The sequence below is a fragment of the Lissotriton vulgaris genome, unplaced genomic scaffold, assembly GCF_964263255.1.
Source record: "Lissotriton vulgaris unplaced genomic scaffold, aLisVul1.2 SCAFFOLD_2118, whole genome shotgun sequence".
NCBI lineage: Eukaryota > Metazoa > Chordata > Amphibia > Caudata > Salamandridae > Lissotriton > Lissotriton vulgaris.
The window spans coordinates 205,819-277,907 of record NW_028250716.1 but is presented as its reverse complement, the minus strand read 5'-3'; the positions used below and the strand labels follow the sequence as shown (position 1 = coordinate 277,907).

The following is a 72,089-nucleotide window of genomic DNA, read 5'->3' as shown; positions in this document are numbered from 1 at the left end:
GAGACAGAGAGGGGGGAGGCAGAGAGGGAGGGAGACAGAGAGAGGGAGGGAGACAGAGAGTAAGGGAGGGAGGGAGACAGAGAGGGAGGGAGACAGACAGAGAGAGGGAGGGAGACAGAGAGAGGGAGACAGAGAGAGGGAGACAGAGAGTGGGGGGAGACAGAGAGAGAGGGAGACAGAGAGTGGGGGAGACAGAGAGAGGGAGGGAGACAGAGAGAGGGAGGGAGACAGACAGAGGGAGGGAGACAGGGAGGGAGGAAGACAGAGAGAGGGAGGGAGACAGAGGGAGGGAGACAGAGAGAGGGAGAGAGGGGGAGGGAGGGAAAGATAGGGAGGGAGGGAGAGGAAGAGAGAGGAAGAGAGAGAGAGAGAGAGGGAGAGAGGGAGAGGGAGAGAGAGATATGTGTGTATGCTGGATCTGGTGGGTCAGTGGACAAAGACGTCCGCTGCAGGGGCCTTTGTTCAACCTCATGGTAACAGGTTTTTTTTGGGCTCTAGCCCTGCCCCCTCTCTCACTGACCCCGCCCCCACCGGTGCAGCCCTCGGCCACAAACCACACTGCGAATTAGGCCCCTGAGAGAAAGTTTGTGAGTACCCATGCACTAGGTGATGGCATTTCCAAACAACATTGTTTGTGCACTGCCTAGCTCTATTTGTAAAATGTCTGTGAAAATGTAATGGACATTTCAATAGAAATTTTGTTGTCTGTAATGGCAGGGCGCTACCATACCATGCAGTCTCCATTCTGTTCTTTACCACTCCATGTCAATGCACTTTACTGTGCACCACTCCACTTTACACAACTCCATGCCTCTGCACTCTGTGCCACTGCACTCTACTCCACTTTGCACCCCTTCACTTTATGCCACTGCACTCAATGCCACTTCACTCTACGCCTCTCTACACTATTATGCACAACTGTTCTCTATACAGATGCACTCAACGCCACTCTGCTCAACACCACTGCAGTCTTCACCACTGCCCTCTACACCACTCCAGTCTAGCTCACTCCAATCTACTCTTCACAGCTCCACTCTATGCCACTCCACTCTACACCACTCTGCTATAATGCACTGTGCCACTGCACATAATGCTAATATAATTCATGCCAATGCACTTTACTCTGTAACACTCAACTCAATGCTCTATGCACTCTACACCAGTCCACTACACTTTACGCTGCTGCACTTTACCCTGCACCACTTCACTCTACGCAACTTTACTCTGAAATAATCTATTCTATGCCACTGCACTCTAGTACTCTACTCCAGGCCACTACACTATGCCACTCTACTCAAAGCCATTGCACTCTACACCACTGCACTCTTTGCCAATGTACTCCATGCTGCACCACTGTACTCTATGCCAATGCACTGTACGCCACTCTACACCACTGCACTCTATGACACTACTCTGCACTACGGCACTCTATGCCAATGAACTCTATGACACTTTACTTTGCATGTCAGGAATTTATGCCACTGCACTCTACGCCACTGCACTTTGCACCACTCTATGCAACTGCACTCTCTGCCACTCTACTCTACTCTTCACCACTACATTACACTCTGCTCTGCACCACTGCACTCTACTATGCACCACTCTAATGTACGCTACTGCATTGTATGATGTTGCATTGCACTCCAGTAAATTCTATGCTGCTGCACTCTATGCCACTGCACCGTACCCTACACAACTCCACTCTATATATCTTCAATCTGCTCTACCCCGCTGCCCGATATGCCACTGCACTATACGCCACTCAACTTCACTCTGTGACTCTACACTCTATGGCACTTCACTTTACTCTGAAACAATCTAGTCGACATCACTTTACTCTATGCCACTGCACTTTACATCACCCTACTCCACTCTTTCCCACTGCACTCTATGCCAATGCACTCTATGTCACTGCAGTCTAAACCACTGCACTATATTCTACCCCATTGTACTCTATGCCACTCTACTCTATGCCACTGCACTATATGCCACTCTACACCACTGCACTCTACGACTTTCTACCCTGCACCACTCCACTCAATGTCACTTCACTCTATTCTGAAACAATCTACTCTATGCCACTGCAATCTATGCCACTTAACTCCACTCTGCACCACTATACTCTATGCCACTTCACTTTACTAAATAAATCTACTCTATGCCACTGAACTCTATACCACTGCAATCTATGCCTCTTTACTCCACTCAGTGCCACTCTGCCACTGCACCACTTCACTCAATGTCACTTCACTCTATTCTGAAACAAACTACTCTACGCCACTGGACTATATGCCACTGCAATCTATGCCACTTTACTCCACTCTGCACCACTATACTCTATGCCACTTCACTTTACTCAAAAAAACTACTCTATGCCACTGAACTCTATACCACTGCAAGCTATGCCACTTTACTCCACTCATTGCCACTCTGCCACTGCACATTATGCCATTCTACTCTAAACCATTGAACTCTATGCTACTATATTCTATGCCAATGAACTCTACATCACTGTAGACTAAACCACTGCACTCTACTCTGCCCCACTGTACTCTATGCCACTCTACTCTATGTCACTGTACTCTATGCAAATGCACTCTGAGACACTCTACACCATTGCACTCTACGGCAGTCTACTCTGCAACACTGCACTCTCTGCCACTAAACTCAACTACAATCTACTCTGCACTACTGCACAACTGCCAATGCACTCTACATTTCTCTTCTCTGCATCCCTGAATTCTGCACCACTGAACTCTGCATCACTACACTGCACAGCACTTTCTGCCACTCTAATCTATGTCACTCTAATCTACACCACTGCACTCTATGCCATTGCACTCCATGCCACATTGGTCCACTCCTCCATGCACCAATAGATGCTTCTATGCATCAGTCTAATCTATGCCACTGCATTGCATGACACTGCATTGTATGCCACTAAATTATAAACTGGTGAAGTCTACACCACTGCACTATATGTCACTGCATTCGAGGCCCCTCCACACTCCTCTGCATCACTCGGCTATGCGCCACTGTGCTCAATGCCACTGCACTATTCACCACTCTACTCAACATTCTTTGCCACTGCATTCTCCACCATTCTACACCACCGCACTCTACTCCACTGAACTCTATGCCTCTATTCTACACTACTGCATTTTAGGCCAATGCACTATACACCACTCAATTCTAACATAACGTAATGTATATTTGTAAAGCGCACATTCACCCAGAAGGGCCTCTTGGTGCTGAATAACAGATGTTTATTGTTACCCAACTCAATGGTACTCATTTTATCGACCTAAGGATGAAAGTCTGAATAGACCTGCAAGGATTTGAACCTGTGACCATGTGGTCAAACACAAGCCCCTACAGTAGACGCATCAGTCAGACACGGTCACTCCATTTTACTCCACTCTATGCCACTGCACTCTGCAACACTCGACTCTACACCCTGCACCACTCCACCATGCACCACTGCATTCTACTGTTCAACACTCTACTGAAAACCATGCCTCTGCACTCTATGCCACTATACCCTGCAACATTCTATACCTATGCATTCCAGACCACCTCACTCTACGCTACGCCTCTAGTGTACACCACTCTGTGACTCCACTCTGCTGCTCCAATTCATGACACTATGCCACAACCCTCTACTCCACTGTTAACCATTCCACTCTACGACCCTTCAGTCCACTCTTTCTATATCACTAACTTTTAGCCATGATAAACAGCAGCCACGCTGTGTACAACATGGTTAAAATACATAGGCAAATCCAATCACTCTTGCATAGGTAAGACCTATTGGCTTTGCTAATGCTTGGTTTGTGCTGTCTTACTTTTCCCACATATGTCTTTCCATGTCAACCTTCCCTTATCTCCTTCTCGGGACTCCTCATGTTTTTTCCAGGGTTTGAATGCAACTAATCAGAAAAAAGTTCTGTTGCTTTTTTTAAATTTGTAGTTGCATATAGCGCAAACTCTACCCAAAAGCATTTAAATGCTTTGTTTGAGCACCAATTCTATTACACAAAGTCACGTTCGCACAGGGAGGTTCGGTTATTTGCCCAGAATCATAAGAAGCTGAGCCGATACCAAGAGACCTCTAACATGGTTTCCCAGCTCCAAAGTCAGTAGATTTGCTAATAATAACACCTCCGCCAATCTCCTTATACTTTCCTCTCCCCTTATCATGTTGCCACATAATTATTTTGCATTTGCTGAAGCTCGGACATATAATTCCAGAAATAGTGTTAAGGTGTTTAAAGAATGATTTTATGTGATAGGGACTTGGAGAGTAGAACAGTCAGGAAGGGAGATAAAGAGACTGCGCAAAATATTGTTGTCTTGTGCTGAATGCACGAATAGAACCCATGTTTTCAGGAGCAAAAGTGTTAGCAATCTAAACTTTCCTGTCACAATTTATTAGGGTCCCCAATTATTTTTCAATTTTAAATTAGCTAGTGTAAAATAAAAATGATGCTAGCAGCATTTTACAAGAAGCCAAAAAGGTCCTAACCTGAGAAAGATATTTCTTGTCATGAGACAGTCTTGCCATAGTCTTATAAAAAGATGCACTTGATATCCTTGTGTTGATCTCCGAAGTATACTTTCACATAATGCAAAATTGGGAAGTTAAAGTGATGCGTTTCAAATGTTCGTTTTTCAGCGTCAGCTTTTATGTTTTGCCCATTGAATCCACTCCTCCAGACTACAGTCTGGGATGCAGGGTTGCCCCGGGATGTCTTGCTGCTGCTGTGCACGCCCTGGCTCAGGGTGCGAACTGGCCAGGTCGGAATGCAGCTGAGAGCCTCCAGCTCTCAGCCCTTTGTTATGCTGAACCTGGGAGCGCGCCCATTCACACCTGATCCACGGCCGTAGTCAGGACAAAGGCAGAGGAAGAGGAGGCTCTGGCCTCTATATCAACCTGCCTGTGGGGGAGGGCTACCACGAAGGATGGGGCCCTTCAGAAGAAGGACGCGCCTCTCGTCCTCAGTCATGAATGATTCACACATTCTCTGCATGTTCTCTAGTTGGCAGAAATTACAGGGACAGAGGCACAGGAACTTTCATTTCCCGGTTCTTGAAAGCGTGCATTTGAGCCTTGATATTTTTACTTTGGAATCTATTGTGAAAATCCATTTGTTAATCTAAGGTACATTTAAGAATAAAATTAAAAATCAAATCGCAAAATTATATTCACATTCCTAGTAAATGCAATAAGTGTAATTTCGAATCGCATTTAGAATAATATTTTGTCTATCCGTATTAGTGAGAAAGAATTTTTGAAACTTGAACTAGTCTGTATATGTGTGGGCTTTTACCCCCATTTAAAATTTTATAGCTAGAAGTTTGTGAATATTTTTTATGTGGTGCTGGCATCATTTTCAACCAATTTTTCTTGTTAATAAATGCTGATTGATGTCGATCTACATGGAGTACCAGGGTGTTTATGATTTGGTTACATACGTATGTGCATTCATTCGTCCATGGATGTCTGCATAGTTTTGTAGTGAAGTCTTCAAGAAGGGTCTTAATGTGGTAAACTGAGGGCTTAGGTTTTAATGGCCCAAGAGATATGTTCAAACTGTAGCTTGACAAGAGGCCGCATTACCCTGCAGGTGCTTGGTGCTGTTCAGGTAGAAGAACAGGATTTGGACCTAGGGCCTACCATGATCCCCGGTAGAGAACAAACCAGGGAGCGCTTTAAAGCAATGCCTTGCTCTGTCCAATTTACTGGAACCAGGTCAAAAGATGCTGTTTGCTAGGAATGTGGCTCTAAGCCTAATGGAGAGCTATGGCTTTGTTAGCAGACTTTTGCAGAGTCTGATTGGTGGGAAACAATTTAAATAATGCAGGGTTTGTAGACTTTGTGGTCTTGAGCCAGGGTTGGACCGGAACGAAAAATTGGTCTGGGTACAAAAATACAAGTGTCCCCTATCAGTGAACCAGATAACCCCCACACTTGCAAATCAGGCCAGTCTGAACTTGCAAAGACATGCTGTTTGGGTATTTGGCGAAATATGGGAGACTGCATGCATTTGTGTTTGCTGCAGCCAATGCTTGCTGTGATATCAGGGAAATCAACAGTAAAAACGAGCCCAGCTTGCCATAAAACAGGCTCATATACCAAATTGTCAGGCAAGTCCATAGGGCGGCATTGCCTGATTGCCATCCATAATTGAGAAGGCTATTCCACAGGAGGGGCATTACAACTGAGAAGCAACTGTCTCCTGTAAACTGCAATTGGATTTGGGAGTATGGAGGAGGTTGAAGTTGATGAAATGCAAGGGCCTGGCTGGGGCATACTTTTGCATTATGAGCTGCTGATGAAAGGCAGCCAAACCATTTTTACATTTGAAGGTAAGGACACTTCCTTAAACATTTTAACGACATCTCTCAGGGACAGGTCGATGCATTTTAGATTTGCCCAAATAAAATTCATGTTTGGTTTTGAAGCTGGTTATATAAGTGGTTCTGGCATGTTTGAGGGAAGTGCAGGAAAACAGACGGATTCCCGTTAATGGATTTTCTTTTTTAGCAGTTCCAGCACTTTTGAGTACTACATATTGTGTATATTACTTTTAGATTCCTTTAGGCGGCGGAACATGAATCAGCAGTAAGGGAAATTGTGGAGTCTATGGGGTTCTTGATGAATTGAAGGGAATTAGTGGCGATGACTGGCGAGAAACTTTTCTCCAGAATGTATTTGAATCAATCTGACTTGATTTCTTTCTTGGAGCAGAAATAGGAGGTGGGTTGTTTATTAGTGATTGTGCTGGTACATGGAGGACTATATTGAAGAAAATAGTTGTCAAAGATAGTGCGATGGTCATACCAAATGGCAGGGGTGATATTATGTACATGGTGAACTATGATGTCAAACAATGGCCTTTGGTTTAAAGCAATGCAGTGATTGCTATTTCTAGGCTATTGAGATGGCATTTGCCAAATAACTCTTTGAAGGATGGGATCATTTGGTCTGTGGCCTGAAGTTGAATCCTCTATGTATAGCAGGTGACTGGAAGTGAGGAATAAGTTGATTAAGAGAGAAGTCTTCAAATAAGTATTGTGCAGGACTAGGTGGGTAAGAGCAAGTTCGTATTTTGATGGAAAGGTTGGGAAGGTCTTTCCAAGGGTTCAAAAGAGTTTGTCACAGATAGTAAGCTTGAGAATTTGAATATTACTCTTATGGATAGCGAGTGAGACATGCACTCTACCTTTAGTTCTGTTGGTGAGTTTGAGGGAGTAATTCTGTGGGCTAATGTGGTAAAATGTTGGAAGGGAGAAGGTAGTGACTCAGGTTTGAGTGGCAATGGGATAGTCTAAAGCCAGGCTGATAATCAAGTTGAGTTGGTGAAGTTCTAGGAATGTCTGGTGATATTTCTAGCATTAATAGGGCAATACTGTACATTCTATAAGTTTCGCGCACATTTAGTAGAGAAATGGTGAGAGTTAGGAATCCCTTGATTTTTTTTTAGGGAGATTATAATGATTTCAGGGCTGGTGAAGCTGTAATAATAAAATGGTGCAGCTGTTCTGGCGAGTATTTCATAATCAAAGATATAGTATTCAGATATGGTAGTTGTACATATAGGTGATCAATGGACTCTATATGTCTATGGCACTGGAGAAGGGTGCTGGTTGCAGACCTTTCTAGGCCAAAACATTTAGTGGCAGGAGAAGGTAGTCATGTGACCAGCTAGGATTTGCTCTTTCCATCAGTCTGCTTAGAGACTGCTGATCCCAGCCCTTGCAGTTAATTGGCAGCCTTGGTATGTATTTTTAATGGGCCAATTAGACCCAACTTGCTTTTCCTTCATACTTTGCTTTCTAGGGCTGAAGGCTGCTCAAGCTATGCCTTCCAAAAGCACTGCCTCTTCTGCTTCTTTTCAATGGCCCAAGGCTCTCCAGGATACCTACATGGCTGTTCAGGCACTGTTGGACTGCAGGTTTCACAACCAACAAATGATTTGCCAACCCCAACTGACAACTGCAGCAAGTCTCCATACCTTTCGCAATTCAAACAAGTTTCATCCACAGAAATCTAAGACTTCATTCTCACCATCAAATCAGGTTCCCCTACAGATCCTTGCCCAGCCTCGGTATCAAAACTTTTTTCCCAACTAACTATCCCCTAAACTCACAGACATCTGTAATGCCATGTTCAACACTGGTATCTACCCAGCTACCTGGAAAAAGGCAACCATCAAACCTCTGCTGAAGAAACAGCATCTCGACCCACCAGACACAAAAAATTACAGACCCATCACAAGCCTCCCCTTTCAAGCAAAAACTTTTGAAAAAATAATAAACAATCTCCTGGATGAAACACAGTTTGGCTTCAGGAAAGGCCACGGCACAGAAACCGCCCTTATCAAAGCTGCAGACGAGATTAGAGCCACCCGAGACCAAGGTTCTGAAATTGCTGAATTTGTCAGCAGCTCTCGACACGGTTGATCACGTCACCCTGAATGACTGTGTCTCAAATATGGGCATTAAACTCAAAGCCAAAGATTTACTGGAGTCGTTCTTGGCCAACCGCACTCAGCTAGTGAGTCTCGGCGAATATAACTTTCCATCTTTTACGCTCCCATGTGGTGTGCCACAAGGTTCATCCTTGAGTTCGCCACTGTTTAATATCTATGTGTCGGACCTGGCCAAGGTCTTCAAATCCCATGGGATGGGGTTGCCATCTTACACTGATGACAAACAGCTGGTGCTCGGAATTAACGATGGAGGAGCAATGGCGGCCAGTTTTCAATTTGGTATCCTCGTCATCAGTTCCTGGATGGCCAAAAACTGCCTAAAGGTAAACTCAGAAAAAACGTAGATTATGATCTTTGGCAATCTACAGCCAACATGGTCCCCCACTTGGTGGCCTTCTGCCCTGGGCCCTCCACCCCCCCCCCCTCTCCTGTACCGAAAGTAAGAAACTTGGGCGTCATGTTTGATGATAAACTAACTTTCTCAGCTCATGCCAATGCAATTGTCTCGTCCTCCTTCTACACTCTTAGAATGATCGAGAAACTGCTACCCTTCCTTCCACCAAGCTCAGGAAAAACCCTGATTAGCACCCTTGTTATGTCCAAAATTGATTATTGCAATGGCCTGCTCCTGAATGTCCAGAAAAAGATCACTAACTAACTAACTACAGATGGTACAGAATGCCGCTGCGAGGTTAATTACAGGTGCCCCAAGTACAAATCCATCTCCTTGGTGGTGCAAAACTTGCACTGGCTTCCAATCACAAGTCGCATAAAATTCAAGGCCCTATGCATGGTCTTCAAGGCCATTCTTAACACAGGTCCGGACTTTCTAAAGAAAGCCTGTGGAAAATGAGCCCATAATCCTATCGATGCCCAGGCCGCTGGCGCAAACCGCCTCTTAGTTCCCATGTTGAATAATTACCAAATAAAGAGACGGGCGCTGGAAGCAGGAATCAAGAACAGAGTTTAATTCTCATGAGGAGAGCCAGTCATTTCGGACACGAAACACAGTGTCTTTCGGGAGGTGCTCTAACAAGTGAGCTGAGACTCTTGCTTTTATACCTTACAAAACACTTGACGGTACAATCAGGACAGTATGACGCAAAAGGAAAACATCCCTATAATCCTCGTGTCAATCCTACCCCACATATGTTCACAATGGGGACCCTTGACCTGCTGATAAGAGGGGAGGGCAATCACGCAGCTGAGTGTTCCGTCAACTGTTTAGGATGTGTGCGCCTGATCACAGCCCAGGGGGTGGGGTGGCTTAGGATCAATAGTGGGGCTCTTGAGGAGGAGTGACTTCATACAATAAGGGCAGTAAATGGTATCTCCTGGCTCAGGCGATGGCCTCGGACATGGGTGGTCAGCCGGACTCGGGGGAAGGGGTCATCAAAGGAGTGGTATTCATGCCGCGTGGACAATCGAGCGCGGAGGGAAGGCTTGTCAACAGAGGGGCATTCATGGAAGGGAAGGAGGTGTTGGTCAGGCGCGGCCGTGACTCTCAAGGACAGGGCCTTGCAGAAGAAGAGGGTTTATGACTTGCCCACGTGAGGAGAAGGGAGGGGTAGCCAGGGTGGACACAGGGACAGAGTCACACAGAGAGAGAGAGAGAGAGATCTGATGACCCGTACACGAGAGAGCGGGGGCAGTCAGGTGCAGCTGGGGAGGGCTATGTCAGCTAAGACGAAGGATGCTTCATCAAGAGGGAATGGGGGGGTTTTGTGCGGGTCAAGCAGGAGAGTTGCCTTTCACAGCAGGGTCGCGCAGAGGGAGAGGGTTTCATGGTCTATGCATGAGAGAGGGGGTTCAGGATATGCGCAGGAGGGAAGCCGGGGATTCCAATGGGTAAAAGGCCATGGTGCCTAGAATGGCTGTACATATGCATAGGGGTATGGGCTCTTACTGGCAGAGTGATACGGTCAATAATTTACGGTATTCATGGCGCTCACAGGGAGAGGAGTGGGGGAAGAAGGGGAATGAATGCTGTCTATGTACATCAATTTCTTCAACTTTCACAGTCGCCCCTTTTTACATAACAGCAGTCATTTTTGCAATTGATGGGTTTACAGGTAGACAGGCATCGTTGATGAATTAGCATTTTGTCGATACTAACATTTGGCGTACAGTCATAGACAGTTGAGGTGATGGGCAGAATGCAGTACATAGAAAATTGCTTTTCGTTGAGTTCCTAACAATTAAACGCACTACATAGCATAAATCTTTCTAACTTAAAAAATGTGACCAATGAACAGTTTCGACCAGGTAGTTGGGAGCAGAATTCAGTTCAATACACAGGATCTCTTCGTCACAGTGTCTTTTTTATCAGTGAGCCATCACTGGTAGGCTCTAGTCCGTGTACTTTCGTTGGCGCTGTTGAGCACCGGCGGTGGAGCTATAGGTCCAGCTCGGTTCTATCCTTACGCGTTGCAGGGTGCGGTCAGTCCTCTGCTGTTAGACCACAGTCCTGTTCCCTAAACAATCCGGTTGGTGGCGCCTTATGCTCGGCACCCATAGTTCTATGGCAGCACCCTATTTCCAGTGGAATGCGGTTCTTTCCCTTGGCAAAAAGTCACGTGGAAAAGAGGGTGAGTGTGGTTCAAATAGTCGATAGGTGAGAGGGCGGAGTTGGGTCAGAGTTCCTGAGACACGCAAAAGGGACCAAGGGAGCAAAGGATAACAAGCAGGCAGGCCCATCCATCGGGCCCAAAGAAGGGGGACGGAGACTCCAGGCACACGTGGGTTAGCAGGCGGAGGGCTTCGAGGCGGCCCATCGTTTTTCACTTTCCACGTTGAAATTGCGGTCTCGTCCCGTATCCTGTTGCTCTGCGGCTCCACCTTTGGTCGAGGTCACACGAGTCCCAAGATCCGCAGTCAGGCTGTACGTCACATCTGACCCATCTCCTTCGGTGATCGTGAATCTTTGAATAGGTACAAGACAAGGTTTTAGAGAAATGGCAGAAGAAGATATCTACGCATGTGAATTCCTCCCTCAATTCTACGCATTTGGGAGATACGTTCATTGGTCACAGTCAGAGGTCCCATTACCAAGCAGTGCATGTGTCAGCATTCCTACTGAGTTTATGGCAGGTTTATTCATTGTCCTGTTTATAACTCAAGTGGGGATAAATGAGATTCCCATCAACTGTGCGTTACATCATATTCAACATTACGGAGCATTTCCCTTCAGGACTGGCTAACATTTTCAGACAGGGCGGGGGTGCCATCATCGACAGTCAGGTAAAACAAGATTTTCTCGAGGGTCAACAGCTACTCATGGTCATCATGTTTATATCCGGGACAGCAACTGGGTTCTATCAAAATGGGGCGGGGATGCTTCGGGCGCTTACGCTTCGGTGCAAAAGGGGGGTGGGGCAATCTGGGCATTGGGGGTCAATCTAGACGTTGGCGTTCGTCTCTGAAGAACAGACATAAGGTGCCATTGACATACAGTTCCCCTATAAATGGCCAGATTTGGGGGACTTTAGTCGTCTTACCTGTCCTTTCCTTCTCAGCCAATTCAAGTTCATTCATTTTGCAGAAAGGAGAGGCAGTAATATGGCGAGATACAGTCATTTTAGTTTTCGGTCAATTTCGCTGAACACCTTCGCGTTCAATATGTATCAAATCAGACTGGTACCGGTGGGGTACAGTTTTACCAAAAAGAGGGAGAGAAAATAAGGAGACTCTCATAGGGAGTGAGAGTCGTCCGCAATCTAAACGAGCCATTCGGTACACGTATGACATGTAGAGAGAGAGAGAGAGAGAGAGAGAGAGAGAGAGAGAGAGAGAGGAGAGAGAGAGAGAGAGAGAGAGAGAGAGAGGGAGAGAGGGAGAGACGTGTACGAAAATAGGTCATTTAGTGCGCTCACAACACAGAACAGCAAAGGTTAGGTAACACGCAGATACAGACAGAGGGAAGACATAAATCCGTACATTACACATACACAAACTCAGACAGGGAAGACGGCACATGTATTACACATATATAAGACATTCACGACAAGACAGGAAACGACAGGTGGCCAACAAAATTCATATTATATCCTACGTATCTTTACTATCCTATTTATCTACGTGCTTAGCTCTTTCTACCCTTCCCTCCTTTTCCTTCTCGTTTGTCATGTCTGCGAGCGTTCTCAATTGCCAATACTTACACTTCGGTTGGTCGGTCAGAAATTAACCTGGTCGTGCTATTTACCCATGGTTGGATCTTAAACCATTTTTCAGTTCCCTCCTTTGGTGGGAAGTTCTCCAGGCTGAGGCAACGGCAAGTATTGATCGGGAGAACAGTCGGACAGCGTGGCTATATCTATAAGAGTATGAAAAAAGGGGGCAGTGCATTTTGAACATCAGCAACATTTCTAACTTCCCAGACGGGTGGTACCGTGGTAACCCTTACCCGTATATTTTTCTTTGTCCTTTCCCTACCTAGTCAAACGTCCAGTTACATTATTTAACGCGTCATTTCTAGTCAATTTTTCGTCATTCAGTACCTGTCCAGTTTCTATGTCAGTCCATCCTCCCAGTCGCTATGTTCTAAGGAGGGACAGTCATGTTTAAGTCTACGTCTTTTAAAAACTTATCGTTATGAGGACTACACACTTATTCCCTCCTTCTCTTTTCGTCGGTGGTTCGACCATCGCTCTCCCATATTTCAGCCGACGTTCTGACGTGACCTGCAGAAGGGAGGAAAAAGAAGGGGTGGGGGGGGGCAGCATTCAAAGTACATCAGCATGCAGTAGTCCGAAAATGTTTTTACCTACCACATACTCGACCTATCTCCACGCACTGCATTTCTTTACCATCTCGGCGTTTAAGCCCAGAGGGACCAGTAATGTCAGATAGATAATCATTGACGATCTGCGTATCTACATGAGTTACTTGGTCGTAACCCTCTTTATCGGGTGCAAGGGTGACGGTCAGGTGGCTTTTCTGTGGTGTCGTTTTAAGGGTGTCTAAAAACACTTTTCCGGCTGTCTGTGACACATAATGTAGCTGCTAGACATCTGATCCCTTTTGATCTACATCCTTCATCATACTTATTCTTCGCTCACAGTAGTAAGGCATCCAAAACTCATTAATGCAACTGCTACAACCATGCTTTCTTTTTCAAAATACTTTTAATAAACGAGATTGGTGGCAGTTCATTGCATAAAGTGCAGCAGTGCAATAAAATCGTATTAAAATTTTCTTACAGAGCAAGCATGATGCATGTCAAGAATTCAGTTTTAATTATTTCATAAATTCATTATCCAATACTCATTCTTTATCTAAATTACACCAATTCATTTTTCCAAATCATAATCAGTACCCACCCTAAGTCAGTTCATTGTCCAAACACATACTCAACATCCTTCATATCTACTTTCATTATCCAAAAACTGCATATATATCTCGGGACAAAAAGCTGCGCAATCAGGGTGCAACAAAGTTTATTCAAAACGTCTCATTTTGTGTCGGCGCCATTTTGGGAGGGGTCAGGCGAGTTCCAGCATAGTCAGAGTGTCTCTAGTCTCGCTTGGTTGGCCCAGAACCTTCCGTTGGCAGTTCAAAAAGTTTTGTGCTATGTGGTTAACAGTCTAACAATATGGACCATGAGTCAAAGAGTGGGAAGGGCGGTAACAATTTTCCTACCGGGTCATCCTGGTGTTCCTCCGGAACTGAACAAGTCTGTGCCGTGGCTGCATCTTAGCCATTTCCAATCCGAGGCTGGTGCCGGCAGGAGTTGCACCGATGTCGTGGTTCCCAGTGAGGGGGCGGGGGCGCCCATGAGGAGGGATCGGGGTGCCCCCCCCGGCTCTCATAGAATCTTCAAGGTCGAGGAGAGAAGGCATGGAGCGTGTGCCCGTCCTGGGCAGAAGACCGCTTTTTGATGTTGACCCTCTTTAAGTAAGAGCATTGGGGTGTCGCTGGAAGCCTCCACCTGGAGGGAGGTGGGGGAGGCTCGTTCGCGTCACCTCCCCCTTCCAGCGACCCCGCGCCGTTCCTCAGCTCCGTCGCTTCGATATTGGCCGTGCTGGCTATTGAAGATGGGGGGGGTGGTCGGCGGCTGAGGCAAGACAGCCCCCCCTTTTCTCTTGACATGTGGCGGGACTACCTGGAACTGTCCAGGCGTCGACATGTGGCGGCACTACCTGTAACTATCCAGGAATTTGACATGTGGCGGGACTACTTGCAAGCGCCGCCATTCTCGCTTTTGGCTTCGGCCTTCTTCGTGGGTCGGACCAGGCGAGAGACAGAAGGGGGGGGGGGTGGTCGGTGGCTGAGGCAAGACAGCCCCCCCCCGTGGCCTGCAGGGCAGCAGAAGAGGAGAGAAGGAGAGGTCTCTGTCATTCTTTGGACCGCCTGCCCAACATCATCTCCTCCTGACCGTCGCCAGGCGAGCCCCTCGTGCCTCGAGGCCTCGCCTTCCGGATGGGCATAACCGCGAGCCTGTTGCACTTCGGGAGCTTCCGGAATGGGGGTAGGTACCTATTGGATTGTTTCTATTTCATGTGACCGTTATTTGGGCGTGGCGGGCAATGAGGCAGGCATGTTGGGAGCAGGAACAGGCAGTGAAGCCTAGCTACCTCGTGGCTATTTTTGCTGCCAAACTTTTCGCCATTTTATATTTCTTATTATGAACTATTTATAATGTTTCTTATTTTTAGTGAAGTCAAAAGCTCATCAGGGGGTTACTGACTTAGCCTGATTTCTTTTATTTTTCTTTCTCTTCCTTAGCGTGTTTCGAGCTAAAGCTTTCTGTTAGTAGGGAACGGTGATCACTTCATATTTTTATGTGTCCTTTTCACTAGGGGGTACCGCTGGACGGACCAGACGAGTTCCCTCCAATAAATGGTCCGGGGTGGAACGAGATTATCGATCAAAAGGGGAACATATATTCCTTCATTAGGGTATCATCCTGGACAGACCGAGCGATGTACTTCCATTTACTAGGGTAGCCTCCTGGACGGACCAGATGGTCTACTTCCACTAAATGGCCCATGAGCGGGGAGCATATGTCCTCCATAAGGGTAGTCTCCTGGGCGGACCATGCGAGCTACCCCCCAAATAACCAAACAGTGGGGAGTGGGTAGGACTGACGAATTCACAAAGGGGCATAACCTACCCTTTACTACTTGCAAAGACTAGGTAGAATATTTCTATTCCACGTTGTTTGCAGGCAGAAAATACCTCAAACGAAACAATTCCTGGAACAACAGTGTCCAGGCAACCAACCAATCAGTGGGGAGAAAAACAGGCATGACGGATTACAACGGGGACAAATGTCTGCATTACCTGCCCTTCGCTATCCAAAAAGGAAGACAGAATATTTCTACTCGTCTCAGTTTGTAGACAGGGAAGATCTCAAAGAACAACAATCGATTATTAATCGACTTCAAACAATCCAGTGGGGAGAAAAGTAGGCATGACGAATTACAACGGGGACAAAAAGTCTGCCTTACCTACCCTTCTCTATCTGCAAAGAGGGACGACGTTCCTATTCGCCGCTGTTTGCAAACAGAGAATGTCTCGTTCTCAGAAGAGAACCAATATGTCAAGTAGCCTTCAAAGCTAAATGAACCAATACCAACAATATCAGTATACAAATACCGATTCCAATACAAACAATCAATCAATCAGGTGGATAGAGCCACCCTACCAATCAGGCGTAAAAACACCCTACTTAATCTTACCCGGACCGGACCATACGGATAGTTCTTCGACTCCCTCCTCCAGCGCCCGATCGTTCTCTTACTCCATGTAGCATTCCTATGGGATTCCAGTCAGGACAATAGGTCACTCAAGAGAGGTCAGTTCAGAATTGGTGAAGTTCTTTCGATCGGCAGCCGGGCGAGGGCCCTCTCAAGGCAGGCATACCCCGATCATTTAGATGTTCACTTCTTCGTCTGGATCTCTCTTATCGGACCCTATGTCACTGATGGACCCCGCGTTGGGACGCCAATTGTGGAAAATGAGCCCATAATCCTATCGATGCCCAGGCCGCTGGCTCAAACCGCCTCTTAGTTCCCATGTTGAATAATTACCAAATAAAGAGACGGGCGCTGGAAGCAGGAATCAAGAACAGAGTTTAATTCTCATGAGGAGAGCCAGTCATTTCGGACACGAAACACAGTGTCTTTCGGGAGGTGCTCTAACAAGTGAGCTGAGACTCTTGCTTTTATACCTTACAAAACACTTGACGGTACAATCAGGACAGTATGACGCAAAAGGAAAACATCCCTATAATCCTCGTGTCAATCCTACCCCACATATGTTCACAATGGGGACCCTTGACCTGCTGATAAGAGGGGAGGGCAATCACGCAGCTGAGTGTTCCGTCAACTGTTTAGGATGTGTGCGCCTGATCACAGCCCAGGGGGTGGGGTGGCTTAGGATCAATAGTGGGGCTCTTGAGGAGGAGTGACTTCATACAATAAGGGCAGTAAATGGTATCTCCTGGCTCAGGCGATGGCCTTGGACATGGGTGGTCAGCCGGACTCGGGGGAAGGGGTCATCAAAGGAGTGGTATTCATGCCGCGTGGACAATCGAGCGCGGAGGGAAGGCTTGTCAACAGAGGGGCATTCATGGAAGGGAAGGAGGTGTTGGTCAGGCGCGGCCGTGACTCTCAAGGACAGGGCCTTGCAGAAGAAGAGGGTTTATGACTTGCCCACGTGAGGAGAAGGGAGGGGTAGCCAGGGTGGACACAGGGACAGAGTCACACAGAGAGAGAGAGAGAGAGATCTGATGACCCGTACACGAGAGAGCGGGGGCAGTCAGGTGCAGCTGGGGAGGGCTATGTCAGCTAAGACGAAGGATGCTTCATCAAGAGGGAATGGGGGGGTTTTGTGCGGGTCAAGCAGGAGAGTTGCCTTTCACAGCAGGGTCGCGCAGAGGGAGAGGGTTTCATGGTCTATGCATGAGAGAGGGGGTTCAGGATATGCGCAGGAGGGAAGCCGGGGATTCCAATGGGTAAAAGGCCATGGTGTCTAGAATGGCTGTACATATGCATAGGGGTATGGGCTCTTACTGGCAGAGTGATACGGTCAATAATTTACGGTATTCATGGCGCTCACAGGGAGAGGAGTGGGGGAAGAAGGGGAATGAATGCTGTCTATGTACATCAATTTCTTCAACTTTCACAAGCCTTTTGCGCTCACTTACCTAGCAGAAACCTACCATCCTCAACCGCCATCTCATCATGATCCCACGCACAAACAAGGTCTCCTGGGGAGACAAAACGATTGACTGTTGCCACGGCCAGACTGTGGAACACCCTCCCTCAGCAAATTAAATCCTGTCCATCGCTGCCAGCTTTCAGGAAGCTAATAAATAGCAATGAGCAGCACACCACTTCACTACTGCCTCTCCCGTCTACAGCGCCAAGACACCCACGGGTATTTGCGCGCTCTACACATTGCTTAAATAAATAAATATACAACTTTATAAATAAATGGTGAAGCAACAGATGCCACTTCTCACATACTTCTGCTAATGCCTCATTCCCACTAGTGCTGTGCTTGTGTCACTCCACTTTGAAGCACTTTACATGAGCACCAGTTAAGTCATGTACTATTTCTTTAGGCACAGGGAAATTAAGTGATTTGACTAGAATCACAGGATGTCAAGCTAACGTCAAGAAATGAGTTTGAAGTTTGCAGCTCTAGCATAACGCCACATCCTCTCCACCCTTCCGACTTGAAGACCTTCTCACTCATAAGGCAGGTGGTTGAGCACAGCCTATGCTACAGCAGTATGTTGTAGTTAAACTAGTATCATCTTGGAAGGTAAACTATATTTAAATGCACAGGAAGAGCAAATTGAAGTGGACATCAACATGAGGGTGCCCATTTTACAGCAGAACTTTGCACCTTAGCTGAAGCACTATGTCCAACAGTAATACGTGTGGGTGCCAATGCAGTAGAAAGGGCACAGTGAGCCCAAACGCAAGCTAGGGATTTGGTCTCCTATACACCTCCCCTTTTTTGGCTTTTAAAACATACCCACTAATTAGGGTGAACTAGGACTCTGTGCCTCTGCACCTACTTCACTACGGTTAATATATATATCAGAGTCTGCATTTTATAATTGAATAAGGCCAAGGAGGCTCTGAAAACTTCTTTATATACTGTGGTCACTAGTGGCAGCGTATATGATTTTTCTTCCCCCCCCCTCCGTTGATAGTGTTGACCCCTCACACGCCCCCACCCTACTGCCAGCAATAAAAATAAATGTCATTATGTGGTCTGTTTTGGTTGCATCACATTGCTTTAAAAAATGTTTTTATTTACATTTCATCCATGAGGCAGAGCAGGCATGCTGCTGTACAGCAGGGCAAAAAAACCCTGTCAAAGCCAGTAGCTGTCTCGTAGGTGATACCTGTTGGCTTTGCCAATGCTTGTTATATGACTGTTCTTCACCCCTCTATGGGAATGAAGCTGATTTAATTTGTAAAGCAATAGGAACAGTTTGAATATTAAGCAATTCAATTAAATGTAATTTCAACTTATGGCAATATTTGAATATATTTTTTAGGAATGTCACTAATGTTCTAAGAACATGCTTTTTCGGTTAAAATTCAACTTCCCATTGCTGTGGGCATGACATTACTGCAGTTCGGCATCTGAGAGAGCATAGCTGTTAGCACAATGCAACTCTAGGCACTCACTCATCTAGCCATCATCTTAAGAACGTATTCCAAAGTGCATATTAATATGTAATCAAATTTGTAATAAACGATCAGATCAGTTTATATTGTATCATGTTTTAATGTACCATCATTCTTTAATTGCAGCTGAGGATCATACCACAATAGTGATGTAATCTGGGATTCAAATCGTATCCAAATTGCTTGTAACAATATTTTTAAACTCAAATAGTCTGAATGCAAAACTTTCATGTAAATAAAGTTTTACTTTATTAAATGGGGAAAATGTTACTTTGCATGAAAAAAATGTTTTAACCCCAGGTTTTGCAGCTTTTCCTTTGAAATATCTGTGCTTTCTGCTGCTAACTTGTGTTCCTGGTGAACAAAGTGTGTTTAAATGCAAAGTGTGTTTAAGACTGCAGTACCGCCTCCTGTCTATGGGGGCAGAGGGAGCAAAAATATAAACACACTTTCTGAAACACAGGTCCCCACAAGACAATTTTTTTAAAAGTTGTAAAAATTGACACAGATGTTCCTGAAGCCATTTTTTATCATTTAAAGGACATTACCTTGTGGGGACCTGGGTTCAGGTCCCCACAGTGCAATCAAGTCCCCACAGCGTGAGTGTGTTATCACACCCAAGTCCCCACAAGGATAGTAACACAAACCCACACACACACACACACACACACACACACACACACACGGGGTGAGATGACAGAGGGAAGGAGAGAGAGACAGAGGGAGAGGGAGGGAGACAGAGGGTGAGCGAGAGAGGGCTACAGAGAGAGTCAATCAGGGGGAGACCGAGGGAGGGAGACAGAGGGAGAGAAAGGAAGGGAAACAGAGACAGATCGGGAGGGAGACAGAAAGAGTGGGAGACAGAGAGAGTGGGAGACAGAGGGAGACAGAGGGAAACAGAGGGAGGGAGACAGGGAGAGAGATGTGTGTATGCCGGGTCTGGTGGCTCAGTGGACGAAGGCGCCTGCTGCAGGGATCTGCGATCAACCTCAGGTCACAATTATTTTGCTTTAGCCCCGCCCCTCCAGCTCTCACCCCGCCCCCACCGGTGCGGCCCTCAGCCACAAACCACACTGTAAATTTGACCCAGAGAGAAATTTTGTGACTACCCATGATGTAGGGCATCCGAGGCTGTTTTTATTACTGCCATCTCGCCATGCTCCATGAGATGGGCTGTTCAATTTTATCACACTAACCCAGTGCTTAATTTGTAAAATAATAAGTGCTGGGGCTCATAGGTTTTCTCAAAAGCGTACAGGCAGGCTGTGGAGTATTTAGTTGTGGTGCACGTGCAATAAAGATAACCACATCACAATGCCCTTCCCGTGCAGAGTAAAGAGTTGTAGGGAGCCTTTTCAAGCAGATCAAAGCACCCGTGCGTTTTATTTGCACAGAATACACATATGAACCTTGGTTTGCCGTTCAGACTTCTTGAGGTGTGCTTTGCCAAGCAAAATATCTGGCTCTCACATGCTTTGGTGTAGTGATTAGCTGGAGAATACTGAAAGAATTCTCCTTACCTTTCATTCTACAGGTCTCAGCACACCGTACTCCTGTAATCGTGCATATTCACAAGCCACGTGTTTACTGACTAATCTACCTGGGATCGCCAGGCTAATATCGGGCCTTTCGTTTTTCATAATGATAGCGTTTTAAATCTTTCCTGCACTTTGTCTTCTGCACGGCCCAAAGCACTTAACCCCAGCTGCCCCACCTTGGTGACAATCGTCAAGTAATATAAATGTATTTCCTACAGTAGCTTCAAACAAACGTACCTTTAGATGCATGCATTGTTTCAATGCCTACTCGCTCCAAATCCTGTTCCCATTTAAAACTGGCAACTTCAGGGGGAAGTAGATGTGAAGCACGTGTATTTGTATAATTTTCCTCCGTCTGCATCAGATGACGTACAAATCGAGCAAACACAAACACCACCCTGTCAGCCCCTTAGACCTTCAGAAACCAATAGGGAGCTACTGAAGGCCCACATGACAGGTAACAGACACGAAGATTCCATCGTACTTCCGATCTTTACTCCCTGAAGAGGATCTCTAACTTTCTTGGAAGGAGAAGGGTTTTAACCGCGGAAATATAGATGGCTCATGGAGAGACAGTTTGCTTTTTTTACTTTTAAAAAAGCTTGAAAATGAAATCCAGTCAGCGGTGTGCCAGCCTGCATTGACGAATGTGTGAGAGTGAGAGCAGCACAGACGATGTAGGAAGAGCGTTGTGCATATATTTTTTAAAACATTACATTCACCACCACTGCCGCGTAAAAGAAATGTATAGTCCCGGTCCTGTAAAAAAAGTGACAGTGCTAAGCACAGGAAAGCACCGGCAGAACTCACAAATATTCAGAAGAGAGACGGCCTTTTTGTAATTCTGTAAATGGCAGATCTTGAGAGAAACAATTGTCAAAATGCAGTGATGCAATAAGTAACAAGCATCACTCAGGAAGGGTGACTGGAGGGAATTACTCATTTTAATTTAATTTCCAGGAACAGATCTGTCCCTTTGTTTCAGATTTCTTTGTCCCAGATATCTTTCCTCATTGTGTGCCTCAGATCCAGAAGTGGCCTAGCAAATGAAGGACTCCAACGAAGGGAGTCACTTCATCAGTGCATTAACTGATTTTCAGATCCAATTAAAGGTTTCATGTTAATCTAATAATGTCTCAAAAATTGATTCATGTTAACAAAAATATATGTAGCACCTTGAAGCGAAAAGCTCAGTTTCAAGCATTCATAAGGTACAGAGATGCATTATGTTATATATTTGACTTCGCTTGACTACAGAATGTGGTGGTTAAACAGCAGTTTAGAAATAATAGTAATTTCATAATTATCTGTAGCTCGTGGCCCCAGTGTTTCTGCCATACTGTAAACTGTATGTTACGAGTAATATATTGTTTCATGGTTTTATTTTGACCTTTCATAACCACATATAACTGTTTATGCCTCTACTTTGATCAGTATGATGTTTCTGTAGTACCTGGTATTTTTTACTTTATGTTACATTCTGCCCAATTGTCTAATTTCTATCTGCTTGATCTGTTGTTAAATGGTTATTCAGTCATTATGCATGTATTCCTGATTTCTCTTTGTGTACTGGATGTGTTCTATAACAGTTTTGAAATGTACATTGTACAGCCACATGAAACTATGAAATCAGCACATACTCATCTCTCCAAGCTGTACAGTATTCTGAACATTTGGGTCACTGCTGTTGTCATTACCTCTGTGGACGAAGGATGGTTTACTGTAGACATGCAAGATTCCTTAATGTCCAAGCCGCTGTCATTTATTTTTCAACTAGATTCTTGTTAAAAGGCTAAATATTTACAGGAGTTCCTCTTTCCCTATTCTGAACATCCTGAAGCAATGCGAGAGGACACTTTTACTTGATTTTCTTACCACATTCAGAACATGCATGCAGTTTCTCTTGTGTATTATAAGTGATATCTCTGTAATTAATATTTTGCTGGATTCAAAGTATTTACAATATTACCATTTATGGTGTCTGTCATGATGACCCTATGTAGGTAAAGACATTTGCACTTAGAGCCTGAGTATAAGCTGGTTGTAATTTTCTGACCCAATGTGCTAATCCCTGTTTACTCATAGGTTGGAATTACGAGTTTGAAGGTATTCAACGCATCTGATATTTATTGGATGTTAAATAGCTCAAACTTCAGGTCAAATCTGCTTAAAGTTAACAGGGGATAACATACGGGTTTTACCGTATCATCTAGATTTTGGTGCGCTAAAGACCAAAACATGCATGTTATTCCCAGCAAACTTGTAATAGGTGTACCTTAGGGCACCTGATAATTAATGAACCACATGGTATCAGTATTTATTTGTGTCAATAAATAATGACTCAACTCGTAATCAGGCCCTTAATATATATAAATATGATTTCTTTCATTTATCTCTTCTCAGGTGGGGTAATAGATGATGCTTTTCCTTGAAAGTGTTGTCACATTAATTAAATGTGCATGGTTTCTCGGTTGTAAATTATCTCAATTGTCACTGGATCTACACATGTAGTTAAGGTGTGTGGCTTCTCAGATGACACAACAGATTACCTTTTTGATTGAAAGCTTTATAACATATAGGACATTTGTATGGTTTCTCTCCACTGTGAATCCTCTGATGTATCATCAGGATGCTCTTTCTAATAAAAGCCATGTCACATTCAGAACATTTATACAGTTTCTCCCCTGTGTGGATTTTCTGATGAAGTGAAAGGCTATACTTTCTGCTGAAAGCCTTGTCACATGCTTTATAACGTATGATTCGTCACAAATATAGAACATATGTAGGGTTTCTCTCCGGTGTGATTTCTCTGGTGTACTAATAGCTCATTCTTCAGAATGAAAGCCTTGTCACAGTCAGAACATTTATATGGTTTCTCTCCAGTGTCATCGCTCAGATGGCGCTTTAGAAGAAATCTGGTTTTAAAACCCTTATCACATTCAGAACATTTGTATGGAGTCTCACCGCTGTGAGACATGCAATGTATCCTTAACAATCCTTTAGTGATGAAAGCCCTCTCACATTCAGAACATCAGTAAGGTTTTGTCCCAGTGTGAACTCTCTGATGTATTATCAGCTGTGACCTTGTACTGCAAGCTCTCTCACATTGAAAACATTTATATGGTTTTTCCCCAGTGTGTATTCTCTCATGTGATGATAAATCCCTCTTTTCCTTGAAAGCCTTTTCACATTCAGAACATTTGTAAGGTTTTGTCCCAGTGTGAACTCTTTGATGTATTTTCAGCGGTCCCTTTGACCTGAAAGCCTTCTCACATTGCGAACATTCATAGGGTTTCTCACTGGTGTGAATTCTCTGGTGTCTGGATAGGTCATCTTTTCTGCTAAAACGTTTTTGACATTCAGAACATTTATATGGTTTCTCACCGGTGTGAATTCTTTGATGCATTATTAGCTGGTCCTTCGTGATGAAACACTTGACACACTCATAACATTTATGTGGTTTCTCGCCAGTGTGTGTTCTCTGATGTGGTATCAGATTGTTTTTGTGACGAAAAACCTTATTACATTCAGAACATTTATATGGTTTTTCCCCAGTGTGAATTCTCTCATGTGAAGATAAATCACATTTTTGCTTGAAAGTCTTGTCACATTCAGTGCATTTATATGGTTTTTCTCCTTTGTGATCATTCTGATGTCGCATTAGTTGAAGTTTGGTTCTGAAACCCTTGTCACACTCAGAACATTTGTAAGGAGTCTCAACGCTGTGAGACATGTGATGCAACCTTAAATTCCCTTTTGTAGTGAAAGCCTTTTCACATTCAGAACATTTGTAAGGTTTTGTCCCAGTGTGAACTCTTTGATGTCTTATTAGCTGTGCCTTTGTACTGAAAGCCTTCTGACATTCAGAACACTTATATGGTTTCTCCCCTGTGTGGATTCTCTGATGAACTGAAAGACTAATCTTCTGCTTAAAAGCCTGGTCACATTCAGTACATTTATATGGATTCTCCCCTGTGTGGATTCTATGATGCATAAGCAGAGAATTAGTATGGCTGAAAGTCTTATCACATTCAGAACATTTATACGGTTTTGCTCCAGTGTGTGTTCTCTGATGACTTATCAGATTCGCATTTTGACTGAAAGTCTTTTTACATTCTGAACATCTATATGGTTTTTCCCCAGTGTGGATTCTCTCATGTGATGATAATTCACTCTTTTCCTTGAAAGTCTTGTCACATTCAGAACATTTATATGGTTTCTCACCTGTGTGGATTCTCTGATGCACTAAAAGACTAGTCTTCTGCTTGAAAGCCTTGTCACATTCAGTACATTTATATGGTTTCTCCCCCGTGTGGATTGTCTGATGTACATGCAGAGTATCAAGTCGCCCGAAAGTCTTATCACATTCAGAACATTTGTACGGTTTTGCTCCAGTGTGTGTTCTCTGATGTCGTATCAGATTGTTTTTGTGACGAAAAACCTTATTACATTCTGAACATCTATATGGTTTTTCCCCAGTGTGGATTCTCTCATGTGATGATAAATCACTCTTTTCCTTGAAAGTCTTGTCACATTCAGAACATTTATATGGTTTCTCCATAGTGTGATTTCTGTGATGTATGCTAGTTCACCCTTTTGATTGAAAGCCTTATTGCATTACGAACATTCAAATGGATTCTCACCAGTATGAGTTTGTTGATCTATCTTCAGCTGTGCCTTTGTAATGAACGTCTGATAACGCTCACTGCAGTTAATATGGTCTTGGTTCAGTTTTGCCTGACTTTTGTCCAATGAGAGAGACATTTGTGAAAAAGTCTTTACATTTGACACAGTAAAATGCTTTTTCTTCTGTAGGATTTTGTTTGCCTGCCATCAAATGGCTTTTTCTAACAGACGGCTAAGTAAACACTGCAGATTTATTTTGTTTTAGGATGCTGGGATCCCGTTGATGTTTTCCTAATGGGTATTTATATAGAAACCTATGTCACATTTAGAGCATATGCGAGCCTTCTCCATAATGCACACATGGAGTTTAAACAATAAATTCCTTGTAATAAAAAATCCTAGAGACTCTGGGCAAATGTGTGTAGCTTCTCCTGTGTCAGTCCAGGTTAGTACTTTCAAGTTAGGTGCAGTTAACGAACACAGAGTTGTTTTCCTGGAAAGATGTACTACATGCCATACATTGGTGTGGCATTTCTCTCATGTGGGTCCATTGATGGATTAGAGTTCCTTGGAATGTTAATTTGTAGTCATACTCATGAGATAATCCTTACTCCTTTGTTGTGGCATACTATGTCCCTTTCATGAGGCGTCCATTGGTGTTTGCTACCAATTTTGCACAGAAAAAGGTTGTTTGCCCAAGGAGCGCATATGGCTAACAATTACATAGAGATTCTTTAGTGGAATAAAGTCCCAAAAAACAGTTTCGTAAATTTCGAGAGACTACTGTCTCAAAAGTTGAATTGCAGTACCTGGTGTTCACAATATTCCTCTGACCATAACTATTGTTCTGGTTTTCTTTCACTTCAGGGACAAAAAACAAGATATAAGCATTAGCATTTTATGAGCCAAAAAATACAAATATCAGCATTGTTTTATTTTTTATATAGATATGAAGTAAGAAAAGCCAGGATTGCTTCTGTTAGTTATAGTCACAACACATTAGCATAGAACTAGTATAAACAATCTGGTGACCTCAGTATTTTATTCATTTATAAACCAAAAGATTAACACATTTGTAATGAGATCCAAAGCACATTGATAGTCAGCCACTAACAATGGTCACAACACAAATTATAATGGACACTGAGATATCTGTAATCCAAGTACCAAACACATAATAAGAAACACAGTTTAAATTGGTAAACATGACTGCTAACAAAATGGATTAAAACAAAAACTCGGATGTCTAATCCAATAATTACGGCATAAATTGACATTGACATATAGACATTATCATTAAATGGTGATTTCAACACGATGTATTGGTATGAATAAGAAAGCTTCTAAGACCTTTATTCCAGTTATTTGAGGAGCACAGCAATACCAACTACAGTTTTCTAATGCTAAAGAAGAGAAAGCTGAAGCCAGAGGTTAAGGTTTTACGGAAGAGATTGCCACGTTTTTAGGTGTTTTGTACAAACAATGTTATCAGGCATCGATCAGAGACATAAAGGAAGAGAATTCCACAGTTTGGCAATAGTGACTGAAAAGCACACACACATTTCTGGGATTTGAAATTGGAGGGCTGTAGAGGAACGAAGAGTTCAGGTTAGAGAGTACGAACATAACTCCTTGATGAATGTTTCTAAGCACAATATAAAACCTAAACAATGATAAATGAGATCTAAATTGCTGAGCAAAAACAAAGATACCTTCTAATCCATTGATTAAAGCTTTAATTAACACAGTAACTAAGGGCCTAATCTAGTGTTTGGCAGTTGTACTACCATCCACCAAACTTAAAGATCACTGCCGGACACACAGTTAACATACTAAACGTTTGGTGGACAGCCGCTGTTGGTTCTAGCATTCATTCACCAAAATTAACTAACGTTTTTAGTTTTCAAAAAGTGGGAATATGTAATTGCAAACAAAAAACTATTCACCGCAATACGCAGGGACTTTTCCCCCTCGGTATGGGAGTCATTATGTGTTTTTTTGTCCTTTGATCGCCAGGTTATACTGCCAGGTAACAGCGAGACAAAAACACATCACAACGCATTGTTTACCGTACGTAAAATGGGTGGTGTTATGCCCTTCGTCAGACGGCTCCTTCTCTGCTGTGCTGCCTGAGGGTGCTTTCCATCAACAGAGCAACGGGGGATTTGTTCACAGAAAGTTGTCAATTCTCCTGACTTTATTAGGGTGGGAAGACCGTTGGGTTGGGTAAAAGCGTACTCTGTCACTTTTGTGACTAAATAGGTTTCTTCACCAAACTCTAAAATCGGGCCACAAGATGCCTGTGATCAGATGCGCACATAACTGAATTAAACAGAAACCAAGATATCTGTGATGTAATCACTGTGTCAACGGCAATTTCTCCTAACCTGAAGATCTTATGTCTCAGTAGCACATAAACTGAATTAAAATTGTATTTATTAATGGTTATATGAATGCTATAACTATGCTTTTATGGTTTCAACTGAAATAAAGTATTTGATTGGAATATAAAGCTGTAAACAGATTAGCACAAATTCAAGTTTAACATAAATAAATTCAGCAACAATGTACAAGTTAAAAACAATAAGCATAGCCTTAGTAGTTGCCTCTACATAAGCTTTTATCAAAAACTGCAACCCTGTAAGGGTTTCAAAATTGTATTCCTTCCTTGGGGTTGGTGAAATATGATTAGTATTTTTAAAGGTGTTCCACTTTACACTCTAAAATGACATGCTGCTCATGATACAACTAGTAGTGACTCACTTCCCTTAAATTCCTCTAATATCCCAGAAACGTTATTAAAGGGAGCTGAACCATGTACTGAGCATGTGCAGAAGTCCCTCAACACATATAAGGCCATAACCTGCAAGGGAGTGCCTCAGATGTGCCATAGGCAGGCCTGTCTGTGCTTTTATGCCCCTAATCACCGCATGAAATGCTGCTTCTTTCCTATAAAGGTAAGCTGACTGTTCTTACTTACCTATGAGCAACTACATTCATTGGCAAGCGTTGTCCACTCCCATTCTCAGATGACTAGGTCTCATTTATTTTCCCCACCATCTGCCCAGCATCATATTGTCACAAAATTGAACACCAACACACTATCCACATACCTGAAGATTGTAATATCATAATAACCAATAGATCACATGAGAGGCGTGGTTGCCATTGCCCATCGTTCTGACCTTCAAATCCTGCCCTCCTCATACCCAGACTCTCTACTTCAGGAAGCCCTGGCACGTTCATTACATTGGACTAATAAATCCTTGCAGCAAATTCTGCCATACCGCCAACTGAACTTTGTCATTTCGAAGCTCCATGGACTATACAGCCAAGTAAACGTTGCTATTTCCAAGCTCCATGATTTACAAGTCTTCCTCTGCAAGTTAGTCATCAATAAAGACCTCATTATTGCACTTCAGTGGTTTGAAAACCCATCACGTGTATTTGAAATTTTCTACACCACTCTAAATATAGACTGACTTAAACTTCAATCGCAACAACCCTCACATTAAGAAGGTCATTTTCTTGAACGTCTATTCAGTACAGACTACATGTACACATTTTAAAGGCCCTTCCAGCTCTCTAGTCAGATCATTTTACTGTTACATTTGAAGTCATCTTTCATTCTTCGCAAATAATATTACTGTTCCTGTCCTAAACCTACCGGGAACTGGAAAAAATTGGTTGCCTCTCTTTTTAAAAAGCTCCTGACTAAAGTTATTTCCAGCCAAACATGGACTGAAATTGGTGTATATGCTTTTACCAAAATGCTTAAAGAGACGCTAGCCAAAATTCTTAACCTTCATATTCTCTTATAAGTCTCTTCCCCTTGTTGGACAAGCTACTTACCTTCTGTAATGCCTTATCGGGTATAGATATGATCAAGCCACAGATTCCTTACCTTTGAAATTCATGGTGTAAAGCTGGATCCGGACGTAGTATCCCTGCGTGCCAAAAGGTGGCGTCGGTCGACTCCATGTTACGTTGTAGGCGTCGGGTTCGTCGTCGTCGTGACGTCCATGTCGTCTATATAGGCGCCGCCCTAGTGAGCTGACATCAGTACTTTTCACGACAGAAGCGCAGAGCCATGAAGTGACTGACCATGGCGTGCCAAAAACAACTAGGGTAATGAAGGAGAAACAGCCCTAACACTAAATCAATCCGCAGTGCAGGGAGACTGGGTGGGTCGGTAAGGAATCTGCAGCTAGATCATGTCTCTACCAGATAAGGTGTTACTGAAGGTACATAACTTGTCCATCTGATATAGACATGTAGCTGCAGATTTCTTACCTATGAACAAATACCCAAGCAATACCAACCCTGGAGGGGGGACTGCAGAAAGGTTTCCGACCAAGAAGTCCTGCAAAACAGAGCGGCCAAAGAGGGTCTTCCTGCGGACTTGAGGATCCAGGAAGTAGTGTCTGGCAAACGTGTGTAGAGACGCCCACGCGGCCGCTTGGTAGATGTCAGAAACCGGAACACCACACTGGAGAGCCGTGGTGGCTGCTTTCGCCCTGGTAGAACGGGCTCTAAGGTCTTCAGGAGGTTGTCCCTTCTACAAGGTGTAGCATATTTTCATGCAAAGGATGACCCAGCGTGAAATAGTCCTTTTCTGAACTGCTCACCCCTTCTTTGCTCTCACATACCCTATGAAGATTTGGTTGTCCACCTTGAACTCTTTTGTACAATCAAGGTAGAACAATAACGCTCTTTTTGGGTCCAAACGGTGGAGATGCTCTTCTTCCTTGAAAGGATGCAGAGGTGCATAGAAAGTGGGCAGAGAAACAGATTGGGCCAAATGGAAAGGTGTTACCACCTTTGGCAGAAAAAATGCCCTTGCTCAGAGCACTTCTTTGTCTGGAAACACGGTCAGGTAAGGAGGTTGAGATGACAGTGCTGGTAGTTCGCTCACCCTTCTGGCAGAAGTAATTGCCACTAAAAAGGCTGTTTAAATAGTGAGCAGCGGGAGGGGACAATTGAGCAGATGTTCAAATGGCGCGTACATCAAAAAACGTAAGGACCAAAATAAGCTTCCATTAGGGGATAATAAAAGGCAAAGGGGTGAACATATTGTTAAGCCGATTCAAAAATATGTGAGCAAGAGGAGAATTGAAAAGAGATGGCTGATCGGGCAGCCAAACAAAAACAGACACAACTGACAGGTTGCCCTTCAGAGTGCCCAGAGTAGAGCCCTGCTGGGCCAACGAGAAAATATAAAAAGACCTCTAACGGGGAAGCAGACAAAGGGTCAATAGAACATTCTGTACAGTATTTACAAAACATTTGCCATCTGCAGGTGTGTACCAATTTTGCGGAGAGACGCCTGGCTGTCAAAATAACTTCAAAGACTTCGGCAAGAAGGTAAAAAGCTGTCAACTGTCTGCTAATTCTCCAAGCAAGGAGGCGGTGTGGACAGGTTCGGGTGGAGGACCCTCCATTGCTGCTTGGATAGAAGATCCTCCTGAAGAGGCAGCCTGACCGAAAGATCGTTGCTCATCTGTAGAAGCTTAGGATACCAGACTCTCAATGCCCAGTCTGGAGCCATAAGGATGTCTTGGGCCCTGTTGCTCCTGATCTTCTTGAGCACTCTGGGTAGGAGTGGTATGGGAGGAAAGGCGTATAGAAGGCCTGTGCTCCACCTATGCATTCTTTTCAGAGGCGAACAGATCTAACCAAGGCTCTCACCACTTTATGTATAGGCATTTATATAGCGCACTACTTACCCGTAGGGTCCCAAGGCGCTTCGACCGCTGCGAAACCCTTCCTGGCTTCCCTGAGAGATGGTCCCTTAATGGGTATCTCCAGGGTGAGACCAGGCATCCCCGGCGGTCTGGTGGGGCCGTTAGTGAAGATGAGGCAAGCTAATGCCCAGAGTTGCCGAGTGTGATCGCTGATCAGAGTGGGCACCGAGGCGAGAGAATTATCGAGTCCGCTGACCCTGGTCCAGAAACCTGCCGCGCCGGGAATCGAACCCTGGTCCCGGGCCGTCTTCTGCTCTCAGGTCTGCCGTCTCCGGATGGAGACACCACTCTTGATCCGCAAGGCACTGGTAGCTTAGTTCATCTGCACTGGCGTTCATAGAACCCGCCAGATGTTGAACCACCAAGGGAATGCCCTGTTGTTTAGCCAAGTCAGAGATGCAGCGCCTCCTGACAAAGGGTCCACAACCCCATTTTGCCCTGTTTGTTGCAGTACCACATAGCAGTAGTGTTGTCCGTGAACACTTGAACTAGACTTCCCTTGTGGGATGGTAAAAAGGCATTCAATGCCAACCGGATCGCACAAAGCTCCAACAGATTGATCTTGAGCTTGGCTTCCGCCGTAGACAAGAGTCCTCTGATCTCAACCTCTCCCAGATGGCCGCCTCAATCCAGGAGGGACGCATCCATCACTACAGTGAGATCTGAGTGGGGATGGGGGGGGGGGGGTCTGCCTGTGACCCAATTGTGGTTTGTCAGCCAACACTGCAAGTTGTTCAGGGTGCGTTCCGATATCTGAAGTAGGTCGGTGAGATTTCCTTGATGCTGCACCCATTGGAACTTCAAGTCCCACTGCAAAGCCCACATGTGCCATCTGGCATGGTCCACTAGCAAGATGCAGGAGGCCATGAGGCCCAACAGCCTCAGAGTCAGTCTTACCGAAATCCAGGATAGAGGCGGAAACTTCGGTATCATAGCCTGAATATCCTTGACTCGGCAGTCAGGAGGATAGGCCCAAATCTGCACTATGTCTAGAACTGTTCTGATGAAAGGGAGCGTTTGAGACGGAATCAGTCATGACTTCGGCACATTAATAGTGAGCCCAGGGGATTTGCCGTAGTCTGGGGGTGGAAGTCGACTGCTTTGGATGAGGCCGCCTTGAACAATCAATCGTCAAGATAGGGGAAGACTGGAACCCCTGATCTCTGCAGATGGGCTGCGACCACCGTCATCACCTTGGTGAACCCCCGAGGGGCACTGGTGAAGCCGAAGGGGAGCACGGCAAACTGAAAGTTCTCCTTTTTTGAGGAAGTAGTCGAGGGCTCTCGGGTCTAGGATAGGACGAAGGACACCATGCTTCTTCACAACCAGAAAATAGGGGCAGTAGCAATCACAGCCTATCTCTGGTCCGGGGACCCTCTCTATGACTCTCTTGGCCAAGAGTCTTGAATACCGGGCGAATTAAGGCAAGGTGATCCTCCGTCAGCCAATCGTAAGTCAAAGGCATGGAGAGAGGAGTAGTCTCAAAGGGGAGGGAGTAGTCCCTAAAGGACTATTTGCAGCACCCACCCGTCCAAGGGGATATCGCGCCAGTGGTGGAGGTGATGGCGTATCCTGCCACGAAACTGAACATCCATGATAAAGAAGGATCGGACTAGGAAGGTTTTGCGGTGGAGGAGGGGGCTGTCGCTTGATCTGACTTCTGGCTGCCCAACCCATGGAGTCGGGGTGAACTGCATTCGAGGCCCCGCAGCGGTTGCTGGACTTGCGGGATCCTCTGGCTGGAATAGGGTTGGCATTGTTGTAGCCCCTTCCTTAGCCACGAAAGAGGCAAAAAGCAGACACAGGACGGGATGATGTGGAGAGGCCTAAGGACTTGGCCGTAGCCCACCAGTTCTTAAAATGCTCAAGCACTGCATCTGCCTTGTCTCCAAAGGATTCAGGAGCCATCAAAGGACATGTCCATAAGGTTAGCTTGGAAATCCCCTGAAATGCCAGATATCCTCAGCCAGGCGTGGTGCCTCGCGGCCAACATCAAGGAAATCGCTCTGTCTGTTGTATCTAAGCCACATTGTATGGCAAACTTAGCCGTATCTCTCCCGTCTGTAATGGCTTGGGAGACCAGAACTCAGTCCTCCTCCGAGTCTCTGGGAAGCACTTGCCAACCGTATCCCATAGAGAATGGGAGTAACCACCCAAGAGGCAATGCTAGGCTATTGGAAGAAAAGATTTTCTGACCAAAGCTGTCCAGCCTTTTGGATTCCCTGTCCGGAATTAAGAAGGAAACGCATTGTGAGTAGTGGAGGCTTGGACCACCATGCTCTTTGGGGTGGGGTGGATAGAGAGGCAAGCTGGGTCGAGTGTTGAAGGGCGGTGGCGGTGGGCAAAAGTTCTATTCATAGGAGCCCCTGTGCTGGGCTTGGACCTGGTGTCCAGTAGAACATCTGTCAAGGCCTCTTGGAAAGGCAGCAAGTGTTCCGAGGAAGAGACACCATGTTGCAGGACCTCCGTCAGGACATTAGTCTTGACTGCCACCGTAGGAAGCTGCATTTCCAAGACCTCCGCACCTGTATGCACCACCATTGCAAGTGAAGCTCCCTCATCTATAGCCAGGTTAGGTGGAGACAGCATGCTAGAATCTGGAGAGGTGTTCAGGCAGCTGGCATCACCCAGGTCCTCATACCAGTCCAGGTTCTAATTGGGTTGCAAGATTTCAAAGGGATCCTACTACCCTTCTCAATCTTCATCTTCTGTGCCTAACACTTCAGAATGGGGCAGGTTGAACGGCATGTCCAAGTTATAGGGAAGATCCAAGAGGGCAAGGAACCCACAGGACCTCCTTCAGCTGAACCTGTGGGGGCCGATGGCGTGCCAGCAGGATCAAGCCACCCAAATTTCCTATTCCCTCGTTAGAGGAGTTTTGCGTCTTGGCCAATGGCGTATCCTCAGGGTCACCACTTGATCCTATGCCCCACAAGATCTGGAAGTCATTCCAAGATGAGTTGTTTCCACCTCTTCATTCCATCTGCTGCCAATCATTGACCACAGCATCAGTCCCAAACAGCTGGAAGTTGGCAATCGTAACTCCTTTGTTAAAAAAGGCTTCTCTGGACCCTCTCTGTGTGGCCAACTATCACCCTATATCGCTTTTACCCATTGCGATTAAATTTCTTGAGCGGTGGGTCACCAGAGCATGGTCTAACTTCCTAGAAATAAATCTCTGTCTGGATGCGGCCCAGTTTGGCTTCAGACCGGCCCATGGTACCGAGACCGCTTTGGTCACCGTGTTGGACGACCTACGGACGAGTGTCGATAGGGGCAAGTCAGCATTTTTGGTGCTGCTTGACATGTCGGCCGCGTTCGACACGGTGGACCATGAAGTTTTACTTGGCCGTCTTCGGAACGTGGGAGTGAACGGTCTGGCTCTAGACTGGCTCACATCCTATCTTGACAACAGACAACAAGCTGTGGCACTTCCACCTTTTCAATCATCCACACGACTGGTGAATCAAGGAGTCCCTCAAGGATCGGCGATCAGTCCGATCCTTTTTAACCTATATCTCTGACCTTTGGTTGAACTGATAAAGTCATTCGGCATATCAGTCATCAATTATGCCGATGACACTCAGTTGATCTTTTCATTTGAAGGATCAGAGATAATTTCAAGGGACACTTTGCACTGTTGTATGTCGGCCACAGCAGCATGGTTGCGAGCCAACTCACTCCAATTTAATGGATCAAAAACGGAGGTGCTCCATTGTTCTTCAGACCGTATTCCACGTGCACTACCGGACGATTTTTGGCCGACTTCCATCCCAGGGTCAGTGGAAGCTGCAGAATCAGCTCGCAATTTAGGAGTTCTGTTTGAACCCAATTTGCAGCTTGATGCTTCTGTAAATAGGACGACAGCGACATGTATGGGCCTGCTTCGTGCCCTACGTAAAATTCTGCCAATCTTTCCTCGAGGAGCTAGAGCTGAGGTAGTGCGTAGTTCTATCCTCAGTAGGCTAGACTACTGCAACGCACTACTTCTGGGAGCTCCCAAGACCCTGATCCTAAAGTTGCAAGGGATTCAGAATATGGCTGCTAAACTGGCTCTGTCTCGACCACGGTCCGCTTCCTCATCTACAGCTCTAGCTGACCTTCATTGGCTACCGGTCCAGCAGAGGATCGCTTTTAAAGCTCTTTGTCTTGTGTTTAGGGCTCTGCACGGACTAGGACCGATACCACGTCAAAACCTTTTTTCCTGGTATCAAGCAGCCAGACCTCCTCTGCGTTCCTGGTGAGGATTCCCAGGATAAACAGAGTGAGGATGGGCGGCCGCGCTTTTAGTTTTACGGCCGCCACATTATGGAATACTCTACCTCTGGCTTTGAGAAGTAGCCATGATCTGCTTACGTTTAAGAGAAATCTTAAAACTCACCTGTTTCCTAGAGCAATGTATCCTAGTCTATTTGATGATTGGATACGGTCTCAGCGCCAGGATACCCTTCTGGGTGACAGCCGCGCTTAACAAGCATTAAATACATACATACATACATACATACATACAAATATGGCACACATGGCGTCATAAAATTCCCTTAGATCGGTGAGGGTCGCTCCCGGCACTGGGCAGGGAGGGAAATGCGGAGAGGAGAGGCAAACGTTGAGGCTCCTCACTCTCCTGCAATGGCCAGGGTGAAGTCAAAGCACACTTTGACTGCGTGCGCGTTTTTGGTGCTTCTTATCGGACTGTGAGGACTTTGAGAAAAAAGACTTCAAACCCCTGGAGCAGTGCTTGGGCCTTCCCCTCGACCGAGACTGGGAACAAGATCAAGGAGGTGACTTCCTTAGCGCCGACGCCAGGCCGCAATCAGCTTTAGAGACCGCTTCTCAAAGCCTTTGGCGCCATGCCCAGCAACTGGAGCACAACTTTGTGTTGTGGTCGAGCTCCAGGCACCACACACTAAATGGGGATCCATGACTGACATGGCGCGGTGACAGGCACTGCACAGCCTAAACCCTGAGGCTTTCTTACCCGACATACCTAGCACACCAAAAAGTCGATAAAAAGTCTAAAAGGTCTGTAAATAAGTGACTGGGGGTAGCAATCTGCACTGGCAGGCACAGAGAGAAAATAACAGACATCAGCGCTCCGGGTGGCGCCAATATAGACAACGCAGATGTCACGACGACAACCCCGACACCTACGGCGTCACGTGGAGTCGACGGGTGCCACCTTTCGGGGTGCAGTGGTACTGTTATCAAACATCTTCCGGATCCAGCCTGACACCTGGAAGTTCAAAAGGTAAGGAATCTGTGGCTAGATTACTCCATCACAGAGTCTTCAAACATTTTTGCTCTGAGCCCCCCCTAATGAAAATGTTTTGAAGTCGAGCCCCCCCTAATGAAAATGTTTTGAAGTCGGGCCCCCCTCCAAAATGTTATGGCAAGTCTTGGGGGAGCAGAAGTGGTACGGCTGAGCAAAGGGAGCTGGGAGTACGAGATCCTTTCAGGGGTACTTTTCTGTAGTTCACATTCTGCACTAAATGTGAGCAGTATAAAAGAGCAAATATGTCACACGAAAACAAAAATGTACCCAAAAACTCTACTCCACATATTTAGGGTATTGTTAGCACCTTACACACCTGGGGCCCAAAGCAACTTTGCCTTACCTTACCAATTGCACTAATGATATCTGCATCCTGAGTAGTAGGCTGCCTCTCTGCTTTTCCCCCCATGCCTGGCCATCACTCCAATCCTGAAACAGAATCTGTCCCTTTCAGAAAAAATTAGCCCCCCAATTTGCCCCCACTCTGCAAAATGCTTTCCTCACCTCTAATGCTAGCAAGGCCCTGGGCCTCTTTTTGGATTGTAAGTCACTCAAGAACTGATGTACTGGGCCCCTCAATCCCCTGAGATCCAGAGCCACTTTACCTGATGCACGAATGATAGCTGCTACCTTGCGAAACAGGCAGTCTGCTCAGATCTGTTAAAACCATGGGCCCAATCTTTAATCATACCCATTTTGTTGTCACTGAGTCTCGAGCTAAGCTGTCTCTTCTGCATTGATATATTTGCCTCCCTTGGGCAATTGGTATGAGGGCTAAAACATTGGCACAGCAAGGGTGCATGGGGACTAATGCAAGCAGGGAACAATGATAGTAAAGCAGCCATAATTGATATTTAGTTGGCTCCTCACACCACTGAGCCTCAGTGCCACTGCACCTGCAGCACCAATGATACCTACAGCCCTACGAAACAAAGTTCGTTCTCTGCCCACTACACAGAGCTATTACTCCTAGGCCTGAGGCTCCGAGTAGACTGTCCATTTGTGTAATACAAGAAAGGGAACAATGCCTCATATCTTGCTCCCCCTTCCCTGGTGCCGGGGTCCCATTCCATGTGCCACATGGGTGCCCTGGGCCTTGATACTAACAAGGAAAATGGCCCTCCACTCATTGCTACAAAAATAGGGGTGCAGTGGCCCCTCACACACATGGTCCCAGTGCCATTGCAACTGCTACATTAATGGCAGTCTGGCCTTTCATGACAAAACAGCCCCGATATGTTGCCTCCTTCCACAAGTCATCTCTCTAAGAGTGACATGTGTCTGTCCATTTGCAGATGCAAATATTACCTCCCAGATTGCACCCCTCCTATGAGCCATGTCTTTGATGTTATCCATGGACCTCTCTCCTTTCCTCTTTCTCCTGGGCCATTACTCTGAAGACCCTGGGGGCCCAGATGATCTGGGAACTTAAAATGAGACCCTGCAGCCAACCTTCAACTTACCTGAAATGACATATGAATGTCAAAGTGGGCATGATCTGTGGGGACTGATGTGCCTATATTTGTTTGATTTTGCAAAACCAGTTTCCACACTTTTTGGTAAACAAAAGAGAAACAGCCATCCCTGAATAGTTAATGTGGTGTAGTGGTGCCTCTGGGTGAAAGTGAAAAGGGAGAGTGTGGTGCCCTCATGTGTTGTGAAGCCGAGGGCATGGCAGCAACCAAGGTGCCTGTTGCCTGAAGGAATTGTAAATGTGGAATTGGTTAATCACCAAATGTAAGGGCTGCTTAGGACCCAGTATAAGCCTTAATTGATGGAGTCACTTCAAGTTGCAGGATGACATGTGACATAATGGTGTTAAAGTCTGGAAAGTGTCATTTTAATGGATACTTAGAAAAATGCTTGCACTAGTTACAGTCTGATTACCTATTACTAAAGACATGCTTTGAAAGCCCTTGTTTTATGTTAAACACTAAACCCAGACCCACTAGAATTCTACAATTCTGTGGCTTTTTTCATAAAATTAGCATTATAAAGCATCACCTAGTGCATAAGCTACAGATTGTAGAAAAAGAAATATTTGTAGCTCAAATTGATCAAAAGTTACTAAAATGTGGCGATGTGTTCCCACGCAGTGGAAGGCCCTTCACTAAAGTTAACTGGTCACCTTTCATTTGCTTATTTCAGTATTTGGTAAACTGGTACTAATGAGGTAAAATCTTTGCCCAAATAGTATTATGTGCAAAAAGTACAAAATAATGAATTAAATGTCAGAAAATATGCTGCATTATTTGCATTTTCTTCTTGCATAGTTTCGTAAACACTGCTGCATAATTTGGTGCTCCACTCACATAATTCCGGCGGCTCTGACTAAACCATTCTGCAGCATCCTATCTTATACTGTGTATACAGTTAAAAAAAAAGGATTTGACATGTTCACATTCACATTGCTTTATTTAAGAGGCTGGGACCTGTAGCACTATATATACACACACACACACCCCTTTTCCCCACTGCGCTCACCAGGATTCAATTATGTGGCTCTTTGGCCTTACACAGAGACTAACAAATTGAGGTTTCAGAAGTACTAATTTCAAATTATTTTTCATTTCAAGCTTGTGTTATGTTATCTGCAGTTACCTGCAGGTGAAAGAAACAGTGTCTTTTTAAAATAATGTAATTGACCGTGCCATGCACTTCAGTTGCTGCTTGTAAATGAAGAAAGCTTGGAAACGCAGTGAATAAACACATTTGTGTTACCAGGCCATTTTCATTTACAAGTTCTTAATGAGGCATTCGCGCACCCCTCGGAACACTGCCACGGCCCCTCAGGGGGGCGCGCCCCACATTTTGAAGAGCTCTGCTCTGCTCTATCATATGTAATATTACCTACAGCGTAACTCTTGTTTAAAGTTTTTATATCACTTTTTATTGGTTAAATAGCAATACATTACAAAAATGTAAGTCAATTGAAACCGAGGCAAAGGGGCGGGTCTGTGAATTACATCTCTCATGTAACTACTTGATATATTTAAACAAGCATTTACAATGCAATGGTCTCGTCCTTGTTAAAGTTAGAGCTATTGGCATTGCTCATGACATTATTTTAGTTTTTAAATCATATAAATAAATGACATTGTTATTTACAATGCCAATAGCTTAATCTCGCAAATGCGAGACCTATTGCATTTGCACACACACACAGAGCCACACGCACCCACACACACACACACAGAGCCACACACAGACAGTCACACACACACAGACAGAGCCACACACACAGACAGAGCCACACACACACAGCACCACACACACACACACACACAACCACAACACACACAACCACAACCACCCACACAATCACAACCACCCACACAACCACCCACACATTTAACTAAACACAACCACACACACAACCGCACACAACCAGACACATCCACACACAAGCACACATACAATTACACACACACACAACCACACACACATAAGCACACACAACCACACACAACCACAACACACACAACCACAACACACACAACCACAACCACACACATAACCACACACACAACCACAACCACAAACACACCTACAACCACACACACAACCACACACAACCACACAGTCAGTGCACACTTTCACCAGGCACAGACACCATCAGTCGTCAGTGCACACTTTCAACGGGCACAAACACCACCAGCCGTCAGTGTATGCTTTTACCAGGCACACACACACCACCAGCCATCAGTGCACGCTCTCACCAGGCACACACACACCACCAGGCGTCAGTGCAAGCTTTCACCAGGCACACACACACCACTAGCCGTCAGTGCACGCTTTCACCAGGCACACACCACCAGCCATCAGTGCACACTTTCACCAGGCACAGACACCATCAGTCGTCAGTGCACGTGCCAGCTGTCAGTGTACGCTTTCACCAGGCACACAACCACCGCCAGCCATTAGTGCACGCTTTCACCAGGCACACACCACCACCAGCCATCAGTGCACGCTTCCACCAGGCACACACACCACCAGCCGGCAGTGCACACTTCCACCAGGCACACACACCACCAGCGCACAATTTCTACAGGCACACATACCACCAGCCATCAGGGCACACATAAATTATTAACGCATCCACAATTAACTATTGTAGCAATCGCAGTATGGCGCACTTTAGTTTTAAACATATTCATCTAAAGCGCAGCATGCCACCATTGCTACAAAAATAAATACAAATGTTTTTGGCCTACAATTTATAGACTTTTGTTGCAATTGGTGTTGCAATATTTAGCAATGCCAATAGCACAAACTTAATTAATGTGATACCTATTGCATTGCAAATGCTTGTTTAATTTTATCTATTGGATGAGTTTTATATAACGCTGGCTAGACCCGAAGGTATCAGAGCGCTTTACATAAGGAAAAAGCGAGTTGCAAGTTACTACATTTCATATAAATTACGAATGATTACAAAGTCAAGACAGGAGTTACTAGCGAACACAAAAGTCATGACCTAAAAAGACCAAGACAACTGGAAGTTCACAGGAGGGAGACAGTGGTGGGGAAAAACGATGTGACATATGTTCGAAATCCGGCTGGGTAGGTGATGGCCATAACGGTGCGCTGGAGGCAATCTCCCCTATAGCAGTCGGTGCAGCTCCACTGGGAATCAGCCATGTGGTTCGGATTCCGCCGGGTTAGATCCCATGCATTCTTTTGGCTGCATGTGAGAGTGAACAGTGGTACGGGTATCCCCCACAGCATCTACAGGTGGGGCCGGTGGATAGTTTTGTTTGTTGATAAGTTTGAACAGTGTGCTTGTCATGTCAGCCCTGAGTGGGGATGTTGGGGAGATTTATATTTGTTAATGTTTTTGAAGGGTTATGACACTTATGAATTCCGCTGGGAAGACGGTACACATGCATGGTCTTATTTCTTCCAGCAGGCGTTCTAAGGCACAAGTATATCATAAGAGACAGGGTGCAGATAGCATTACCTCAAGAGACACAAGGTTAGAGGGCAAGCATTACACAAGTGGTGGCAGGCCGAATGTATTACACCATCTACTCAGCATCTGCCTGAGAGGAACTGATTTGGGAGAAGCCGGCACGCCTTTCCACCCTCTGGCAAGTTTGGTTTAGCCGGATGGGATAGGTCACATACATTGGGTACTGTCATTAAGTGGGAACCCACAGAGATCAAATATCTGAGTGTTTGGATTTATAGAACAGAGTTGCTGGAGGACAACTGCATGGCAGCACTGGATTCCCCAAAAGCAGCCCATTGCATTTTGGTGCTCTCTGCTGATCTCAACGCTGGGAAAGATGCCTCTCTTGGAAATGATTATGCTACCAAAATCACTTTATTTAGTGCTTTTCCCATACAGATCCCCAAAACTGGGTTTCAGGAGATGGATAAAATACTAGTGACGTTAATCTGTGGTATAAAACTGCATTGGACTACATAAGCTAAGTTGAGGCTTCTGACGGGAGAGTGAGGCCCAGCCACCCTGATTTTCAGCCAGATGATGTGCGACCTTCTGGAAGGGAATGGCTCTGTCCGACCCTGGTATTCCCTTCATCACCGTCCCGAGCTCTGCTGTCGCAAGTATAACTAAACCCTTTTGGAAAAGCACTTGACAGAGAACACACACAAATACTCTACTCCAGAGAAATCCCAATAATGGCCCTAATGGTCTGGCCCTCTCAAGGAAAATGGAGCAGGCTGTAAGAATGGGCAGAGAGTAGCCTTACAGTCGAGGGCAATCTGCATGTATGGGGCAATGGCACGGACTATCAGTGGCATACGGTTCCTGCGCATTAAGTAGGACTGTCGATCTGGACAACATAACAACTAGAATATGGGGACTGGATCCACACATATCATCAGAATATGTTGTCCTAATTCCCAGCTCATAGTGTCCCATTTGTACCCCTAATCTCATCAAGGTACCAGATGATATCTGCAACCTCGAACATGGCCACGCTCATTCCCCAATCCAAAGTAACAACAAAAGGGTACATCTTATTCCCCAAGGAAATTGTGGAAACAGATCTACCCTGTCTTTGTTACTTTTGTGTGCCCAGGGAAAACACACAAAAATGTACGAATATGGCTTTTCAAACATTTATTGAAACAATTGTATTTGTGTATAGAAAGTGTGTGCTGCAGTTATTAGTAGGCTGAAACAAAGCATGTTAACCAGCTTTACTAGAATGGTGAAGAAGATAAACAGTTCAACTATTATTATATGAATATGTGATATACTCCTTCCTTACACTACCTACACCATCAAGAGCATAGCAGGAGTACCCTCTGCTAGATCGCTGGGATAACCTAACTCCCCATAGGTATGATGTGCTAGTACGCCAATCTGGTGTAGAGCACGCTACCATCCTTTTCAGGATAAAGGTTAGAGTCAGCAGGGCTGCATCTTCGTCATAGTGCACAGTGTTCCAGGATAAAAAATACATTTTTGCAGAGTGTTATATAGCGTGAACTTGCCCTGAATCGGGTATAGGAGGGCTTTACATAGCACCAGTTACGTTACATGAGGAAACACATTCATTTGGTCTCGCCTACGCAGCGCGCATGCGCTGTGTAGGAGACCTTTAGTAATCGATTCTGTTTTGGTCCCAAAAATGTGCACGCTTTGCATTGTTTTCAATGGCAACGCGTGTACGTGTGGCTATTCCCTTGCGAGAGCGAGCTTTAAAACCATCTGTTTGTAATTAACAGATGGTTCCTGTTCGCTGCCTCAAGGGAAACAGGCGCAGGCCCCCTCCTCTCTCCCCTCCCCCTGCTGCCTTCTCCTCTCCTTGTCAGGACGAGGCGCTCGCGCTTGTCTTTTTTGGATCCATTTCACAGGGAAACAACTAAATGAAACAAGGAAAGAGAGGTTGTGAACCATTTCTTCAAGTCACGGTTTTCAGTACATCTTAGGATAAACTTCGCAATATTCTCTGTCCTTTTAATGATGCAAAATTAAAAAGCTCAGAACTGTGACGCTCATGCCTTAGAAACCATACCAAAATACTCAATTTCAAACAAACCTACATTTTTGTTTTACATTAAAACAGCTTGCCCCAAGTCACCCGGTCACATCTACCAAAGTAACATTGACACCCCTAGCACAGAAGTAACAAAAAGAAAAAAGAACTATTTCTTCCAACAGCGAGAGCCGTTCAGGTTTGCATTAACCCAACACAGGTGAAAAAATGCTGAGCCTGACCATCCTAAAAGGGTGGAGGCCAGCTGCAGGAAGACCAGCAGCGAACAAAACAAGGGGTGCACCTCATTAATGGCAGTTTAATAACAATATACAAAAATAAGCAACAAAGATGATCAGTTAAACTTTTTGGGGAAGGGCCTTTCTCTGCGTGCAAACGGGTAACCGGGTAACATAACTGGTTTTATTGTACAGTGCTCTGACACCTTCGGGTAAAGTCTGCGCTTTATAAGAATGCATTCAATAAATAAATAAAATAAATCTTGTTAGCATTATATTCCTCCAACATCAAATGGTCTCGTTTAGAGGGTGAATACATTTTTGGAAGAGGGAGTGTAAATGGCTTTGGCCACTGGGGCCCCAGTGGGTGTTTTTCTGAAAGAAAAAGTTTGGAATAATCACCTTACTCCACACTCCACTACAGTTGTGTCTCCATTTTTCTTACCGAGGAAGAGGAATCCCAGGTCGGATCTTAAAGACAATCATTGCTATTGTGCCATTTCTAAGTTACTCAGAGAAAGAGGCACAAACAAAACAGAAGTGAAACAAAAGGTTTCCAAAGGTGCTGTGATTTAGAAGGCGAGGGCTGGTGGAGTATGAGACCTGGTTCAACTGTCTCATGGGCAAGCTTGTGACACTTGTAAGCAGAAAAAATGGGATCTGAAAGCTGGCTTGTTGTGGAAGGTGATGTTTCATCCACAAACATGCTTCAGCATCTGTTTCCAGCAAATGTTTCCAATGGTGGTTTTGCAAGTGAAGTTGTTAGGGATGCTGTACATGGCGAGGTTTCCTTTCCGGGTCATGGCTCGGTGTCTGACGTCAGAGGACACATTGAACCCAGCTCTGTGCACACTGCCAGGGGCCAGAGGTAAAACCTCATCCTAAGGGCACGTTTACGGCTAGTCCGTTCTCTCTTTCAGTCATTCTCAGGCCGGAGGTCCGATGATTTCCTCTTCCGGTCAGCAGGGGCAGAGGCAGCACCAGCAGTGAATGTCGTCACTTCCGGCCTCTTCCTCAGCCCCAGCAGGTCTAGGGGTGGAAGGATCCTTGGTCTGTGCGGTGACCTTCACCCTCTGACCCCGGACATCACCCCCGGCCTCGTATTGTCATCTTCACCGTCCCAGGCCGAGGCGGAGAGGGCTCTGAGCAGGTGTCTGCGCAGGTAGAGTCTTCACCCCTCCTCCCCCGCTTTAGACAACCTGAACTCTGCACTCCCCCTTCAAGGCATGACCCCCCCGGGCTGATGACCCTTCACCCCCCCGCCTCAAGCCCTGGCCCCCCGGGCTGCTGCTCCTCCCCCCCTTCGGGCCATGGCTCCCCGACCCCGGGCTAAGGACCCTTCACCCCCCCCCCCCTTCAAGCCATGCCTCCCCCCGGGCTGAGGACCCTCACCCCCCTTCAAGCCATGCATCCCCCCGGGCTGAGGACCCTTAAACCCAGCCCCCCACCTCTCCCCTCCCACCTCTCCTCTGCAGCCTCTCCCCTCCCACCTCTCCTGTGCAGCCTCTCCCCTCCCACCTCTCCTGTGCAGCCTCTCCCCTCCCACCTCTTCTGTGCAGCCTCTCCCTTCCCACCTCTCCTGTGCAGCCTCTCCCTTCCCACCTCTCCTGTGCAGCCTCTCCCCCTCCCACCTCTCCTGTGAAGCTCCTCTCACCTCTCCTGTGCAGCCTCTCCCCTCCCACCTCTCCTGTGCAGCCTCTCCCCCTCCCACCTCTCCTGTGCAGCCTATCCCCCTCCCACCTCTCCTGTGCAGCCTCTCTCCACCTCTCCGGTGCAGCCTCTCCCCTTCCTACCTCTCCTGTGCACCCTCTCCCCTCAGACCTCTCCAGTGGAGCCTCTCCCCTCCCACCTCTCCTGTGCAGCCTCTCCTCCCCACCTCTCCTGTGCAGCCTCTCCAGTCCCACCTCTCTTGTGTAGCCTGTCCCCGTCCCTCCTCTCCTGTGCAGCCTCTCCCCCTCCCACCTCTCCTGTGCAGCCTCTCCCCTCATGTGCAGCCTCTCCCCTCCCTCCTCTCCTGTGCAGCCTCTCCCCTTCACTCCTCTCCTGTGAAGCCTCTCCCCTTCACTCCTCTCCTGTGCAGCCTCTCCCCTCCCACCTCTCCTGGGCAGCCTCTCCCCTTCCCCTCTTCAAGCTTTGGCTCTCACCGCCTGATGATGTTTACTCATGTTGTCAATATTTTATAGTGCCAAAATGTGCTAGTAGCTTAGGAGCACTTTCCCTGAGCAGAAGTAGCTCTCACTCCAGAAAAGGTTGGAGACTCCTGCTTTACAGCATACAGAGAGTCTGTGGCAGACAAGTTTTCCTTGTAAGACAGGAGTTACTAGCAAACACAAAAGTCATGACCTAAAAAGACCAAGACAGCTGGAAGTTCACAGGAGGGAGACAGTGGTGGGGAAAAACAATGTGACATATGTTTGAAGTCCGGCTGGGTAGGTGATGGCCATAGCGGTGCGCTGGAGGCAATCTCCCCTATAGCAGTCGGTGCAGCTCCATTGGGCATCGGCCATGTGGTTCGGGTTCCGCCGGGTTAGATCCCATGCATTCTTTTGGCTGCATGTGAGAGTGAACAGTGGTACAGGTATCCCCACAGCATCTACAGGTGGGGCCGGTGGATAGTTTTGTTTGTTGATAAGTTTGAACAGTGTGCTTGTCATGTCAGCCCTGAGTGGGGATGTTGGGGAGATTTATATTTGTTAATGTTTTTGAAGGGTTATGACACTTATGAATTCTGCTGGGAAGACGGTACACATGCATGGTCTTATTTCTTCCAGCAGGCGTTCTAAGGCACAAGTATATCATAAGAGACAGGATGCAGATAGCATTACCTCAAGAGACACACCTCACAAGGTTAGAGGGCAAGCATTACACAAGTGGTGGCAGGCCGAATGTATTACACCATCTACTCAGCATCTGCCTGAGAGAAACTGATTTGGGAGAAGCCGGCACGCCTTTCCACCCTCTGGCAAGTTTGGTTTAGCCAGATGGGATAGGTCACACACATTGTGTACTGTCATTAAGTGGGAACCCACAGAGATCAAATATCCGAGTGTTTGGATTTATTGAACAGAGTTGCTGGAGGACAACTGCATGGCAGCACTGGATTCCCTAAAGCAGCCCATTGCCTTGTGGTGCTCTCTGCTGATCTCAACGCTGGGAAAGATGCCTCTCTTGGAAATGATTATGCTACCAAAATCACTTTTTTTATTTTGTGCCTTTCCCATACAGATCCCCAAAACTGGGTTTCAGGAGATGGATAAAATACTAGTGACGTTAATCTGTGGTACGAAACTGCATTGGACTACATAAGCTAAGTTGAGGCTTCTGACGGGAGAGTGAGGCCCAGCCACCCTGATTTTCAGCCAGATGGTGTGCGACCTTCTGGAAGGGAATGGCTCTGTCCGACCCTGGTATTCCCTTCATCACCGTCCCGGGCTCTGCTGTCGCAAGTATAACTAAACCCTTTTGGAAAAACACATACAAATCCCAATAAAGGCCCTAATGGTCTGGCTCTCTCAAGGAAAATGGAGCAGGCTGTAAGAATGGGCAGAGAGTAGCCTTACAGTCGAGGGCAATCTGCATGTATGGGGCAATGGCACGGACTATCAGTGGCATACGGTTCCTGCGCATTAAGTAGGACTGTCGATCTGGACAACATAACAACTAGAATATGGGGACTGGATCCACACATATCATCAGAATATGTTGTCCTAATTCCCAGCTCATAGTGTCCCATTTGTACCCCTAATCTCATCAAGGTACCAGATGATATCTGCAATCTCGAACATGGCCACGCTCATTCCCCAAGCCAAAGTAACAACAAAAGGGTACATCTTATTCCCCAAGGAAATTGTGGAAACAGATCTACCCTGTCGTTGTTACTTTTGCGTGCCCAGGGAAAACACACAAAAATGTACGAATATGGCTTTTATTATTATTATTATTATTGCAATTTGTATCGCGCAAACTAAACCCGAAGGTGTCAAGGTGCCTATCAAAACAGATCAAAAAGTTAGCAGAGCACCACTACAGGTATGCACGTACAAAGAGATGGGTCTTTAAAGTAGATATAAAAGCTTGAAGAGTGGGGCGGGACCTTACTTCCAGAGGGAGAGTATTCCACCATTTAGGGGCCAGATTGGAAAAGGCCTTGCCCCCCCATCTTGTCTTCCTGACACGAGGCACAGAGAGAAGAAGTTTATGTGAGGAACGAAGATTCCTGCCGGGGAATGTAGTGAGACAGGATAGATCCAATGCCCGTAGGGCTAGTTTTAGCTAGGGCTTTATACACCATGCACATGGACTTAAAGAGGATACGGTCCACGACGGGAAGCCAGTGGAGCTGCTTCTGGGCATCGGTGGCAAAAGCATGTTTAGGTAAGTCGAGAACAAATCTCGCTGCCACGTTCTGGACCACCTGCAAGCGCTGCAGCTGACTCTTATTCAGTCCAGCATACAGCGCATTGCAATAGTCCAGATGAGAGCCCAGAAGTGCAACGGCCAGTTGCTTTCTTGCCTGAAAGGACAAATAGTGCCTGATTTTACTTAGTATATGGATGATCCCCCAACAGGTCGATACAGTCCTGTTGACCTGTTGGCACATACTAAGGGTGGGATCGATCATAACCCCAAGATTTTTTGCTGAGGAGGTAGGATCGGGGCAGGCACCCAGTGAGTTCGGCCACCACTCAGCAGACCAGATCTCTTCCTTTCCTCCAAACACCATCACCTCAGTCTTCTCCCCATTCAGTTTCAATGAATTGTGAATCATCCATTGGCCGACTGCCTCCATACAAGTTCTAAAATTGGCGGCAGTCGACGCAACTGACTGAGAGAGACGAGGATCTGGGTGTCATCCGCATAGGAGACTACCTCCATCCCGAAAGATCTAATAAGTCTGGCAAGGGGGGTGACATAGATATTAAAAAGGGTAGGACTAAGCGCTGACCCTTGCGGGACCCCACATTGCACAGACAGGGATGGAGATAGGAACGGACCCAGCATAACCCTTTGCTCTCTATGATCGAGAAAAGAGGAAAGGAGTCCCAGGGCCGCCCCCGGACCCCAATCTCCCTCAGTCGAGATGTTAGCACCGAGGGGGATAGGGTATCGAAGGCATCCGTGAGATCTAAGAGGATCAGGAGGGAGGTCTGTCCCTCATCAACCCGTGTGCGGATGTTGTCGAGCACTATGGTGAGGGCAGACTCGGTGCTATGTTCCCTCCTGAATCCATGCTGGGAAAGATCCAAACAGCCCGAGCTCTCCACGAATGCAGCAAGATGTTTATTAAGATGGGTTTCTAACATCTTCGCGGGAGCCGGGAGCAGTGAGATGGGGCGAAAGTTTTTTAATACCCCAGGGTCAAGAGAGGACTTCTTGAGCAGAGGTTTTACCACAGCATTTTCCACTGCTGGGGAAAAATGCCCTCCTTCATCGCCCTGTTCATGATGTCAACCAATGGGGGAAGGAGGGATTCTCTGCACTGCTTAAGGATCTTTAACGGACAGACATCTAGCGGAGAGCCAGATTTGGTTTTGTTAAGCAGGATCTCAAGATCCTGGCAAGAGAAAGGAGGAAAGGATTCCAGACCCGGAAGTCGAGATGGTTCTGCACCATTAGGCTCCAAAACAGCGGGCACCGAAGGCACAGCGGTAGAGGATCTTCGATCCTCCAGAGCAATAAAAATGTCCGCAATTTTCGACTGAAAGAAGGAAGCTATCTTGTTGCAGAGTTCTTGAGAGGCAACCACAGGGTCTGGGGTCTGGAGAGAGGTAAGAGAGTCAACAATCCTGAAGAGCTCTCTGGGAGACGAGAGTGAGGATGTGAGGGCCGTGAAATATTCTTGCTTGGTCTTAATCACTTCCAGTTTGTAGTTTTTAAGCAAGACCTTATGAGCTTCTCTATCCTTAGGAGCCCAGCTAGAGTGCCATAGGCGTTCCTGTCTCCTTACTTCCTGTCTACGGTGCCTTAGTTGTTCTGAGAACCAGGGAGCTGAAGGTCTTTTCCTGGCTGAATAGCAGGTCCTAGCTGGAGCCAGTTCATCCAGGGCCTCCGAGATGGTCTTTTCATATTGTCGGACCGCTGAAGCAGCGTTCGTCTCCTGAGTAGTGGACAGGCTAGATATCCACGGATGGAAAGAATCTTCCCTGATGTTTTTGAAATTCCTTCGTACTTCCATAGTACTCGGGGCCCTTCTGATTTTCGGGGCTTTTCGGGGCTTTTCAAACATTTATTGAAACAATTGTATTTGTGTATAGAAAGTGTGTGCTGCAGTTATTAGTAGGATGAAACAAAGCATTTTTAACCAGCTTTACAAGAATGGTGAAGAAGATAAACAGTTCAACTATTATAATGTGAATATGTGATATACTCCTACCTTACACTACCTACCCCATCAAGAGCATAGCAGGAGTACCCTCTGCTAGATCGCTGGGATAGCCTAACTCCCCATAGGTATGATGTGCTAGTACGCCAATCTGGTGTAGAGCACGCTACCATCCTTTTCAGGATAAAGGTTAGAGTCAGCAGGGCTGCATCTTCGTCATAGTGCACAGTGTTCCAGGATAAAAAATAAATGTTTGCAGAGTGTTATATAGCGTGAACTTGCCCTGAATCGGGTATAGGAGTGCTTTACATAGCACCAGTTACGTTACATGAGGACACACATTCATTAGGTCTCGTCTACGCAGCGCGCATGCGCTGTGTAGGAGACCTTTAGTAATCGATTCTGTTTTGGTCCCAAAAATGTGCACGCTTTGCATTGTTTTCAATGGCAACGCGTGTACGTGTGGCTATTCCCTTGCGGGAGCGAGCTTTAAAACCATCTGTTTGTAATTAACAGATGGTTCCTGCTCGCTCCCTCAAGGGAAACAGGTGCAGGCCCCCTCCTCTCCCCCCTCCCCCTGCTGCCTTCTCTCCTTGTCAGGACGAGGCGCTCGCCCTTGTCTTTTTTGGATCCATTTCACAGGGAAACAACTAAATGAAACAAGGAAAGAGAGGTTGTGAACCATTTCTTCAAGTCACGGTTTTCAGTACATCAAATGGTCTCGTTTAGAGGGTGAATACATTTTTGGAAGAGGGAGTGTAAATGGCTTTGGCCACTGGGGCCCCAGTGGGTGTTTTTCTGAAAGAAAAAGTTTGGAATAATCACCTTACTCCACACTCCACTACAGTTGTGTCTCCATTTTTCTTACAGAGGAAGAGGAATCCCAGGTCGGATCTTAAAGACAATCATTGCTATTGTGCCATTTCTAAGTTACTCAGAGAAAGAGGCACAAACAAAACAGAAGTGACAGTATGACGCCTCCCATGCCACAAAATGTGTTGATTTTCACGAGAATGATTGGTTCTGGATAGACAACCACACATAGTTAAGAAGGGAGAATCCATGCCCTCAGATCCAATTCGAACACAAAAGGTTTCCAAAGGTGCTGTGATTTATAGGCGAGGGCTGGTGGAGTATGAGACCTGGTTCAGCTGCCTCATGGGCAAGCTCGTGACACTTGTAAGCAGAAAAAATGGGATCTGAAAGCTGGCTTGTTATGGAAGGTGACGTTTCATCCACAAACATGCTTCAGCCTCTGTTTCCAGCAAATGTTTCCCATGGTGGTTTTGACCTTTCACCCCCCCGCCTCAAGCCATGGCCCCCCGGGCTGCGGCTCCTCCCCCCTTCAAGCCAAGGCCCCCCGCCCCCGGGCTGAGGACCCTTCACCCCCCCCCCCTCTTCAAGCCATGCCCCCCCGGGCTGAGGACTCTTCACCCCCCCCTTCAAGCCATGCACCCCCCTACCGGGCTGAGGACCCTTAACCCCAGCCCCCCCACCTCTCCCCTCCCTCCTCTCCTGTGCAGCCTCTCCCCCTCCCACCTCTCCTGTGCATCCTCTCCCCTTCCCACCTCTCCTGTGCAGCCTCTCCCCTCCCACCTCTCCTGTGCAGCCTCTCCCCTCCCACCTCTCCTGTGCAGCCTCTCCCCTCCCACCTCTCCTGTGCAGCCTCTCCCCTTCCCACCTCTCCTGTGCAGCCTCTCCCTTCCCACCTCTCCTGTGCAGCCTCTCCCCTCCCACCTCTCCTGTGCAGCCTCTCCCCCTCCCACCTCTCCTGTGAAGCTCCTCCCACCTCTCCTGGGCAGCCTCTCCCCTTCCACCTCTCCTGTGCAGCCTCTCCCCCTCCCACCTCTCCTGTGCAGCCTCTCCCCCTCCCACCTCTCCTGTGCAGCCTCTCTCCACCTCTCCTGTGCACCCTCTCCCCTCCCACCTCTCCCCTCCCTCCTATCCTGTGCAGCCTCTCCTCCCCACCTCTCCTGTGCAGCCTCTTCCGTCCCACCTCTCCTGTGCAGCCTCTCCCGTCCCACCTCTCCTGTGTAGCCTCTCCCTTCCCTCCTCTCCTGTGCAGCCTCTCCCCCTCCCTCCTCTCCTGTGCAGCCTCTCCCCTGCACTCCTCTCCTGTGCAGCCTCTCCTCTTCACTCCTCTCCTGGGCAGCCTTTCCCCTCCCCCACCTCTCCTGTGCAGCCTCTCCCCTCCCACCTCTCCTGTGCAGCCTCTCCCCTTCCCCTCTTCAAGCTTTGGCTCTCACCGCCTGATGATGTTTACTCATGTTGTCAATATTTCATAGTGCCAAAATGTGCTAGTAGCTTAGGAGCACTTTCCTTGAGCAGAAGTAGCTCTCACTCCAGAAAAGGTTGGAGACTCCTGCTTTACAGCATACAGAGAGTCTGTGGCAGACAAGTTTTCCTTAATTTATATTCTAGAATGAGACGCAAAAAAATCCCGGGATTTAACTTATTTCACACAGAGAATGAATGGTATGTCTTATTTGCCTTGACTGATGTTTGGCAATTTCCAGCTCCATGTAGGTGAAAGCCAAACTGCAGTTCCCCATGGAATATACTACTCAAATGCCCTGCACTAACCCTAGCCTTGACTATCTAGTGAAATTTGAAACTGCAGCAATCATTAGGCATAAATGGGCTTTAGAGCTGACTGCTTGAGCAGCCAATGCAGTCAAGTGGTTACAACCAAACAGAAACAAGAACAAAATATTGTATAATTATTTTGTTGGTCTAATGGAAAATACCACACAACTAAATGAAAGATGATAACTCATCCGTTAACCGCATGCGTGCGGGCGGAATTCCGCTTGTACGCTGAGATTTTTAAAAGCGCACTTTACGTGACGAGCTGGGCTCGTCATCAGCGTGCGAGGAGGCTACCTCATGACGAGCCCAGCTCGTCATCAGCGTGCAAGGGGTTAAAGAAATTAATGGAAAATTCATTCTTTAAAGTTACCGTGTATGAAACATCAACTCGCTAATGCAATCACTGCAGAGATTTTGTGTGTAACCAGAATTGAGTCCTGGTTGGTGCAGTGGGGTATAGTGACTTCTGTATTATAGTGCTGCATGGTCACAGCCTGTGACTGAAAGCACGATAAGTATGTTCATTGTTTTAAAATTGTATTCAAATGTTAGCTACCACAATGCGTCCATAAATTTAGAATTACAAAGCGAGCCTTAAGCTTCTATTCCCAGGCTTTTGCAGCAGTTTCAATATAGTTTTAGAGCTTTTTCATTCTTCCAAAGGGTGTCATTTCTGATATGTATCTGTTTCCATGAACTTCATTACTTGGTTTAACTCACGAGACAGTGTCACTCCAAGAGTCACACATTAATTGTTGAGTGTCACTCAAAAGTGCCCTGAAACCATGGAAATGTCACACATAAGCAATATGAAAACTTGGCAGTTATGCTACGGTGTCCTCGGAAAGTGCACTGAGTCTCACTTCTGTGGTACATTGTTTATGCTGCCATGCCGCACAGCAAACATATGTTGGAAACGAGCATGACCTCAATGGGAGACACACTGTGACGTGTGGCACTGGAGCAATTCGGATGCACGCTGTGTGCAGGAGACTTAAATACACAAACAGCAAGTGCTGGATCTAACCTCTCATGGATCCTGGCACCTTAAGTTGTTTTTTGGCTCCCTGAAACTAGTGATGTAGGCTCTTAAACAACGAGCTGCCATTAGACATACCCCCCCTACTCCTGTGTCCCTTGAACCTGGATCAAGGGGGTGCATTACACATGCGCAGCACAGGTAAGGCCATCCGCACTGCTGAATTCAAGAGAGGAGATGCGCTCATGCCTGCAGCTGGATACCTAACAGTTTGGCTTGGTCTCTGTTGGATGTGAGCACAGGAAGGGCCCAGACATGAGATGATGCCACTCTTGGGGCGGGTACAAGCTTCCGTTATCTACAGCATGGGTGTGCATAAAGTTTTACATGAGTGGCAGCTTCTGCATTTGGGTGCTGGGACTCCGCCCTTCTGAGTTTGAGGTCTGAATTTTTTCCCATTTGTTCTTACAGGTTATATACCCATCCATCAGATCATCTTCGGGCAGCCAGGTAATTATGGGACGACCATTGTGCTTGTATGGGATTCTTTATGATAGTTCTTATCTTTTTGCTTTCCTGATTGTCAAGAGAGAGGTGCTTGCTTAATTCTTATCCTGGATGGATATAGACTCCTTTTTAGGTCTCGCTCTGGAGACCTATTGTCATGGAGTTGCCTCTCAAGGGAGACAGACGGGCACGCGCGGCGATTCTGGTGTGTTGACGCGCACGTCCAGCCCGGCGCCGTGCACATCTCTTGCTCCACATTCACAGCGGCAGCCTCTCACAATCACGCGCGCGCACACAGCCACACTCACACACATGCATTGTGCCTGCGTCGGTGTATCAGGACGCACTTACACAGACACACAGCCCCACATATACACATGCACAGCTAACAGACACACATATACATACACACACACACACACACACACACACACAGCCACACACACACACAGAGCCACACACACACACACACAGAGAGCCACACACACACAGAGAGCCTCACACACACAGAGAGCCTCACACACACACAGAGCCACACACAGACAGAGCCACACACAGACAGAGCCACACACACACACACAGACAGAGCCACACACACACACACAGACAGAGCCACACACACACACACACAGACAGAGCCACACACACACACACAGACAGAGCCACACACACACACAGAGCCACACACACACACAGAGCCACACACACACACAGAGCCACACACAAACACACAAAGAGACACACAAACACACACAGAGCCACACACACACACACAGAGCCACACACACACACAGAGCCACACACACACACAGACAGAGCCACACACACACAGAGCCACACACACACACAGAGCCACACACACACACAGAGCCACACACACACACAGAGCCACACACACACACAGAGCCACACACACACACAGAGCCACACACACACACACAGAGCCACACACACACACAGAGCCACACACACACAGACAGAGCCACACACACACACAGACAGAGCCACACACACACACAGACAGAGCCACACACACACACAGACAGAGCCACACACACACACAGACAGAGCCACACACACACACAGACAGAGCCACACACACACACAGACCGAGCCACACACACACAGACCGAGCCACACACACACAGACCGAGCCACACACACACAGACCGAGCCACACACACACACACACACACACACAGAGCCGCATACACACACACACACACACACACACACACAGAGCCACACACACACAGAGCCACACACACACAGAGCCACACACACACAGAGCCACACACACACACAGAGCCACACACACACACAGAGCCACACACACACACAGAGCCACACACACACACAGAGCACAGACAGTCACACACACACACAGACAGAGCCACACACACACACAGAGCCAGAGCCACACACACACAGAGCCAGAGCCACACACACAGAGCCACACACACAGAGCCACACACACAGACAGAGCCACACACACAGACAGAGCCACACATACACAGACAGAGCCACACATACACACACACACACACACAGACACACAGAGCCACATACACACACACAGAGCCACACACACACACACAGAGCCACACACACACAGCTCTCTGCCCAGTAACGCCCTAGGGAACAGAGGCACGACAAACTGGATCACAAGCAGGGCAGGGCACAGAGGCACAACAAGCAACGAGGGGGCAGGGCACAGAGGCACAAAAACCAGATCACAAGCAGGGCACAGAGGCACAACACTCAATGAGGGGGCAGGGGGGCACAGAGGCACAACAAGCAACGAGGGAGCAGGGGGCACAGAGGCACCAAATCCTGATCACAAGCAAGGCACAGAGGCACAACAAGCAATGAGGGGGCAGGGGCACAGAGGCACAAAAACTGGATCCAAGCAGGGCACGGCAGAGGCACAAAAACCAGATCACAAGCAGGGAATAGAGGCACGCGCAGGGAACAGAGGCACAAAAACCTGATCACAAGCTGGGCACAGAGGCACAACAAGCAACGAGGGGCAGGGGAAGCACAGAGGCACAACAAGCAATGAGGGGGCAGGGGGGCACAGAGGCCCAAAAACCGGATCACAAGCAGGGCACAGAGGCACAACAAGCAACGAGGGGGCAGGGGGGCAAGCACAAGCAACAAGGGGTCAGGGGAGCAAGCACAAGCAACGAGGGGTCAGGGGAGCAAGCACAACGAACGAGGGGCAGGCGAGCAAGCACGAGCACCGAGGGGGCAGGGGAGCAAGCACGAGCACCGAGGGGGCAGGGGAGCAAGCACAAGCAACGAGGGGGCAGGGGAGCAAGCACAGTGAGGGGACAGGCGCACAACGAGGAGACAGAGGCAAGAACACGGGCACAATCAGGGAAGAAAGGAAAGAAAAGTGAGCACTCACCGGAGGACTTGGCAGCTTCTCGACTACTTCCGGCGGCGGTCGGAAGAAATGGCGTCACAAAAGCGGCGCCATTTTCGCATTCGGGGAGTGGCTTATGCAGTTGAGTGACGAATGACGTCACGGAGTTAAAACTGCAAAAAACACGCCCCCGAATCAAAAAAGACGGGGCTTGAACGGAGTGACGCCCCTGTCCTCCAATGGCTGGCCTCCGTTTAGGAAGCCAGCCAATTGAGAAGAGGGGCGGGTTCAAGCCCCCGTACTAAGAAACATAAATTCTCGGCTGCACGACACTGCTGCGAAGTGTACGCTAGGCCGATACCTAAAAAGTGTATTGGAGAACCACAGGGCCACAGGTAAAATTATGTTAAACCATGACGAGCAGTCCATGCACCCCAGATCTTCTTATATTTCTTTTTGCAGAACTGTACTATAAACTGCCTGATCTGTGGGCGCACAATAGTCCATGCCATTCTGACAGAAACACGCAGAGGAAGTTTCTGCCTGCGATCAGTGGCACGCAATATCATGCTTGGCTATCAAGAATCCCAGCCTTGCATGCAATATTTGCGTGATAGAAAAGGACCAGACTCCCTGGTGCCCAGAACTGCAACTTTAGGTTCAAGGTAACTAGGCTTGTGTGCGATTCTGGCCAAGGTATGAATGGACAGTTTCAGAACACATGATAAAATGTAGCAGGGTATTGTATTAGGGACAAGCCAGGTTACTACTGCGGCTCAGACTCCACACCCGATAGGGCTGTAGGACATCCTTTGCAGGTAATTGCACTGTATTACTCTACGATTTGAGAGGATGGCCTGGAACCGTGTTGCCATCTTTGCCTCCTGACAATCCTGGTCATCCAGCTCATCTAGGTTTTGCTCTAAAACTGCACTTGTCTTGCCTACATATTGAGTTAAGGAGTGGGGACCTATACAGTTTAGAAATGTCCTCGAGTCCAAGGGGTTTTAGAACTGATTTGGCCTCCAGATGGTTAAACTCTGGGACATTCTTCAGAGACTTATTATGTGCAGAGTGCGTGGCGGAGCTGGAGGTATCTGAAAAATTGGAATCGGTGAAGGTTGTACATCTGAGTGAGTTGCTCAACAGATTTTATATGGTCACTTCATCACACCTCACTAGTGAGATATCCCAATGAGAGCAGCAGCCTGTGCAGGTAAGAACGGTTGGGGTGGGTAGGTGTGGGGTTTGGGGTTAGACAGACGACGGAAAATTTATTGTTTAATCCTCCCACATTGCATTTGTCAATCCCACTCACCCCTCACCCCCAATCCAGCCCCGCCGCTCTTACCTGTACAGGCTGCTACTGGTTCCATGCTGTTCTGAGGTGTTGAGTTCAAGTTGCAATGCCAGATCTTTGCTATCCCTGACCAACCAGTCTTCTATTACTATAATCAGCACTGCCCAGTAGTAAAGGTTTAAGTTATGGACCTCCAATCCCCTTCAAATATTGTCACAGTGTACTTGTATTGAACCCTTGGTAGTTTACTGCCCCAAATTTACCTGTTGACTATGGCCTGCAAGTAGTAAAAAAAGAATATCTGTAAGATGTAGGGATAATTCTGCAGGATGGACTGAAAAGGAGTATAAAGCCATCCGTCCCACCATAGAGATGGGTAAGGAGGACCATATGTCCATATTCCCACAACAATGTTGCACCACGGCACTATTATTAAGGTCCCAGGCCTTTGCTGGCCCAGGGTGACTGCTGTACTCATGTATTAAACTGAGCTATCTGAGAGAAGCACTGAGAGGGTGCTGTGCATTGGCAACCTACACCTGTCTAAAGCTGGATATTTGCCAGTTAACCATCAGTCCAGAAGCAGCTTTGTAAACCTGCAAGATCTGTCACAGTCTCCATTGCGAGCCCTCTGGTTGTAGGAACGGTATGATGTCCGCGTAGAGGGATATTGTATCTTCTGACAAATCAGACCAGCACAACTCTATTAACTGTCCAACGCTTCTATCCACTCTGCCATGAGTTCAACAGCGAGGGGGGAGAGGAGTGGAGAGAGGGGACACCCCTGCCACGTGCCTAGTTCTATAGGTAAGGAGTTAAAGAATGGGCCATGGTGCAGATCCCTGTTCACACTGCAGTTATAGGTCCCCACTCGTGCTGGCTCTAATCTTGTGGTACTCAGTCTTCCTTTGCCGGTTCCTTGAGCCAATGATCTTCAGCTGTGTTTCATCAAGGAGCTTTTTGAGCCTTGGCTTTTCTGCCTGACGTTTATGACAGACTTTCGTGCACTTTACTGTAGTGCTGAAACATGATGGCTACTGGAGATTGTCACCCCCTACCCTGGAAACTCCAAATCAAGGTGTCTAGTGAGGGAACAGCATCCAGCGCTTAAATGGCAACTCCATACTCGAAAGAAAGTTACTCCTTAAAGGAACTTTTGCCTATTTAGTCAGCTGTGGCAAATGATATTAAACTAACTTAAGTCATAATAGAAGCATTTTCGACCTATTTCCCACTTTATTTTCCATGCTGATGAAAAGGAACTGAGTATGGTGGCTTGTCCAAATGCTCCGATCACTTATTAAAACCTTATATGTAGGAGTCCCTCGAGTGAGTGCGCTTGAGAAACACAGAGTCTGGACGCCAGATTCATCGAGGGAAGCCACCGTACTTGTTAGTTTCATCAGTCCTACAATAAGGTCGGACTAAAACATTTCCGGTGCAATTAAAGTAAATGTAAATGTAAATGTACAGGAATTTATATAGCGCAAACCACCGAGCGGTTTCTAAGCGCTTGCTTAGGGAACCCGTCCTGGTATTCCCCTGTGAGATAACCCCGGCAGGGTATCCACAAGGTGAAAGCCAGGCATCCCGCCGTGAGGGGCCGTTGTGGAGATTAAGCAAGCTATTGCCCAGAGTCACAGAGTGTGAACCCGTGAAGCAAGTAGGCACCGGAGCGAGAATTGTCGAGTCCATGGACATTTTAGGACTCAAGACCCCGCCGAGCCGGGAATTGAACCCTGGTCCCGGGCTGACCTCTGCTTCCAGGTCTGCCTCCTCTAACCAGTGAGCCACACTTCTCCACAATTAAAGCAACAGTCTAGTTGGGATTTATTGACCAGCCTGTTCGAAAGTATAATTGGCAGAGAGGATTTAACTTCGGACTTCAAGAGCCATGCAGCCCTGAAGAAGTCAAGGATTCTTCCCCAATCAAAGAAACACACGTTTCGTTGATTGGATTAAAAGAAAAGAAAACAGAACTTTATTTCTCTCTTTGTTCACACCTACTGTTTTGGTGAAACTTCACTTGTAATTAGTGTGTGTGCATGGAATAAGAATTGCATTAAGGTTATGCCAACAACAGCACCATTCTCACCTTGCTCCAGCCTTGTTCTGGTCACTGCCCGTTCGTTTCTGTATGATTTGCAGGTTTAAAGCGGTTTTAGTCCTTCATTATCATATGACAGATGTTTTTAATACCCTTTTAGCCCCATTTCTTGCCCTGCCTTCACCCTCTGAATCCTGCTCAACAAAACTATCAACTGCATGGCATCTAAGGTATCGTGATTTAGGTGATATGGGGAAGTGCAGGGATATTTGTGTTCAGGGGCCAGTCCCAATTTTTCACCCCCCCCCCAAGCCAATTAAAAAAACGAACATTTGTAAAATCAGCATTTTCTCCCCTTTCAAACAAATTCGTAAAACGATGAATACAAGAATAAATTCCTTCAAAAATATCCCAACCTGCTCTTTAACAAACAGAGCGAATAGAAGCTGAATTCAGCTCGTGGCCTTTCCGGGATCAGCCCCAGCTCAGGGTCGGCCTTGTGGCCTGGAGACCGCAGAAAGGACTCTACTATTTACAGGGAGACCCTCCTCCCTCCAGCACCGAGAGTCTCTGCTCACACTCTCACTCACTTGTTCTGGTTTCCTGCCCCTCATTCCTCTTGTCCGTTTTTCCTCATTTTTTCCGCGTGAAGTGAGACCCGAGAGCGGCTCCGAGGAATGAACAGCACCGACAGCAGAGCGGGGATGAAGACGGGGCGTGTGCGCAGGCGCGGACAAGGGATATTAGTACTGCGCATGCTCGGAGATAAGACACTGCATTCACGTATAATCAGATAAAACCGGTGTTCCGCGCATGCTCAGACAGAGTGATTCATCCAGGGAATAGTTTCTTCTGTACTGACAGCTCCAGCAGGGGGCGGGCTCTTACTGGACATTTTATGATTTTTTGCAGTTTTATAATAACACGAACTGGACCCAAAGGTATCAGAGCGATTTATATGAACCTCAGTTACACTAGGTGCGAGCACGTTCATTTTTAGGCAGGAAGAGATTGAGTGATTTGTCCAGAATCAAAGGATATTTTTGAGCTGAGACTCAAATCCTGTTCATCAGCTTTTAGGTTGGCCGGTCTAGTCGTTAGGCTACATCCTCAATCCTAACTTGGTTTGTTGTGTGGTTCTGGAAGTGCTACAGTCTGTGTAAAACCCCTGAAAGAAATTTAAACTCAGCAGTTTTGCTCAATTTGAAAGTATTTTAGAACTGACTTGCATTGGAATTTTTTAGACGAGTTTATATTAGTTGCATTGTATTAAAAATGTTTGGATTTAAATAATATTTTTGTACCTGCTAACCCTTGTGATCCTATGTTGGGTGGGACTCTGTGAGCTATAATCTCCTCCAACAGGCCTGGTCCAAGCGCCATAGTCAGCGCCAGAGCTTCAGAAACACTGTGACAGTATGTAACACAAAGAGGAAAGGAGCTGAAGACCTGGCTTTTCTCTCAATAATATTCTTTCGGCCCTTTGTGAGTTGCTGCGTCGTGTACTCTTTTCCAGTTCTCTTTGCCAAAGCGCCGGGACACTCCTCGGAGTAGCCGTGTGCTATAAAAGAGACCATATAACATAACATAACATAACAAAGCGACAAGACGGGTGAAGAAGAGAGGCTAGCACCTGGGTGAGTGCAAGGACCCTGGGACGTCACCAGTGAAAGGCCATGAGCCGAGAGTTGTGAAGTACCAAAGTACAATCCACGGGTGGCACCTTGTAGCCCCAGAGGAGGGTGAATTTGAGAGGTCCTGGAGGATACATCTATTTAAACTAATGTACATGGACATTTTATTTTGCTTTTTGGAATGTGGGCATGTTTTCAGGGTAGGTGATCCCACTGAAGTCTATGGGAGGCATTTCACTCGTTTGGAAGGCGGAAATGAGTTGAAACGGAGAAGAGCAGCTTCCAAATAAGGGTGAGTTGAAATATGTGCCTAAACAAGATGTCACAATCCAGTTACAAACAACAAGGCTATCTTAGAGGGAGTTGACTTTATGACGTGTATGTCACACACAAGCCTTTATGCCATGTCCATTAACCTTCAGAGCTCACCTCCAGCTTTCTTTTCTTTCAGAGACCAAAGCATTTCTTTCCTCTGGACTGGTTACCCCGAGTGCAAACAAACTGCTCGGTGTGTCCAGGAATTCACCGCATGAAGGTGAACTGGAAACAGACAGCTTCCTCATTCTCGCCGTAAAAGCCCTGATCTCTGGAAGTGCCCCACGAGAACACTGTGCCGCGCCACTCAGAACTGCAGCATGCATGGACACAAAGCTCTGTACAAGATGTGCTTTTTATTCACTTCCCCAATGTAAAAACTCTTCTCCAACACCACTGATCCTTGCAGTGCAAGAAGTCCAGGTATTGTTTTCCTGCTGGGACCAGTAATGTGGCCATAGTCATGGGTGGCTTTGCCATATCCATGAAATGCTGTCCCAGTCAATTTAGTGAAGTTGCTGCCCCCTGAGGTGAATCATTAACTTATCTGACAATACTGTAAGCAATTACATTACTATTGGAGAAGCTGTTCGCAGCTAACCAGGGGCTTTCCAACCCCCCACCCTGAATAGCTGCCAAGTTTCCGATGTTTAGTGTGCGTTTAGCTCACGTAGCCTCTTTACTGTATAAGGATTGTAGTCCTAGTTTTATGAAGTAATAAAAAGGCTATAAGTCCCAGAATGCAAATAAAATACCTAGTCTAGAACAGCTAGCCATGCATGGACCTCGAAAACCTTGCAGGGGGGCAGGGGGACATGCTCATGTGAAAGAGTGTTGGACTTGGCCCTTTTTGCAGGGTCATCACAGAACTTTTTCCCTTCCCCCTGTATTTTTTCTGTCCTGTGGTTGGTGATTTTATGACTCTGGGCACTTTACCACTGCTGATCAGTGCTAAAGTGCATATGCTCTCCCTGTAAATTGTTTCTATGGATTGGTGTTTCCCTTATTGTCATATTTAGTTTACTAGTGAGTCCATAGAACAGTGCACTGTGTGTGCCCAGGGCCACAAAATCAAATGCTGGTAGTGGGCCTGCAGCACTGATTGTGCCACCCACATAACCAGCCTTTACATGTAACTCAGGCCTGCCACCACAGTGTCTGTGTGCAGTTTGGTACTGCCAAGTCGACTTGGCAAATGCATCCACTTGCCAGGCCCTAACCTTCTCTTTTCTTACATGTGAGTCACCCCTAAGGTAGGGCCATGGTACCCTTGTGGGCAGGGTGCAGTGTATGTGAAATATAGAACATGCCCTGATATGGTACTCACCTCAGTACTAATGACTGCGACAAGGGCTCAGGACATCACAATCACACAACTGCTATACCTGCTAGAGTTGGGAAGAACATCAAGTCCTTCTCTTGAGTAAGTTGTCATAATCAGGAAACTAAACAACTATATTTTCCATTCCTAGATTTCCCACAGCGTCTTTACTGTCCCAGGTACTTTTTGCTCCCAGAGTGAATTACAATACTCAATGTGAGCTAGCACTGCTTATTGCAAGAGAGCACATAAGCACATGGGTATCCAACCATAGTCACATTCTAGGGCTTCAAACTATGTAATACTAAAGTACATCCTCTAATACAAGTTGAACTTTCCTAGGAGGCAAATGCACAACAAGCAGACAATGAGCGTCTCACGGGTACACACATGGTAAACCCAGGGGAGGCACACATCATACCAACCTGTGGAGAAACATTTGGGAGGACATGCTGCAAAGACTGTAAACAAAAAGGCAGTGATGTGCACAAACACACCTCCAGTTGAGAGGATGCTTGTAGCTCACATATAGCTGGCAATGACCCACTAACATTCACCGTTGTATAGACGCAGCAGCTAAGCTCAACTAGATGTGGGCTACAAGGCACTGTGCCAGCTGGGGGTTTAGCTAAGTTACTAGGCCGAGGACACAGAAGGTACCATGGGTTGCACACACGTAGGAAGAAGCATGTAGCCAGCTGAATCTGGGAGTGTTCGATGGGAAGACACTGTGAGCATGAAACCCCGGAAGTACTAGTTTGATGGACTGACCCGTGGTGCACAAGCACAGCTTCAACGATCAATGTTTGCTGAGTGGGCTGACGTAAAATGTGAATTACTTCTGAATGTAGTTAATAAGCAGAACCCTGAAGTGACTCACTCCAGCTCACTGCAGTGTCCCTCACTGGAGAACTGCACAGAGACTCACTCAATGCAGCTCCTTTTGGGCAATTTCTTCGCCTTCAAAAGAAATTGCTCATCTTTGCCAGACTTCTACAAACATTCTGAGAGTTTAAAACTTAGACTAAAAGATAGGGGTTACCCCAAAAAATTCATTAATCACTCTTTCAAACATGCTAGCTTTTATGATCAGGAAAGTATGTTTACTAATTCCAACATTAAGAAACAAAAGAAAGATATGAAACAGAAGAATGTATTTGTTTGTCAGTTTTCTAGCATTAGTAACAAGATCAAAAGCATTACCAACTCTAACTGGGCCATCTTAAATGATAATGAACAAACAACTCTAGATCATCCTATCTTTGCCTTCAAGCGCAACAATAATCTTAAGAAAGAATTGGCACACACGTATAGGGAGATTAGTGAAACTAGACAATGTACAATTGAGGGCACCAGAGCAGTTGGTAATCAAAAGTGTGGTCATTGCGCGGTTTGTGATCAATGTATAGAAGGTAAGTACATAGTTCATAATAAAAAAAACATATGGGCAAAGGATTTAAATAACTGCAGGAGTAAAAACGTAGTTTATCTTTTGATTTGCCCTTGTAATAAGGGCTATGTGAGAGAGACAGGCCGTGAGTTACGAACACGCTTGTCTGAACACAAATCAGTGATCAGGAATCAGAAGATGAGTGTCCCATTAGTAGACCATTTCATCAGTGCGAGTCACGGATGCACTGATTTTAAAGGGTTCATACTTGAGAGAATAACAGGCAATAAAAGAGGTGGGGATATTACCACCAAGCGCAAATACCGAGAACAATGGTATATTTCAATTCTTGACACGGTCAGGAATGGATTAAATTCTAAAGAAGATTGAGAACGTCTAGTAGGCTAACTTCACCCATTTCGATTAAGTAATAATGATGGAGCTGGGATTCGCGTGCAAGCGCCCTGCTCTCATACAAAACCCTTGTCTAAACCGTATAATCATATTAACACTATTGTTCGTCATTTATTGAATGTTTTTCCAGACACGCGGGTGTCCCCAGGATGCTTGCTTGTATGTCTTTTCTCATACTAACGAAGCTTGCACTAAAATCGGCTGCTTCGCTGTAATTCAGTCTGCGCATGCGTCGGTCATACCCATGTGATGTGACGCACTCGCATTCTGGAGGGAGTTTGTGCTCATGCGCACTGTTGCAAACATGGCCGCTTGTCTCTCACCATGCTCTCCGCTTGCTACCGCTGCTTTAGCCTATCTGTTTTTCCGCACTAAACAATAATGCTATAGTCATTATAAAACAAGGGTTGGTTAGTATTTTATCATGGTATACAGTGTGATCATTTTTATATGTGATTTTAATTCGTTCTCGCTTACTTTTCATGTACCGCGTCTTTGTGGGCTGGGGCATACATGAGCGACGCCATGCTGAGGCTCCTCTGAACCCTGTCAGGTGACCGGGGAAAGTCCTAACTGCGCAGAAGCTGAAACCAGCCAGCTGGCCCCAGAAGCCAAATGCGCCTGAGAAACCCAGCACAAGATGAGGACACTCACCTTGAGAATAACTGATTTTGTTGCAATGTCTTGTGCACTCAGATTTTCTATTGTATTCTATGCATGGGAACGTGAACCCAAGGGGCGGGTAGAAAAATTTTAATATTTGGATGAGAAAGTTGAATTCTAGGAGGTGGTAATGACCACACCACCTCTCCTGACCAATCATAATGTGGGAAACTGTCACTTGCAACATTAGTGGGTGGTCTGAGGGACCCCAAAACAGTATAACTGCCCTAGTTTAGCTTAGGAAAATTGTCCGACTTGTCCGAGTAGCAGACCTGTCACTGACCCTACGAACTCTATAGGTGCTCAATCTGAAGTGCTGCGGAGCACTCTGTCCATACTTTCCACAAACTCCTAAGGGGTGGAAATAATCCTAAGTGCTGGCGAAGCACTTTGCTGGGAAATTCGAAAACCCAATCGGGGTTACTGGCGGATTACTTGCAGAAAGGGGTAACGCTGGTGTTGCTTCTGAAGCTGTGGGTGTTGGTCGTACCTTGGTGAGCCCAGTCCTGATCTCAAATCCTGAGGGGTATCCTGTCCTTACTGCCCGTGAGCTGTACCTGCTCGCATTCTGGCATTCCTTCCTGAGGGTCCTTGTCCCCGTCCTTCCAACTGACCCGTGGCCAGGGTTAGTCGTCTCTCAGACCTAGGTAAATATTAACCTGTGGGTTTGCGTCTCTCTCTCTCTCTCCCTCTCCTCTCATTATATTTCTTAATAAAGCACTCTTGCCTATGATATTGCTCTATCACCTTGAGAACGAGTTATATGCAATTGTTTTAGAATTGTTCCCTTCTCTCCCCTCCTTTAGGAAATTACCAACTGTTATATTGTATTAGTATGTTCCAATTTTCCCCTTACCTTTAGCCTGATTGCGGTGAACTTAGTAAGAATAGTTTAAACACTTAGGTTAAGTACGTGTTCTAGGTCCCATCCACATCCTATGTTCTAGTATAAAGTTGCAGTGACTAGTTTTGTTCTAAAAACTCCTATCTTTTAGTTTTCCCATGTACTCAAATGGTCTTAGCATTAATCTATAGCTATTTTATGGTGTTGATTTTGATGTTAGACGCATTATTCTGCCTATCACTTATTGCCTTGTCATATTCTCTCTAAACTTATATAAAGTTTTAAACATCCTCAGGTGTCTGTGGTCATTTTACAGAATTGTGGAAAGTATTTACTGATTATAAAGAGTATCTGATGTTAGGCCTGTCTACTATTTTCCCTTATAGCTCCAGGTCCGTCGTAAGAATTGTGCCTGTGGTAAGTCAGGTACATGGTATGCAGAGGTGAAACCAAACCTTAATTGCTCATAGCAGCGTGCAGGAGGAAAAATAGTGATCCTCTCCCGGTTCACCCAAATTATTAGTGTGGTGTTTGGAAAATTCGCACGCCAGGGCCCAGTGCGTGTAAAGAATTGGTAACCCAGGTGGCCCGGGAGAACTGCGCGCTCTATCAGTAATTTTTTGGCAGCCAGAGGATGGTTTGGACTAGTTAGATTAGGTAGACAGGATAGGTCATAAACAAACCGTGAAAATTAAATGTGCTGCTGATTTTCTACTGTATTAGGTTCAAATATTTTTGAAATGTTTTAAGGATTTATATGTAAATGTATATGATTTTTGCATTGCTGCTATAAATGTTATATTAACCAGTGTTTGTGAATGTTCAGTGTAGTCCGAATCCCCGGGGAAGTATTTAGCTAACGGTGAGCAGAATCCGGTTAGCTGTTGAAGTCACTAGGTTTGAGGTATTAGTGCAGGGTTAAGGATAACTGGAAGCACTAATTAGTACCTTTTTGTTTCTGGAGTGAATGATAGCTACGAGTCCTTTATAAAACTTTCATTGCGATATCACCTAGTAAGGGTCGCATACGGAAGGAGTAGTAGGGTCTCCGAGGCTTGTCTGGTAAGTAAAATAGTTCGCTGGTGAAATCCTGGCTCAGTACATATCCCCGACTAAGGTGGATGAGTCAGAAGAATAACGGGTTCTATGTTACTAGTGTGAAGGGACAGGCAAAGAAGTCTATCCAGAGTGAATGAAAAGTAGACAGAAGTGGTTTACTAGTAGCGAAAGAAAAGTCTTTTCTCTCTTTAGAACACTCAGACATAGTGGCAAACGTTGTGTGTTGTTGACTAAAACGTGCACTTGCACTTTAGAGAGAGTAAAAAGTTTCCGTTACCTTGTGAAGGAGGGAGTCAGTCGGAGAGCTGCTCTGACGTCACTCCGTGCCGCGCTGGCATTGGTCAAGACAGCGGGTGTGTAGTGGAGCTGAATTTGTAAAGGAGGGGTGAGTGCCCAAGCGTGAGACTCAGTCTTGTGAAAAGGCCGCGCACCCATTGGTTAACAGTATTTGTATTCTCTGACCTGATTGGGTGGTGCGAAATATAAGTCGCGCTAGCATTGGAAGCACAAAGGTAAACAAAATTAATCAAGCCGAGTTAGAAGCGAGTCTGGAGAGTTGCATGTGGTATCCAGATTTCATACCGAACCCAAAGTACCTAGGATTTCATACGGATCAGCTTAGACGAGGTAGACGGCACATGATGTATGGAGTAAAGAGGAAACTGTCATTTTCTGATAAAATAAAAAAAAAATTCAAGACTGACAAGCCCATTAGAACGAGGGAAGGCGTGCTCATTCCCCCGCCAAATACCCCTGCTTCTTTCATGCTGTTTGATAAAGGGTACCACACTTGTGTCTGGTTAGAAAATTGGGCAAAGTATACTGTAGATGACGGAGTCCTAGCATTTCCTGTTGAAGGCACATTTAATGGTCGGATTCTGTTTAACCTAAGGACCCGCATGAATGAATTACACCCTAGACCTAGGTTGACACAGTACGAAGCCCTGGAGGAATGGGAGATTGAGGCGGCAGAGCGAGATAAACCCCGGATGGATAAGGGAGTGAGTAAATGGTATCCGAGGGTTCAAGCGCAGACCAAAGAGCAGAAAATGAAACAGTGGAGGCAATCTATGTTGACTGAAGGGCTATTCCCTATGATGGGGGTATTGGAAGAGAGAAAAGGAAAATGTAAAGAAAAGACCCATCACTTAATGCCCGTGGGGGACTCAGAAGATGAGCACCTGGAAGATTTGTTAATGAAAAATCCACCTCCATATGTTGCAGAGTCAGAGCCTATGCATTCTCCAAATCCCTTTGCCAAATATCCCAGAAGTGGGAGGGATAGTGATACAGATGGAACAGGTACAGACAGTAAAACCAGTGAGGGGGATGGGTTTTGCAGACCTAGACCCACGGTCCCAAATTATCAGCCCTTCGGAGAAGGTCCACCCCGATTGGTCACTCCAACTGCCCCAAGTATTTATCCTTCCTTGGTACCTCAGGTATTGCATGGCAATTCTGCAGAAAGGGGGTTGCAGGAAAAAGAGAAAGAAGCCCTGGCTAAACAGCGAGAGGATTTAGTTCGAACCATTGCCCAGATACATCCCCATCCTGATTCCCTGACTATTCCAGTAACTATTGGTCCAGCTATTCCACTGTATAGAAATGACCTGACTAGTCCCCATCCTCCTGTTATCACCCCAATACTGCCTACTCCTAGCATCCCGACCCCGAGGAAGGAAGTATTCATAGATGAGGATCAGGAAAGTGAGTGTGAATCTGTAGTTTTGATGGATTTGCCCATAAGAGAGTCTAGAATTAGTACATCGGGGGCAAGAAGCCAGACAAGACCAAAGGAGGTGTTGATTGAAGGTGCAACTGGGGCTAGGAGTGCCACCTTAGTTTCCCCAGAAGAATTGGACAGATGGACAAAGGATCTGGAGAAGGAGACCACTCCCCAACCTAAAGCATTGGAAATATATAAATTAAGAATAGAAATAGAAGAAATGATGGCTGGAAACGTAGGAGTTGAGCGCCTAAGCTCGTACAGTGAAGAAGAATTACTGTTTAACAGCAAAAACCTTACCCGGAGTGCTAGGTTGCTCCATGAAAGGATAATGGATACAGCCACAGAAATGGGAATTGATGTTAGTCGCTCCAAAATTCTCCAGAAACCCTACAGAGTAGATTTCTCAGACAAGGATTTAGAAAGCCTGAATGTGATGGGAAAACAGATCCAAGTAAAGGAATTGTTGAAGCTCCTGCAAAAGTGGGGAGAGGTGGGAAAGTGGAGAACCAGGTGGGCAAAGAAAAAGGAAGACAGCAGGGCTAAGTTACAGGCTTCAGAATTCGTGTTAAAGGAAGTAACACCAACGGAAAAATTGTGCCCTATGAGAGAGGTCCCGGGAGGAAAATATGTCCATGTCCCTTGGTCCAGACAGGATATTGTGTCATTTACAAATGACTTCCCGAAATTACGTGAGAAGCCAGTTGACTGGTACAGGCAGGTAGAACGCTTCATAAAAGTTCAGAAATGCCTCTTGAAAGACCTGGATGGGTTTTTCGACATTGTGGTCCCTGTAGATTTGTGGACCGACTGTAAAATTGAAATTGATTGGCCCAGTGAGGAATTCCCCAGAGATGAGAAAACAGGAGCTCCCGCACCTGAAGTAATGAGGAAGTATGAGCAAGTCATACAATACCTCAAGAAAAAGGTGCCAGCAAAGGAGACAGATTGGACCCGAATAGATAGAACCACCCAGGAACGTGATGAAACGGTGCACTCATTTTATGAGAGATTACTGCAGGTATTCAAAACGTACAGTGGTATCGATAACGTAGACATGAAAGACATGACCCATTTCAGTTACAGATTTGTGCTGGGATTAAGACCTGAAATTTCACAATGGATTCGAGATAATAAAATCAGTTGGCAGGGAAAGCCCATAGATGATGTCCTAAAATATGCAAAATACTGCGAAGATGAAATCGAAAATAAAAAGAAAGCCCTCAAGGAAAAGGTAATGTGGGCACAGGTGAAATTAGCTGAACAGCAGGAAAAACAGTTAAATAAATTGACTTCCAGTAATAATGCTCAGACTACCACTGCTGGGGGAGGAGGAAAGCCCCGAGCTAAAATGAGTCGGGAAGAAGCCATGAAAAAGTTTCCGTGCCATGGGTGCGGCCAGATAGGGCATTGGCGAGACGAGTGTCCACACCTGCAGGCCGGTAATGCCCCTGTAAATGGTTTAAATCCACAGGTACCGAAAGAGGGGACAAGAAAGAACCAGCAACAGGTAAAATTACCTCCCGTACCTCGCGCTCCTAGACAGAATTTTAAGAGTCAGGGTCAGCAGAATGAGAGGGCGGAAGTATGGGAAGTTGAGAGTGAAAGAAATGCAATCATTCCACAGTACTTGCTAAATGATACCTTCCTCTGTGAAGATCAAGATTGACGGGGCCTGAGAGGGGAGGATGAGGAGTGCGTGCTTGGCGCCTCCTTACCGGTAGACCAGACTGGACCATACATTGAAGGAAAGGTTGAGGGAAAAGACGTCACCTTTCTGTTGGACACTGGTGCTACCAGATCTACTGTAAGAACAGTGGATGTTCCTAACCTACCCCTCTCGGGAGAAGCGATCCAAGTAGTGGGCATCTCAAATCAAATAATAAGTACTCCAGTAACCGAACCAATGGAAGTTTCTATAGGAAATTTCAAAGAAATGCACAGATTTGTAGTCTGTGATTCCAGTCCTGTGAACCTGCTAGGACGTGATTTGTTGTGCAAAATGAATTGTACCATCTATTGCACACCAAAAGGCGTCGAAATTCAGACACCCGATGAAGATGGTGTGTACAAGCTGATGTTAGTCAGACAAGATTCTGATATCAAACCTTTGACAGTTGTAGATTTACCTGAAGAGCTCCAGTTAAGAGTAGTTCCAGAAGTGTGGGATTTCACAGGAAAGGATGTAGGTTTAATGGCAAATGTGGACCCAGTTAAGATAGCCATAAAAACAAATGCTGTATACCCCAAAACCAGACAGTACAAAATGAGTGCAGAAGTAAAAGCTGGAGTAGCGACTGAAATTACCCGGCTACTCGAAGCAGAGATAATAGAGGAAGTAATGAGCAGTCCCTGTAATTCACCAATCATTGGGATCAAAAAGCCTAGTGGAAAGTACCGGGTGGTGCAAGATTTACGCAAAGTAAACCAAATTGTTGTGCCGTGCTGCCCTATTGTACCCAACCCTGCTGTGATACTATATCAGATTCCCTGGAATGCAGAATGGTTCACTGTCATCGACTTATGCCATGCATTCTTCTCCATCCCACTGCATCCAGAAAGCAAGTTCCTTTTCAGTTTTGAATTTGACAGCCATATCTATGTCTGGAATCGTGTCCCCCAGGGGTACACCGAAAGTCCATCGATTTTCAACCAGATATTAAAAAAGTGCCTTGAATCCCTAGTGCTGCCAAGAGAGTCTGTTTTGGTGCAGTACATAGATGACCTGTTAGTGGCATCTAAAACCCAAAATGACTGCGTCACTGACACCATTGCCTTGTTGAATCACTTAGGAAAGGGAGGACATAAAGTGTCACCTGACAAGTTACAATTTTGTAAAAATTCAGTGAAATATCTGGGGCACCAGATCGAAAAGGGAATAAGGAAAGTTACCACCGAAAGAATCAAAATAATTAAAGCAATGGAACTGCCCAGAACTCAGAAGGAGGTGAGAATGTTCTTGGGAGTGGTGGGTTACTGCAGACAATGGATTGTAGGATTCGCAGCTCTAGCCAGACCCCTGATAAATATGACGAAGAAAGGCGTAGAAGACCCCGTCAGTTGGGACAGTGAGAGCATGAACGCTTGGGTGA

At 46.2% G+C, this 72,089-nt stretch overlaps 1 protein-coding gene across 1 annotated transcript; it reads right to left on the bottom strand.

Annotated features, from left to right (window-relative positions):
• Window positions 1-19,372: 19,372 nt before the first annotated feature.
• On the bottom strand, window positions 19,373-60,343 carry LOC147663153 (uncharacterized). Its single transcript, XM_086950632.1, has 2 exons — window positions 60,222-60,343; window positions 19,373-26,172 (listed from the first exon to the last, which is right to left on the bottom strand). Exon 2 carries the CDS (start codon window positions 25,244-25,246, stop codon window positions 23,717-23,719), a length of 1,530 nt encoding a protein of 509 aa, XP_086806758.1. The 5' UTR covers window positions 25,247-26,172; window positions 60,222-60,343; the 3' UTR covers window positions 19,373-23,716.
• Window positions 60,344-72,089: the final 11,746 nt, after the last annotated feature.

Excerpts from the sequence above, each read along its gene's own strand:
- LOC147663153 (XM_086950632.1), bottom strand. The coding sequence starts at position 25,246 with ATGGAGAAACCATATAAATGTTCTGAATGTGACAAGACTTTCAAGGAA.